The sequence below is a fragment of the Triticum aestivum genome, chromosome 4B (genome assembly GCF_018294505.1).
Source record: "Triticum aestivum cultivar Chinese Spring chromosome 4B, IWGSC CS RefSeq v2.1, whole genome shotgun sequence".
Lineage (NCBI taxonomy): Eukaryota > Viridiplantae > Streptophyta > Magnoliopsida > Poales > Poaceae > Triticum > Triticum aestivum.
Genome location: NC_057804.1, coordinates 670,295,951 through 670,368,039, shown reverse-complemented (window position 1 = coordinate 670,368,039; position 72,089 = coordinate 670,295,951). Strand labels below are relative to the sequence as shown.

Genomic DNA, 72,089 nt, shown 5'->3' with positions numbered 1-72,089 from the left:
GTTCGTCTTTAGATTTTGGGATCACCTACAACAGGCACTGGGAACCCAACTAGCACTCAGTACCGCATACCACCCCCAGACTGATGGGCAAACTGAACGCGTAAACCAAATTCTAGAAGACATGCTGAGAGCCTGTGTCCTCACCTACGGAACCAGTTGGGAAGAAAGCTTGCCATATGCAGAGTTCGCATACAACAACAGTTATCAAGCCAGCTTACAAATGGCACCCTTTGAAGCTCTGTATGGGAGAAGATGTCGTACCCCGCTAAACTGGTCAGAAACCGGGGACAGCCACATCTTCGGCCCAGATATGCTCAAAGAGGCTGAGGAGAAAGTTAAGACGATTAGAGATCGACTCAAGACAGCTCAAAGTCGGCAAAAGAGTTATTACGATCGAAAGCATCGGGAAATCAGTTTTGAACCCGGAGAGTTTGTATACCTAAGAGTTTCTCCTATGAGGGGTCTGCAACGATTCAGGGTTAAGGGAAAGCTAGCACCAAGATTCATCGGACCATTCTGTATAGTGGCCCGAAGAGGCACGGTAGCCTACCAGCTAGACCTACCCGGAGATTTATCCGATATCCACAACGTGTTCCACATCTCGCAGTTGAGAAAGTACGTGAGCAACCCAGAGAAGCAAGTATCACATGAAAATATTGACGTGCAACCAGACCTCACCTACCGGGAGCGCCCAATAAAAATATTAGAGGAGTCTGAGAGGAGGACCCGACAGAAAACCATCAAGTTTTTCAGAGTTCAGTGGAGCAATCACACCGAGAATGAAGCAACTTGGGAGAGAGAGGATTTTCTTCGGACAGAGCACCCACACCTGTTTAAGGATCAGCTGAAATCTCGGGGACGAGATTTTTCCTAAGGGGGTAGGTGCTGTGACACTCCAAATTTTTTGTTGTTTTGTTTTCAGCAAGAGCCTTGCTTCGTTTAAAGAAGGTCATTTAAACCCTTCTTAAAAACCTCTCTTCTGAGTTTTCCTTCTCAAAATCTTTTCTTGGATTTAGTTACTTCTAAAAAGAAAACCTTTTTGGTTTTGGGCTATTCTTTGGTTTTGATCTATTCTTGTTTTTACCATGCCTCTTGTGGTAAAATTCTCCCAAAACCCCTCCTTCCACTTTGGGACAACCCAAACATTCTGTCCCAACTAGTTAAATCCATTTTTGGATTTTATCTCATTTATTTCTTTTCCCAAAACAATTCTATCGTTTATTTTGAGCCTAGGTAATTTGCAAAGCAAGTACCTTAATGCCTTTGAACTTTGATATCAAATCAACCCCTCTGGATAGTCCTTAGCACCCACAACCTAGAACAATCAAGATCCACTCTTCTTCTTTTCAAAATTTTCAAAATTCACCCTCTGCAAGTTTGGACCAGATTTGTCAAATTTGGTGAAATTCATATCTCCCCTTCTCCAAAAATTCCACCAAAATTCAGGCAACCCCCAGTTGCAATGAGAGGCCACTCCACTGAAAACCAACTCAAGGAAAAATCCCCACATGCTAAAATCATTCTGTCGAACACCTGGCCTGCACTATTACTATGCATCTTCAGAAAATTCAGAGTTTTAGTGTCGTTTCTTCGTCAGGGTTTAGTCACATGTCAACTGTGCGCCTGGCGCATTGCGCACGGCCCCTCCTCCCTATCCGGAGCACTGCACGCGCACTTGGCTCGTTCCTGGCGTCGGTGGCACCCTGGCCCGCCTGCGCCGGTGTCTTCCGCGGCGACAGAACCTCCCGTGGCGGCCGACAGGGGGCACCCTGCGGCATAACGCCGTTCGGCACAGCCCAAGCCACCTGGGAGCTCCGCGTGGCCATCTCCCTTGCTAGCGCACGCATGCAGCACCGTCGCCGTGGCCTGGCACGCTTAGGGCGCGCTCTCTGCCGCCGCCGTGCTGTACGGCCGTTCCGTCGGGGACAGGCCGTAACCGCCCCTGCCATGCTGAGTTAGACACTGGAATGGAATCAGTGCTCCGTCTAGACGATGCTCAAGCCCCTGAACCAACCGTCCAGCCACATCGCCGCCGTATTCGCTCGCCGGACTTATCCCGTTCACGGCAACCACCTCGGGCCGGCTATAAATAGCGCCTCCGAGCTCGCTCTCGACCCGACACATCTCCACCACCTCACCAGACCCCGCCCAGCCACTGGAAGAGCCTCGAGGGGCCCTTCTTCCTCAACTCCGGCCACCTCCGTCCGCCTCGGGCTCCGGCAGCGTTCTCTCCGGTGAGAACTCCTCCATCGCCCTAGACTTGCCCGTAGCCTCATGACACCTCTAGGAGACTAACCCCCCACTCCAATTTGACCCCAGCAGCTCTCTCCGACGAGGTCCGCGACTAACCGAACCACCGTCCGCCGGAGCCAGGGCCGCCGTCGACACAGTGCTCGCCGGTGACCACCACCACCACCCACCGACACGGAAGGACGTACTGAACACGGAGGTACCACCTGATCCTCCTGCCTCGCCGTGGATCGCCGTTGGCGACCACCGCAGCTCTCGGGCGCCGACGAGCCCCGTCTCCCTCATTTGAATTTTCAAACCTGACGGGTGGGACCCGCCTGTCAGTCTCTCATTCTTATTAAACAAACCATTTTCCGAAAGCGTATTCTGGCAAAATGCGCTTTCCAGTTTGAATCGTTTTCTGGACTTTTCTGCAGAACCCCCTGAGAGTTTTCTGTTTCATTACAGAAAGGTCCCTGAATCAAAACCCTTATATCTTTTAAACAGAAAAGGATTTTTGTTTGATTCTTTTTCTGTTCTCTTTAAAATTTTGTCTAGTTTTTTATTAGATTTAATTGAGAACTTTTTTGGAATACTTTTGTGCACCCGCGGTATTTACGTTATGTGCATATTTTTCTTATACCGTAGATACCGGAGGAGGTGACGGAGCCGCGAACTTCACCCAGTTAGACTCCGACTATTCCGAACCAGGCAAGAATGTTTGAACTCTTGATATGATGAGTGTTTGATGCGTGTTTGCATTTAGGAGTTTCATGGCATGTTTATGAACATTTCTTTGAATGTTATATTTCATGCAAAGAAGTGGAAAGTGAATTTCGGAAACCCATATGTTGTTTGATACATATTTGCATGGCCATGTGATGGCATGAGGATGGGTAAGATGGCAGTGTTGTGGCATGCCAGTCTTATGCCAATCTATTTGACTTCAGTGTCATCGTGAATCAAATCACATTCCCATTCATTTCCTTTCCTGTACTGCCACATGTTTTCTGCAAGGAATATGGCTTAGTAAGGTTCAAACCGTTTTCCTCGTACACACCAAATAGTGAGGCTGGGATGAGGGTTCCATGGCCCTGGATTAAAGCCCATCATCCGGTCAGGGGGCATGGGTGTTTCCGGTTGGGACCGAGAGGGGGGCACCCCTTAGAGCGCGCGTATAGAAATTTGATCCCATGCTATTCGAGGTTGTGACCTCCCCGTCTCAAAGTTTTTCTTGGATGTTGTCTAGGGTGATTCCTGGCATCATGAGGTGGAATGGGTGTGTACTGGTTAAATGTGTTTCTACCGAAATACCGTAAACGGAACTAGTCCTTCGTGACTACGGAAATCCGTTGGCTGTGGACAGTTAGTACAAACTCTGCAGAGTCACAAATCCTTTAAATCATATTGTGCATATCCAAGTACTATGTTCATCTTATCTTGTCAGATATCAGCCTCAGTGACAAAACCCCGGTGGACTACATGAGTGTTAAATCCGGTTAAAAGATTATTCTTGTGGATGTACTAACCCGTTATTTACTTCTGATATAAGCCCTTTCTGTGATGTCGCTCAGACATCCGACTGTGGCATACTTGTTATTTACATTTGATATAAGCCCTCTCTGTGATGTTGCTCAGACGTCCGACTGTGGCACACTTGTTATTTATTATCAAGATAAGCCCTTTCTGCGATGTCGCTCAGACGTCCGAATGTGGCATTTCTTTTATAAGCCCTTTATGTGGTGTCGCTGAGACGCCTGACTGTGGCATTTCTTTTTTAAGCCCTTTATGTGGTGTCGCTGAGACGCCCGACTGTGGCATTTCTTTTATAAGCCCTTTATGTGGTGTTGCTGAGACGCCCAATTGAGGCATTTCTTTTATAAGCCCTTTATGTGGTGTCGCTGAGACGCCCGACTGTGGCATTTCTTTTATAAGCCCTTTATGTGGTGTCGCTGAGACGCCCGACTGTGGCATTTCTTTTATAAGCCCTTTATGTGGTGTCGCTTAGACGCCCGACTGCGGCATGAGCTTTATTTGTTTACCTTTCGAGGCATCGCTCCAGACACCCGATCGGTTTTCAGTTATTTGTTTTACTTATCAAGTCGTGCAAATTTTATTATTGGAATGAGCATCATTATTTTTGCTCATGACACATTCATGCATGCATTTGTATATCTTTTGTCCGAACTGTCTTGCGAGTACTTTCAAAGTACTCACCTAGCTTGTTGATTTGGCCAGATGTTGATGAAGGCGATCTCATGGATGAAGAGTTCGATAGCGAGTCCGACGCCTAGAGGAGTCCCAGTCAGTCCCGTGCAATCCTGCATTTGGTCACTGTATTATATCCGCTTCCGCCACCCCAGAAATAAATTCATCGAGCCTCACCTCGACGCTCGATGAGCTGCGAGTTTGGAGTCAAGTTATCCACCACCACTTTTATCTCGAGCTAGTAGCATGTCACCACATCCCTGTGTCATAACCGCCCTTATGTATGATATTGGCGTGTTTGTAATAAATTGTTGAGCAACCTCCGTTCAACCCTGTAATATATTTAATGCTACTGGTCCTCTGTTTATCAAGTATTTGTCTACCAGTTAGGACAACTTTTCCTATACTGGGATCAAAAGATCGATTTTCTCTATAAGTATTTTATTGAAAAACCGGTCGTGACAAATACACTTATGAAAAAAATACTATGAACGTGTACACATATATATATACACATACAAAAACATATACACAAAAAAATGCAAGAAAATGCTATGGAAATTGCAGGGGCGGCGGGGCGGCGCGCGGCGGCCGCGCAGGGCAGTGGCGGCGGCGCGGCGGCCGCGCAGGACAGGGGCGGCGCGCACCGGCCGCGCAGGACAGGGGCGGCGCGCGGTGGCTGCGCAGGACAGGAGCGGCGCGCGGTGGCCGCGCAGGGGTGCGGGACGGGAGGGGCGCGGGAGCAGGCTGTGCTCACAGGGGGCGGCGGCGACGGCTCAGGCGAGCAGCCTGACGGCGTCGGTGGCGGCGGCGACGGCGACGAGGAGGAGCAGGGGGCGTCGGGGGAGAAGTGGGCGATTTGGCTGGAAACTGCTAAGTGTTGCTTATATAGCAAACCCTTTAGTCCCGGTTGGTGGCTCCAACCGGGACTAATGCACCCTTTAGTCCCGGTTGGTGCCACCAACCGGGACCAAAGGCCTCTTTTTCGGCAGCCCAAAGGGCGGGAATCGGCGGCCTTTGGTACCGGTTGGTGGCACCAACCGGGACTAATGCCTCCCCCTTTAGTCCCGGTTGGTGCCACCAACCAGGACCAAAGGCCCCTGTGCTGCCCGCCTCGAGGCCAAAGTTTAGTCCCACCTCGCTAGTTATGAGGGGCACGCAGTGGTTTATAAGCCCACTGCCGCACCCCTCTTGAGCTCCTCTCCACCGCAGGCTTTCGGGCCTACTTGCTATTGCTTTGCCTGATGGGCCTTCTGGGCCTACTACGGGCCTGAATCCTGGCCCATAGTAGGGTTTCATGTCGTATTCAGGCCGTGGGGGCCCAGTAGGAGGCATTTTTTTTCTTTACTTATTGTTGCTATATTTATTTTTTTCCAGTTTTTTGTTTTGTTTTCTGCATTATTTATTTTCTTTTGTTTTTTGCTTTATTTTTTAATTGTTTTTGCTTTTAGTTTTAGGAAAATTATAAACTTTCTGTTAGTGCCATTAGTTTTCAAATTTGAAAACACTTTTTTTGTTTTTTTGTTTTCTTTCTTGCTTTATTTATTTTATTTTGTTTCTACTTACAACAAAATACTTATTGTTGATTTTTTGTTTTGTTTTCTGCATTATTTATTTTCTTTTGTTTTTTGCTTTATTTTTTAATTGTGTTTTGCTTTTAGTTTTAGGAAAATTATAAACTTGCTGTTAGTGCCATTAGTTTTCAATTTTGAAAACACTTTTTTTGCTTTTTTGTTTTCTTTATTGCTTTATTTATTTTATTTTGTTTCTACTTACAACAAAATACTTATTGTTGCTATTTTTAATTATTACGAGGGCCGAACCATAAGATATTAAAGCATTTCAAATGAACTCTGAAAAGGTTGAAAGTTGGCATGGTATCATAAATTGACCCACATAGCATGTGCATGTACAAAACGGACAATGGTATCATACTCGTCAGTTACAAAGTTGGCATGGTATCATCATAATAGTTGCGGGAGAAAGTCTTCACTTTTTCTTCGCTTGTGTCATTTGCTTATTGCGCCGTAACCATGGATAATCTTCATCGTTTATCAGGATGCTGGGGTCAGCCTTGACTTTGAAGGGAGGAATTTCATGAAACTTTTCATAATCTTCAGACATGTCTGTCTTGTCCTCCACTCCCACAATGTCCCTTTTTCCTGAAAGAACTATGTGGCGCTTTGGCTCATCGTATGATGTATTCGCTTCCTTATCTTTTCTCTTTCTCGGTCTGGTGGACATGTCCTTCACATAGATAACCTGTGCCACATCATTGGCTAGGACGAACGGTTCATCAGTGTACCCAAGATTTTTCAGATCCACTGTTGTCATTCCGTACTGTGGGTCTACCTGTACCCCGCCTCCTGACAGATTGACCCATTTGCACTTGAACAAAGGGACCTTAAAATCATGTCTGTAGTCAAGTTTCCATATGTCCACTATGTAACCATAATATGTGTCCTTTCCTCTCTCGGTTGTTGCATCAAAGCGGACACCGCTGTTTTGGTTGGTGCTCTTTTGATCTTGGTCAATCGTGTAAAATGTATTCCCGTTTATCTCGTATCCTTTCCAAATCAATACAGTCAAAGATGGTCCCCTGGACAACAAGTACAACTCATCACAAACAGTGTTGTCACCTCTGATACGTGCTTCCAACCAACTGCTGAAAGTCCTGATGTGTTCACATGTAATCCAGTCGTCGCACTGCTCCGGGTGTTTGGAGCGCAGACTGTTCTTGTGTTCATCGACATACGGGTTCACCAAGGTAGAGTTCTGTAGAACTGTGTAGTGTGCTTGAGACCAAGAATATCCGTCCCTGCATATTATTGAGTCCCTTCCAAGCGTGCCTTTTCCAGTCAGTCTCCCCTCATACCGCGATTTAGGGAGACCTATCTTCTTAAGGCCAGGAATGAAGTCAACACAAAACCCGATGACATCCTCTGTTTGATGGCCCATGGAGATGCTTCCTTCTGGCCTAGCGCGGTTACGGACATATTTATTTAGGACTCCCATGAACCTCTCAAAGGGGTACATATTGTGTAGAAATACGGGGCCCAGAATGACAATCTCGTCAACTAGATGAACTAGGACGTGCGTCATGATATTGAAGAAGGATGGTGGGAACACCAGCTCGAAACTGACAAGACATTGCACCACATCACTCCTTAGCCTCGGTATGATTTCTGGATCGATCACCTTCTGAGAGATTGCATTGAGGAATGCACATAGCTTCACAATGGCTAATCGGACGTTTTTTGGTAGAAGCCCCCTCAATGCAACCGGAAGCAGTTGCGTCATAATCACGTGGCAGTCATGAGACTTTAGGTTCTGAAACTTTTTCTCTGCCATATTTATTATTCCTTTTGTATTAGACGAGAAGCCAGTCGGGACCTTCATACTAAGCAGGCATTCAAAGAAGATTTCCTTCTCTTCTTTGGTAAGAGCATAGCTGGCAGGACCTTCATACTGCTTTGGAGGCATGCCGTCTTTTTCATGCAAACGTTGTAGGTCCTCCCGTGCCTCAGCTGTATCTTTTGTCTTCCCATACACGCCCAAGAAGCCTAGCAGGTTCACGCAAAGGTTCTTCGTCATGTGCATCACGTCGATCGAAGAGCGGACCTCTAGGTCTTTCCAGTAGGGTAGGTCCCAAAATATAGATTTCTTCTTCCACATGGGTGCGTGTCCCCCAGCGTCACTCGGAACAGCTAGTGCGCGGGGACCATTTCCAAAGATTACGTGTAAATCACTGACCATAGCAAGTACGTGCTCACCGGTACGCATGGCGGGCTTCTTCCGGTGATCTGCCTCGCCTTTGAAATGCTTGCCTTTCTTTCGACATTGATGGTTGGTCGGAAGAAATCGACGATGGCCCAGGTACACATTCTTCCTGCAACTTGCCAGGTATATACTATCAGTGTCAAGTAGACAGTGCGTGCATGCGTGGTATCCCTTGTTTGTCTGTCCTGAAAGGTTACTGAGAGCGGGCCAATCATTGATGGTCACGAATAGCAACGCCTTTAGGTTAAATTCCTCCTGTTTGTGCTCATCCACGTACGTACACCATTTCCATTCCACAGCTGTAAAAGTTCTTCAACTAATGGCCTTAGGTACACATCAATGTCGTTGCCGGGTTGCTTAGGGCCTTGGATGAGAACTGGCATCATAATGAACTTCCGCTTCATGCACATCCAAGGAGGAAGGTTATACATACATAGAGCCACGGGCCAGGTGCTGTGATTGCTACTCTGCTCCCCGAAAGGATTAATGCCATCCGCGCTTAAAGGAAACCATACGTTCCTTGGCTCACTTGCAAACTCATCCCAGTACTTTCTCTCGATTTTTCTCCACTGCGACCCGTCAGCGGGTGCTCTCAACTTCTCGTCTTTCTTACGGTCCTCACTGTGCCATCGCATCAACTTGGCATGCTCTCTGTTTCTGAACAGACGTTTCAACCATGGTATTATAGGAGCATACCACATCACCTTCACAGGAACCCTCTTCCTAGGGGGCTCACCGTCGACATCACCAGGGTCATCTCGTCTGATCTTATACCGTAATGCACCGCATACCGGGCATGCGTTCAGATCCTTGTACGCACCGCGGAAGAGGATGCAGTCATTAGGGCATGCATGTATCTTCTGCACCTCCAATCCTAGAGGGCATACGACCTTCTTTGCTGCGTATGTACTGTCGGGCAATTCGTTATCCTTTGGAAGCTTCTTCTTCAATATTTTCAGTAGCTTCTCAAATCCTTTGTCAGGCACAACATTCTCTGCCTTCCACTGCAGCAATTCCAGTACGGTACCGAGCTTTGTGTTACCATCTTCGCAATTGGGGTACAACCCTTTTTTGTGGTCCTCTAACATGCGCTCGAACTTCAGCTTCTCCTTTTGACTTTCGCATTGCGTCCTTGCATCGACAATGACCCGGCGGAGATCATCATCATCGGGCACATCGTCTGGTTCCTCTTGATCTTCAGCAGCTTCGCCCGTTGCAGCATCATCGCGCACATCGTCTGGTTCCTCTTGATGTTCAGTAGCATCACCCTATTCAGGGGGCACATAGTTGTCATCGTACTCTTCTACTTCGCCGTCTTCCATCATAACCCCTATTTCTCCGTGCCTCGTCCAAACATTATAGTGTGGCATGAAACCCTTATAAAGCAGGTGGGTGTGGAGGATTTTCCGGTCAGAGTAAGACTTCGTATTCCCACATATAGGGCATGGACAACACATAAAACCATTCTGCTTGTTTGCCTCAGCCACTTCGAGAAAATCATGCACGCCCTTAATGTACTCGGAGGTGTGTCTTGAACCGTACATCCATTGTCGGTTCATCTGCATGCATTATACATAATTAACTGTGTCAAAAATCATTACAGAACATCATGAATAGATAATTAAGTGACCAAATTAATAGAAGTTCATTATCACATTAAAACCAAAGTACATACATAGTTCTCATCTAACAACATAAAGCTCTGCAGAGCATCTAAATTAATTAAACCATACATTGAAACTATGTAAAACATTTCAATGCGAAAACAAATGCGATCATAATTGCAACCAATGTAACAACTGATCCTACGACATAATGATACCAAGCCTCGGTATGAATGGCATATTTTCTAATCTTTCTAATCTTCAAGCGCATTGCATCCATCTTGATCTTGTGATCATCGACGACATCCGCAACATGCAACTTCAATATCATCTTCTCCTCCTCAATTTTTCTAATTTTTTCCTTCAACAAATTCTTTTCTTCTTCAACTAAATTTAACCTCTCGACAATAGGGTCAGTTGGAATTTCCGGTTCAACAACCTCCTAGATAAATAAAATCTATGTCGCGTTGGTCGGCATAATTGTCATAAACAATAAATGAACCAATAGTTATGAAAAGATAATATATACCACATCTGAATCATAGACAGGACGAGGGCCGACGGGAGCAGATACCAAAACCTTCGCACTATATAAGATGCAATAATAAAAGTAAGAAAATTATACAAGTATCTATATAAATATACAAGTAAGATTTTTTTTCCTTTTAGAAAGAAGATAAGAACAAGAGGCTCACCACGGTGGTGCTGGCGACGAGATCGGCGCGGGCGATCGACGGCGGTGAAGACGGGGACGGGACGTAACGGACCACTAAACCTAGACAAATATTGAGGAAAATGGAGCTTGGAGGTCGAGCTTGGAGAGGGGAAAGCTTAAGTAGTGTGGCTCGGGCATTCCATCGAACACCTCGTGTGCATAGGAGGTGAGCTAGAGCACCACAAAGCTCTCCCCTCGCCGGCCACGAAAAACAGAGCACTGGGAGTGCTCTGCTCGCGGGCGAGGGGTAGATATAGGCAACTAATTGGCGCATTGGTCCCGGTTCGTCCCACTAACCGGAACCAATAGGTCCAGCCGAACCGGGACCAATGGCCCACGTGGCCCGGCCAGCCCCCGGGGCTCACGAACCGGGTCCAATGCCCCCATTGGTCCCGGTTCTGGATTGAACCGGGACTAATGGGCTGACCCGGCCTGGACCATTGCCCCCTTTTCTACTAGTGACAGAGCTCCTATTGTACAAATAACATATACTTTACAAGCTCTACACATAATAAGCTCTAACATATACAAGCTCTACAAGCTCTACACGTGATACGGTGCCCTGGTGTTAACCCTGTAGCTCTACAAGTGTCTTCAATCTTCTTCAACATGGAGCTCCTTCGGTAGCGAGCACAAACTGGGCACCTGCATCATCACAGGAAGGCAATTTTAGATCATAAAAACGAATGTTCCAAGCACAGTTTAGAGAAAAGAACCAAGTAAATTTGCCATCAATCATACAAACAAAGTTTAGAGAAAACGAAACATGAACAAGCACTTATTATGCAGTTTTTAAAGTTTTTAATACATTTATTTTCTATTAGCAAAACTGAATATGCTACTTCCTGATTCATGGCTGCATAATCCAGCTAGCTACACCAGTTTGCTCTCATCCAGAAATTAGAAAGAAAAAAAGAACAACAAATAAATCAACACTGATTTCTCTAACACATACAGTAACTTGCTGATATAACTTGTATAACTTGTATATTTGTCGACGGAAAACGGGATGGAAAATCATGTTTCAGTCCAAATCAATCTATCATGAGAAAACATGTGTAACTCCCACTAGAATTTTTGAATGCAGTTGCGAATTATCCTGAAAACTTGTGCACTTAATGATGGTTAGATCCATCTTACAGAATAGTCAGCGTCCAATATAAGTTAGGTACAGAACAGAATGTATAAGCATGAAGTAAGATAGGCCATGCATCAAACACAGAAATAATTTTACTAGGTAGCGGCATAGTAAGTTGGTTTTTACTAGGTAGCGGCATAGTAAGTTGTGACATTTAAAAAAACCAGTAAGAAAACCAGCGGCGGCTGCTCCAGCCTGCTGCTCTCCTCCTGGACACCGCCGCTGTAAATTTAGCTAGCAATCATCAGCAGCAAGTACAGAGTAAACTGGGACTTTGTTGTAGCTACAGAAACTGAAACAACACACACATCATGGAATTTCATATCATAGCCAACAAATATTTTACCAGAAAACATGGTGTTCTTCTCTGTATTTTAGAAACATGCAAACAAAGGTTTAAGTAAAAGCAAACAAGTGGAGTAGACAAATTATCAGCAAGAAATCAATGGCCAGATGAGCACCACCACAACAAATCAGCACTAACACTTGGTCATCGACGCGATGCCCAAGCAAGGAACTAGCTCGCACATGCAAGATGATGATTGCATACATACAAATCATGTACTGGCAGAAACAAATCCAAGCATGAGCTCATCTTCTCTCTCTGTTTGGTAACTAACAACCTAAATAAAATAAAATAAAAAACATGACTTGTTCATACAGATCCTTCTAAAATTCCTTGGGACAAGTGCATCACATATTCGTCAACTTAGCAGCAGAAGTAGTGAGCACAGGAAGAGGGGGACGGAGATGGAGGAGCTACCTGCCGCGATCGCAATGGAAGCAGAGGAGCAGATCCCTCCTACCCCTCCCCCACAAGCAGGATAGGGCTGCCGGTTGGGCCCGCCCCTACTCCTCCGCCTCCTCGAGCAGGAGACCCCCTTCCCCTACTGCTTCTTGGCGCGCCGCATCACTAGTCACCTCCTCATGCAAGAAGTACACAATAAATAGACAGACGGTCAGTGAGGTACAATTTCACAGCAACACAAGCTTAGAATTAACAGAAATACACACTCAAATGAAGTCACTAAGATACTTAAGTCCACCACATGGTGTAGAATTATGTGGTATATAATTGCAACACATGAACCAAAAGAGGAATAACATCATCACCAAGAGTTTCTGATGATAAGCATAGCTCCCTACAAAAAAAGAACTAAGGGCATAGTGACTAAAGCATGCAGACCACAATATTCAAAGCAGAAGCAAGCGGGCAGCATGAGCTACCTACTGGCAAAGTATAAAACCTGAATCATATAGTACAAATGAATCAAGAAAACAAGAACTGACAATGAGAACTACATACTAATGCACCAGATGATCAACATCCACTAGTAGAAAAAGGGTCAAATATGAAGCACAATAGTGCCGATTTGAATTTCAGCCGGCACTAATGTGTACATTAGTGCCGGTTCGTGGCGGCGATCAATAGCACCGGTTTGTGGCGAACCTTTAGTACCGGTTCATGCCATGAACTGGTACTAAAGAGGCTGTGTCAGCCTGCGGTCAGGCTATGGCCCCACCATCACCATTTAGTGCCGGTTCGTACCACGAACCGGTACTAATGAGGTTATGGTAAGCTGTTTTTAGTCCCACCTCGCTCCCCTAACAAGCCTTTTACCACCTTAAATATGTTATTTCTCAAACTATCACAAGCACTTGGTCTTCATTGAACTCTATGTGTAGAATTTGTGGCTGCAATATGAGTCTTCATCGGTTTATAAATCGTTGATGACTCATATTGACAATTCAGATTGTACACACAAAGATCATTGATGATCAAAGTATTTTTGATGTTATAAGATCATATTGACAATTTAGACTGTAAAGAAATATAAGATCATGATCTAAATGCTCTTATATTTTTTGCGTTCAGTATGCACCAACTGCTAGGCGGGAGGAGCTGTTTAGTACCGGTTCGTGGCGAACCTTTAGCACCGGTTCGTGCCACGAACTGGTACTAATGAGGTTGTGTCAGGTAAGGCTGGGCCCCACGAGCACCTTTAGTACCGGTTCATGGATGAACCAGTACTACAGTTTCTTAGTAAGCTGTTTTTTAGTCCCACCTCGCGAAGTGAGAGGGACTAGGAGCGGTTTATAAGCCCTGAGTGCAGAGACGATGAAGAAGAGGCTCAATGCTCACGTTGCTTAGCTTCAAGCCTTCAAGAATACGGTAGACTGCACGGAGCTATGCGCAGTGCAGTTTACACTATTCCGAAAGGCTTGAAGCAAATTAACGAGCATTGCACCTCTTTTTTATTTTTAATAACTTATTACAACTCCGGACTTCTTCTGTTATGGCAAAAACTAATTGCACGTCGACATTTCTTTTTTTTAAGTTATAACTCCAGACTTTGACCATCAAGTTTTGCAGAAAAGAAAAAATAGCAGAAAAGAAGAAAAACTATAGCTGAAAAGAAAAAAACTATATTAAAAAACTACACAAAAATAAATAGAAGAAAATAAATATAGCAGAAAAGAAAAAACTACTCAGAAATAAATAGAAGAAAAAATAAGCAGAAAAGAAAAAAATATATTTGCTATGTTTCAATCGTTTACAAAATGACCGTGAAATTGAAAATCACTACAAAATGAACTCTGAAAATGTTGAATTTTGGCAAACTAGATGAAAAACTACTGACAAATAAATAGAAGAAAATAAATATAACAAAAAAGAAAAAACTATACAAAAAACTACACAAAAATAAATAGAAGAAAATAAAGGAGAAAAGAAAAAAACTATAAAAAAATTGGGGCGCTGCCCTGTGGGCCTGATAGGCCACAGGTGTGTAATTACAGGCCTTAAAGGCCCAGCAGACTCATAGGGCAGCGCGCAGAGTTTAGGCCCACCAGCCTGCTATATAGAGGAGTTCAAAGTGGTAGCCGCGGCTGGGTTTATAAACCAGTGCGGCTGCCCTTCGCCCGACGAGGTGGGACTAAACTTTGGGGTGGCAGCGCGAGGCCTTTAGTACCGGGTCGTGGAACAAACCGGCACTAAAGGGGGGCCTTTAGTACCGGTTTGTGCCACCACCCGGTACTAAAGGGGGTCGCCTCCCGCCACTTGGCCTAGCCAAAACAGGCCTTTAGTACCGGTTGGTGGCTCCAACCGGTACTAAAGGGGGGGTCTATATATACAACACGTCCGAAAATTTCGTTTTCCCTCTCTGTTTGTTCCTCTGTTTCCGTCTCCGTTGCCGTCGCCGCCGCCCTCGATCGTCTCCGTCGCCACCCCCGTCCCCGTCGCCGCCCCCGTTCCCGTCGCCGCCCCGGGCCCGCCCCCGTCCCCGTCGCCGCCCCCGTCCCCGTCGCCGCCCTCGTCTCCATCGCCGCCCCCGTCCCCGTCGCCGCCGTCGTCGCCGTCGCCTCGCCGTCGCCGTCGCCCCGCTGTGAGCTCTCCCCCTCTAACCCCTCTCCCTCGCCCCTGGCGGCCACCATGGGCGCCGCCCCTCCCCGAGCACACACACACACACAAGAGCATGATTAACACACACACACACACATATGTATGAATTAGTTTAGATTATTTAGATTATTATTGTTTTAGTTATCAAATTTTTTTATATGGAAATTAGTCTTTAATTAGTGTTTAATTACTATGGAATTTTTTTATGTTTAATTAGTATATAATTTAGATTATTATTATTAGTATATAATTAGTGTTTAATGTTTAGTAAATATAATGCTTAGTTGAACTAGTTGAATTAATATATAGAACTAGTTTATTTTTAGTAAATGCTTAGTTGAACTTGTTGAATTAATATATAAAACTAGTTTATTTTTAGTAAATGCTTAGTTGAACTAGTTGAATTAATATATAGAACTAGTTTATTTTTAGTAAATGCTTAGTTGAACTTGTTGAATTAATATATAGAACTAGTATATTTTTAGTAAATGCTTAGTTGAACTTGTTGAATTAATATATAGAACTAGTTTACTTTTAGTAAATGCTTAGTTGAACTAGTTGAATTAATATATAGAACTAGTTTATTTTTAGTAAATTCTTAGTTGAACTTGCTGAATTAATATATAGAACTAGTTTATTTTTAGTAAATGCTTAGTTGAACTTGTTGAATTAATATATAGAACTAGTTTATTTTTAGTCAATGCTTAGTTGAACTAGTTGAATTAATATATAGAACTAGTTTATTTTTAGTAAATGCTTAGTTGAACTTGTTGAATTAATATATAGAACTAGTTTATTTTTAGTAAATGCTTAGTTGAACTAGTTGAATTAATATATAGAACTAGTTTATTTTTAGTAAATGCTTAGTTGAACTTGTTGAATTAATATATAGAACTAGTTTATTTTTAGTAAATGCTTAGTTGAACTAGTTGAATTAATATATAGAACTAGTATATTTTTAGTAAATGCTTAGTGGAACTAATTGAATTAATATAACTAGTTTATTTTTAGTAAATGCTTTTTGTTGAACTAATTGAATTAATATAACTAGTTTATTTTTAGTAAATGCTTAGTTGAATTAATAGAAGTAGTTGAATTAATTGAATTAGTAAGTGTTTAATGTTTCGCCTAATATGAACATAGGAAATGTCGTCTGACGACGGAAAAAATTTCGGTATGTGCACATACTGTGAAGACGAGCGCGGCCAGTGCGACAGAAATTTCCTTGTTGATGGTAGGCGATTCAGCATCAAGCTGGATGAGACTTTCGAATTCGATACATTAAGTCACAATGACAAGTCTGTTTTCGTAATTAAGCATGACTTATATATGCTTCATTTTCCTGACTTATAATTTTTAATTTTCACTATTCTACTAGCGCATCCCATGCCATGCAAGAATTTTTGTCTTGGATAAGATATGTTTCAAAGATATGGAAACTATGGAGGTAAAAAGAGCTTACCTGAAAACTGAGTATGATGGTTATACTTTCAACATCAAAGTATACAATGCACACACGTACACCTATTTTGAATGCAAAACTTGGCAAGCACTATGCAAGGCTTATGCATTTGAGCCTGGTATGGTTATCACCTTTGATATTCGCCGGAAGATGATATTGAAGGTAATAGAGACATATGGGTCGATGTGCAGACGCCTCCAGTTCTACCATTATGTGAGTTCTTCTCAAATATATTTTTGTCTTTGATATTGCTTATTTCAAAAATAACTGACAACTAATTTCTATTGACAGCTTATCTCCATTCAACCAAACATGTCCGGCGCTTGGTAGACAGGACCTTCTACTGTCCCGGAGCTGAACTAAACTGCGAGGAGATAAGTCATTATGTTTCATGGCTTGAGGATCTTCATACTGTCAAGACAAAAAATTTCCTGCACTTGGAAATGTTAGTACTCAAAACGTGCGACCAATAGTGATGGTATTGAACTACGGTCACATCTATTTAGGAATGATGGTAAGATATTTACTATTTTTCCTCAGTGCATATTTTGCATACATATTTTTTTGCTAAACTTTCATTGCTAAGTATATTAATTAAGTACTATACGATGTTCTTCAACAGGGACTCCCGATGACAGTTGTGCCTCAGGGGATCGAGACTAAAGGTCAGATGTCAATTGTTAGCTTAAGGCCAAGATATCCTGCATTGCACATGAATGCATTCAGGATTTCTAGAAGCGATGAATGCTTAATAGTGAAAGATTGGAGGAAAATTGTTAATGATCGCAGAGAAGTACTAGGGGGCAGCAATGAGAAGCGCAGCCCACGATTAGGAGACAGGTTCATCGGCATGCTCCAGTATGATCAATCAGGAGAGCTATACATGTTCTATGCTATTTTACCAGAGAGAGAGTAGCTAGCAGGAGTGATTTAGCTAGTTCTTCATGCTGCTCTTAATTAGTACTTGTCCTTTCATGTCCGTGTTCTTCGTTCTGAACTTAAGTGATTTGCTTTTGTGGTGTTATATATGAACGCTTATAATATCATGACAATCATGTTGAACTCGATGATTGGTTCTACTAGAAATTATATATATATATATATATATATATATATATATATATATATATATATATGCATAACGTTTACAATGTGTAGTATCGTAAAATACCAGCAAACGAAAAAGAATTAAAATGGAAACACAAAATTAAATGAAAAACAAATCATAAAACTAAAAACCCCCAAACCTTATAGTACCGGTTGGTCTTACCAACCGGTACTAAAGGGCTCCAGGCCCCCGGAGCTGGCTCGTGCCACGTGGTTGCCCTTTAGCACCGGTTCATGCTGAACCGGTACTAAAGGGGGGGGGCCTTTAGTGACCACACTTTAGTGCCGGTTATGGAACCGGCACTAAAGGGCCTTACGAACCGGTGCTATTGCCCAGTTCTGCACTAGTGATCAAGCACAAGCATGCAAACATGCATCTCATCCCAACCTAAAACTAGAAACAGAACACCCTAACCACCACCAATTCTCTTCATAGTTGATGAGACGACATTTACCGTACATAAATATGATGTAAAAAAGAAAGTAATATGATACTACTAATTTAGAGTGTGCAAACAGAAGGATTTTCTCCCCTCATGCTCTACCTGCCCGCATGAGAGACTCACATTCTGAACGGTCACTGTCATCATACTAGTTTTCAGATTCTCGCACTTGCAACTAGCACAAGAGTGAATTTCATACATCATCAATACAACAGAGCAGAACTAACCAACACAAAGCATTACATCATATATGAGACGGACTACAAGAGGAACAGATCTGAAACCAGTAGTCATAACCCATCAATTTAGATTGAATGGGCACATCCTAATCTACACCATGGCTTGCTGACAACCCCACAAACAGGCTGCACAATAGCAGAATACACACGAACCGGATCGGAGTGTTACCTTTGTTGTGGCCATGGATGGCATGGAGAAGAGGAGGACGACCACCGGATGCCTGGAGCAGGAAGAACAAACGAACACCTGTACTGCAGAATGAATTGTGAGGAAATTTGTCAAGGGGGAGGGCCGGAGTGGGGAGAGAGATTCATGGACGAGATCCGGGAGTACCTCAGCAGCCAAGTAGGAGCAGAGGACGACAGCAGTCCGACGTCTCTTGTACAGCAGCGGAACATGAGCGAGAGGAGGTGAGGTGGGGTGGGGTACCGCGGCGGTGAAGAAGGTCTTGTCGCCGACCTCGGAGAGCACGGTCATGGCCAGCGACTTGGTGAGCCCCTGCAGCAGGAAGGAACCAAGCGAACAAACAAGGTCAATTTAGCAACCTCCACCCGCACCGTGCAACGAGAAAGTGAGGAGAGAGGGGGAGGGAGGGGAGCTGGCCCCGAGCAGAGACAGCGACATGGCGGCCGGCGGCGGAGGGAGGCGCCGATTCCGATCTAGGGGGTGAGGAGAGGATTTGCGGGGACCTTGACGAAGAACTCGGAGACGGCGAGGACCTTGACGACGAACCCCGCAGCGGGATCCCAGACCTGGTGGGCGGGGATGGCCTTGGCGCCGGCGCCGGGGCGGGAGCGGCGGGTGGAGGAGGTCGCGGGTGCGCCCCCACGGAGCGAGACCCTCCTGGCCCCGGTGGCGCGCGGCCCTCGGCGCCGCGGAGGCGGACGCCAAGAAGGGCAACCCCGCCGAGGAGGCAATGGCGAGGGCGGGTGAGGCGGAGGCCTTGAGCGCGAACATCGACGGCGGAGGAAGGGGACGGTGGACGAGGGGGGCTTGGATTGGATCTGGAGAGAATGGGTGCGGCGGCTGGCGGGGAGGAAGGGGAGGGGATCGAGAGGAGCTCCGTCGGATCTAGAAGGGGAGAGGAGGAGTAGAGAGCGAGGGAAAGAAAGGAAGCGGGGGTGGATGGAAAATGACCACATGATAGAGCTAGGGTTTCGGGGACACATCCATGTTTGGTGCGGGCAGTTGGATCCAGGGGATCCAACGGTGATTTACCCATGATCCGCGTGAGAGGCCCCTGGACCAATCAGAACGCAGTATACAGGTATGATATTTTGACCATTTAAATTGGTCATAATCGACTAAAATTATGTGCTATATCATGTTAGCTATTTTATTATGACCTAAAAATTTGAATTTTTTTATTGTGTCAGCAAATTTGACTATTGTTTTCAGGAATAATCATAACTTGAATTAAGATAAATATTTTTTAAAGAGTTATGAGAAATGAGTTCTTTTAAATCATTTTTTCATTTTTTAAGTGTTCGAAATGAGCTTTTTTGTGAAGTACCTACCAAATATTTGTTGCAAAACTGTACCAAATCAATTTTCTAAAATACTAGGACATATTTAATGCACAATTGACCAAATGGTTGGGTGTGAGAGGCTTTGATCCACCTCTCGTGAGAAAGACAAATTTCCGTCGATTCAGCAAGAAGCGGGTCAAATTTGAACTGTAGATGCCTTCTAGTTTGCTCTTTATTTTTTCCAAAAATCATTTCTAGGTACATAAGTATCTATTTAATCAAAGAACACCAATAAAATTCCAAGATTCAACCACTAGCTAGGAACGGTCATTCCCGCCGTTTTGATCGCACTTTGAAACGGGCATAAAAAATTAAAAAAAATCAAAAAATTGTGAAACATTCGCATTGTGTCATCATATGTGGCCAAGTTCCCAGGAAAAATAACAAACTTGTAATACAACAATTATTATAAAAAAAGTTTTCTCAGAAACGAGCTATCACGTGTGGAGATCAATGGCTTCCAAGCCAAATGATCAATCTTATGGCCACATTCATAGCATAGTTTGTTCAAATGATCTCATATTGTGCACAAGGGTGCATATTGGAATGGCAAACAATGTTTCCTAAGGAAGTTTTCATTTTCTTTGGACAAAAAAACCATTTTCCATTTTTTGAGTGCCTAAAATGAGGTTTTATTGTGAAGGAACTACCAAATAATTGTTGCAAAATTGGACCAAATCAATTTTCTAAAATACTCGGCCATATTTAATGCACAATTGACCAAATGGTTGGGTGTAAAAAGTTTTGATCCACCTCTCGTGAAAAAGACAAATTTCCGCCGATTCAGCTGGAAGCGAGTCAAATTTGAACTGCAGGTGCCTCATAGTTTGCTCTTTATTTTTTTTTCCAAAAATCATTTCCAGGTACATAAGTATCTATTTAATCAGATAAACACCAATAAAATTCCAAGATTCAACCACTAGCTAGGAACGGTCATTCCCGCTGTTTTGACCGCATTTTGAAACGGGCATAAAAAATTGAAAAAAAAACAAAAAATTGGGAAACCTTCGCATTGTGTCATCATATGTGGAAAAGTTCCCAGGAAAAATAACAAACTTGTAATGCGGCAATTATTATAAAAAGTGTTCTCAGAAACGAGCTATCACGTGTGGAGAGCAATGGCTTTCAAGCGAAATGATCAATCTTATGGCCACATTCATGGCATAGATTGTTCAAATGATCTCATATTGTGCACAAGGGTGCATATTGGAATGGCAAACAATGTTGCCTAAGGAAGCTTTCATTTTCTTTGGACAAAAAAACCATTTTACATTTTTTGAGTGCCCGAAATGAGGTTTTATTGTGAAGGAACTACCAAATAATTGTTGCAAAATTGGACCAAATTAATTTTCTAAAATACTAGGCCATATTTAATGCACAATTGACCAAATGGTTGGGTGTAAAAGTTTTGATCCACCTCTCGTGAAAAAGACAAATTTCCGCCGATTCAGTTGGAAGCGGGTCAAATTTGAACTGTAGCTGCCTCATAGTTTGCTCTTTCTTTTTTCCAAAAATCATTTGTAGGTAAATAAGTATCTATTTAATCAGAGAAACACCAATAAAATTCCAAGATTCAACCACTAGCTAGGAACGGTCATTCTCGCCGTTTTGACCGCATTTTGAAACGGGCATAAAAAATTGAAAAAAAAACAAAAAAATTGGTAGACCTTCGCATTGTGTCATCATATGTGGCGAAGTTCCCAGGAAAAATAACAAACTTGTAATACGGCAATTATTATAAAAAAAGTGTTCTCAGAAACGAGCTATCACATGTGGAGATCAATGGCTTTCAAGCCAAATGATCAATCTTATGGCCACATTCATGGCATAGTTTGTTCAAATGATCTCATATTGTGCACAAGGGTGCATATTGGAATGGTAAACAATGTTGCCTAAGGAAGCTTTCATTTTCTTTGGACAAAAAAACCATTTTCCATTTTTTGAGTGCCCGAAATGTGGTTTTATTGTGAAGGAACTACCAAATAATTGTTGCAAAATTGGACCAAATCAATTTTATAAAATACTAGGCCATATTTAATGCACAATTGACAAAATGGTTGGGTGTAAAAAGTTTTGATCCACCTCTCGTGAAAAAGACAAATTTCTGTCGATTCAGTTGGAAGCGGGTCAAATTTGAACTGTAGCTGCCTCATAGTTTTCTCTTTATTTTTTCCAAAAATCATTTCTAGGTAAATAAGTATCTATTTAATCAGAGAAACACCAATAAAATTCCAAGATTCAACCACTAGCTAGGAACGGTCATTCCCTGCGTTTTGACCGCATTTTGAAACGGGCATAAGAAATTCAAAAAAAAAACAAAAAATTGGGAAACCTTCGCATTGTGTCATCATATGTGGCAAAGTTCCCAGGAAAAATAACAAACTTGTAATGCGGCAATTATTATAAAAAGTGTTCTCAGAAACGAGCTATCACGTGTGGAGAGCAATGGCTTTCAAGCGAAATGATCAATCTTATGGCCACATTCATGGCATAGTTTGTTCAAATGATCTCATATTGTGCACAAGGGTGCATATTGGAATGGCAAACAATGTTGCCTAAGGAAGCTTTCATTTTCTTTGGACAAAAAAACCATTTTACATTCTTTGAGTGTCCGAAATGAGGTTTTATTGTGAAGGAACTACCAAATAATTGTTGCAAAATTGGACCAAATTAATTTTCTAAAATACTAGGCCATATTTAATGCACAATTGACCAAATGGTTGGGTGTAAAAGTTTTGATCCACCTCTCGTGAAAAAGACAAATTTCCGCCGATTCAGTTGGAAGCGGGTCAAATTTGAACTGTAGCTGCCTCATAGTTTGCTCTTTCTTTTTTCCAAAAATCATTTGTAGGTAAATAAGTATCTATTTAATCAGAGAAACACCAATAAAATTCCAAGATTCAACCACTAGCTAGGAACGGTCATTCCCGCCGTTTTGACCGAATTTTGAAACGGGCATAAAAAATTGAAAAAAAAACAAAAAAATTGGTAGACCTTCGCATTGTGTCATCATATGTGGCGAAGTTCCCAGGAAAAATAACAAACTTGTAATACGACAATTATTATAAAAAAAGTGTTCTCAGAAACGAGCTATCACGTGTGGAGATCAATGGCTTTCAAGCCAAATGATCAATCTTATGGCCACATTCATGGCATAGTTTGTTCAAATGATCTCATATTGTGCACAAGGGTGCATATTGGAATGGTAAACAATGTTGCCTAAGGAAGCTTTCATTTTCTTTGGACAAAAAAACCATTTTCCATTTTTTGAGTGCCCGAAATGTGGTTTTATTGTGAAGGAACTACCAAATAATTGTTGCAAAATTGGACCAAATCAATTTTATAAAATACTAGGCCATATTTAATGCACAATTGACAAAATGGTTGGGTGTAAAAAGTTTTGATCCACCTCTCGTGAAAAAGACAAATTTCTGTCGATTCAGTTGGAAGCGGGTCAAATTTGAACTGTAGCTGCCTCATAGTTTTCTCTTTATTTTTTCCAAAAATCATTTCTAGGTAAATAAGTATTTATTTAATCAGAGAAACACCAATAAAATTCCAAGATTCAACCACTAGCTAGGAACGGTCATTCCCAGCGTTTTGACCGCATTTTGAAACGGGCATAAGAAATTCAAAAAAAAAACAAAAAATTGGGAAACCTTCGCATTGTGTCATCATATGTGGCAAAGTTCCCAGGAAAAATAACAAACTTGTAATGCGGCAATTATTATAAAAAGTGTTCTCAGAAACGAGCTATCACGTGTGGAGAGCAATGGCTTTCAAGCGAAATGATCAATCTTATGGCCACATTCATGGCATAGTTTGTTCAAATGATCTCATATTGTGCACAAGGGTGCATATTGGAATGGCAAACAATGTTGCCTAAGGAAGCTTTCATTTTCTTTGGACAAAAAAACCATTTTACATTCTTTGAGTGTCCGAAATGAGGTTTTATTGTGAAGGAACTACCAAATAATTGTTGCAAAATTGGACCAAATTAATTTTCTAAAATACTAGGCCATATTTAATGCACAATTGACCAAATGGTTGGGTGTAAAAGTTTTGATCCACCTCTCGTGAAAAAGACAAATTTCCGCCGATTCAGTTGGAAGCGGGTCAAATTTGAACTGTAGCTGCCTCATAGTTTGCTCTTTCTTTTTTCCAAAAATCATTTGTAGGTAAATAAGTATCTATTTAATCAGAGAAACACCAATAAAATTCCAAGATTCAACCACTAGCTAGGAACGGTCATTCCCGCCGTTTTGACCGCATTTTGAAACGGGCATAAAAAATTGAAAAAAAAACAAAAAAATTGGTAGACCTTCGCATTGTGTCATCATATGTGGCGAAGTTCCCAGGAAAAATAACAAACTTGTAATACGGCAATTATTATAAAAAAGTGTTCTCAGAAACGAGCTATCACGTGTGGAGATCAATGGCTTTCAAGCCAAATGATCAATCTTATGGCCACATTCATGGCATAGTTTGTTCAAATGATCTCATATTGTGCACAAGGGTGCATATTGGAATGGTAAACAATGTTGCCTAAGGAAGCTTTCATTTTCTTTGGACAAAAAAAACCATTTTCCATTTTTTGAGTGCCCGAAATGTGGTTTTATTGTGAAGGAACTACCAAATAATTGTTGCAAAATTGGACCAAATCAATTTTATAAAATACTAGGCCATATTTAATGCACAATTGACAAAATGGTTGGGTGTAAAAAGTTTTGATCCACCTCTCGTGAAAAAGACAAATTTCTGTCGATTCAGTTGGAAGCGGGTCAAATTTGAACTGTAGCTGCCTCATAGTTTTCTCTTTATTTTTTCCAAAAATCATTTCTAGGTAAATAAGTATCTATTTAATCAGAGAAACACCAATAAAATTCCAAGATTCAACCACTAGCTAGGAACGGTCATTCCCTGCGTTTTGACCGCATTTTGAAACGGGCATAAGAAATTCAAAAAAAAAACAAAAAATTGGAAAACCTTCGCATTGTGTCATCATATGTGGCAAAGTTCCCAGGAAAAATAACAAACTTGTAATGCGGCAATTATTATAAAAAGTGTTCTCAGAAACGAGCTATCACGTGTGGAGAGCAATGGCTTTCAAGCGAAATGATCAATCTTATGGCCACATTCATGGCATAGTTTGTTCAAATGATCTCATATTGTGCACAAGGGTGCATATTGGAATGGCAAACAATGTTGCCTAAGGAAGTTTTCATTTTCTTTGGACAAAAAAACCATTTTCCATTTTTCGAGTGCCCGAAATGAGGGTTTATTGTGAAGGAACTACCAAATAATTGTTGCAAAATTGGACCAAATCATTTTTATAAAATACTAGGCCATATTTAATGCACAATTGACAAAATGGTTTGGTGTAAAAAGTTTTGATCCACCTCTCGTGAAAAAGACAAATTTCCGTCGATTCAGCTAGAAGCGGGTCAAATTTGAACTGTAGCTGCCTCTTAGTTTGCTCTTTATTTTTTCCTAAAATCATTTCTAGGTACATAAGTATCTATTTAATCAGAGAAACACCAATAAAACTCCAAGATTCAACCACTAGCTAGGAACGGTCATTCCAGCCGTTTTGACCGCATTTTGAAACGGGCATAAAAAATTCAAAAAAAAAACAAAAAATTGGGAAACCTTCGCATTGTGTCATCACATGTGGCAAAGTTCCCAGGAAAAATAACAAACTTGTAATACGTTAATTATTATAAAAAGTGTTCTCAGAAACGAGCTATCACGTGTGGAGAGCAATGGCTTTCAAGCGAAATGATCAATCTTATGGCCACATTCATGGCATAGTTTGTTCAAATGATCTCATATTGTGCACAAGGGTGCATATTGGAATGGCAAACAATGTTGCCTAAGGAAGTTTTCATTTTCTTTGGACAAAAAAACCATTTTCCATTTTTCGAGTGCCCGAAATGAGGTTTTATTGTGAACGAACTACCAAATAATTGTTGCAAAATTGGACCAAATCAATTTTATAAAATACTAGGCCATATTTAATGCACAATTGACAAAATGGTTGGGTGTAAAAAGTTTTGATCCACCTCTCGTGAAAAAGACAAATTTCTGATGATTCAGTTGGAAGCGGGTCAAATTTGAACTGCAGCTGCCTCATAGTTTGCTATTTATTTTTTCCAAAAATCATTTCTAGTTACATAAGGACCTATTAAATCATAAATACATGGTTTGGTGGCGATACGTCGAGGTTTGGGTGGTGGCCGAGGGCCCCAACTCTAGAGCGCGTAAATTCGCATGCCTGCCGTGTGGTCACCTCATGACCGTGGCGCTGCCATGTGTTCTGGGCGGCCTAGGCATGTCTAGTGGGTTGGGCACTCCCCAGGTAGGTGCAAGGAAGAAAATTGCAACATAAGATTCTCACGAGGAGACCGGTTGATGCTCAAACATGAATTAGCAGCCAAGTGTTTGATTAGCAGTACCGGAAATGTACATGGCTAATGGGTGTGAGTTTTTGCTGAGGATGATCAGTTACTAAGAAGACCGTCTTCACAAATTTTCAGCTCAAAAGGAGGAGCCTAGGTGGTACTTGCTTTGCAAACTACCACACTGGACATAAATACGAATGTTGAAGCTTGGCTCAAAATAATGAATGGATTGAGCTGGCATATTGTGGAGGATGGTTATTTGGGCATAGGAAAGCACTGTAAAAAATGGATACTATTTGGACATGCCAAAGTGGTACTTCCTTCACAAACTGTTGTTCTGAACATAATAAGAAAATGAATATTTTTGAACTAGGCAAGGAAGGTTTTTACATATTTGACGAAGATATGACCCAAAGAATTTATGTGAATTTTTGGGAATTTTGGGAATGACAGAAATATAGGTTGCTTCACAACCTAGGGCAAAAACTGCCACATGGACATGACACATAGGCAAAACTAATGAGGTGGCGCCTAGTCATAGCAACCCACCACAATTTACAAGGCTATGACCATCTATATTGGTCGGTAACAACTAGAAATAAGGCAGTGGACTAGCGCTGTTTGCTTTATGACCATTTCATGTAAGGAAATTACGACCTTTCTGACCAAAATGGTCGCAATGGTTTAGGGTTTGGAGCCCCCCGAACAGCTTTTGACCAATTGGTCTGAAATGGTCATAGATCTATGACCATTTCTTCTAGGGTCACTGACAGAAGGTCACTAGTTGACATATTTCTTGTAGTGGGGATCACATCATTAGGAGAATGATGTGATGGACAAGACCCATTCAGTAGCTTAGCATAAAGATCATTTTAGTTTTATTGATGTTGCTATGTTCATAGCTTATGCATGTTCCTTTGACTATGAGATTATGCAACTCCCGATTACCAGAGGAACACTTAGCGTGCCATCAAACGTCACAACGTAACTGGGTGATTATAAAGATGCTCTACAGGTGTCTCCGAAGGTAGTTGTTGGGCTGGCATGAATCAAGAGTAGGATTTGTCACTCCGATTGTCGGAGAGGTATCTCTGGGCCCTCTCGGTAATGATCATCACTATAAGCCTTGCAAGCAGTATGACTAAAGAGTTAGTTACGAGATGATGCATTACGGAACGAGTAAAGAGACTTGCCGGTAACGAGATTGAACTAGGTATGGAGATACCGACGATCGAATCTCGGGCAAGTAACATACCGATGACAAAGGGAACAACGTATGTTATTATGCGGTTTGACCAATAAGGATCTTCATAGAATATGTAGGAGCCAATATGAGCATCCAGGTTCCGCTATTGGTTATTGACTGGAGATGTGTCTCGGTCATGTCTACATAGTTCTCGAACCCGTAGGGTCCGCACGCTTAACGTTCGGTGACGATCAGTATTATGAGTTTACGTGTTTTGATGTACCGAAGGTTGTTTGGAGTTCCGAATGGGATCACGGACATGCCGAGGAGTCTCGAAATGGTCGAGACATAAAGATCGATATATTGGACGACTATATTCGGACACCGGATGAGTTTCGGAGAAGTTTCGGATATTACCGGAGTGCCGGAGGGTTACCGGAACCCCCCGGGGGAACAATCGGCCTTGTTGGGCCTTAGTGGAGAGAGAGGAGGGCCGGCCTAGGGCAGGCCACGCGCCCCTCCCCTTGGGAGTCCGAATAGGACTAGGAGGGGGGCGCCCCCCTTGCCTTCCCTCTCTCCCACTCCTTCCTTCCCCCTCTCTTCCCCAAGTTGGAAACCTACTAGGAATCGGATTCCTAGTAGGAATCCTACATGGGGCGCGCCCTAGGAGGGCCGGCCGGCCTCCCCCTCCACTCCTTTATATACGGAGGAGGGGGGGACCCCTAGTAGACACAAGTTTGATCTCTAGATCATTGCCTAGCGATGTGCGGTGCCCCCCTCCACCAAATTCCACCTCGATCATATCGTAGCGGTGCTTAGGCGAAGCCCTGTGTTGGTAGCAACATCATCACCGTCACCACGCCGTCGTGCTGGCGAAACTCTCCCTCGGCCTAAACTGGATCAAGAGTACGAGGGACGTCCCCGAGCTGAACGTGTGCAGATCACGGAGGTGCCGTACTTTCGGTACTAAGGTCGGTTGATCACGAAGAAAATACGACTACATCAACCGCGTCACTTGACGCTTCCGCTTACGGTCTACGAGGGTACGTAGACAACACTCTCCTCTCTCGTTGCTGTGCATCACCATGATCTTGCATGTGCGTAGAATTTTTTTTGAAATTACGGTGTTCCCCAACAGCTACAAGGTGGCCAAACCAAAGTGGGAGAAGTCTGAGCAAGATATGATTGATGCAGGTGTCGAACCAGTTACATTGACCTGGCCCCCAGGTGCAGGACTTTGTTCTATGAGCATGGGGGGACGTTGGACCCAAAGATAGGGGAGGTTTTGGAGAAGGTTGATCTTAAAGGAGCCAACGTCAAATTAGTTGAGGCAATAGATCTCGCTCGAAAGGGGGTGTTCACGCCCAATCGAGAGAATGACGAGCTTACACGCGCCCTGGGAAATCCTGAACACCCCGGAAGAACAAGAGGCAAAGGCGTTGTTCCGTGGTATGAAGGGTTTGCGGACTGGACCGCCGACTACAGAAGTCGTGCGAGAAAGAAGATGGCGGAGGAGAAGAAGAGGAAGCTGGAGGAGGAGGAGAGGATGCGGGAAGTAGAACGCATCAAAGGCTTAGAATCAGCGCAAGCGGAGATGGCACTCCAATTACAGCGGCAACAGCAACAGATCGACTCACTTAGCCAGGGAAGGGGGTCTCAGCAGGTAGCGGATCCAACATTGGATAGCACCGACCCATCGATGCCGATAAGCAGCGTGGGTTCCGCCGGCCCACGCAATGAGTCACTACTGCTGGATAACACTACAAGAAATATGTCAACTTGTGACCACCACTATTGGTCACTGAAAGGTCATAGTTTTTCATTTGCGACCTTTTTGTGACCAAAAACAGAAGGTCAAAAGCTGGCGGTCGTAAACTGACTATAGCGACCTTCTTTGCGATGTGTAAAGTGTCGTTGGTTCCACGACCAAATTTTTGGTCACAAGCAACATCCCCAGACCACGTAGGCATCCAGCATGGCAAGCTGATGTGGCACAAGAATCAGCCCGGTCCGATTCAGTGTTTTACATGGGCCAAGCCCAACAATTCAGCCCATTTATATTTTTTTCGCTGCTAATTTTGGTGAACTACACAAGCCAAGCCCTACAATTCGGCATTATTATTTTTTGGGCCATGGCCTTTTTGTACTAGCAGTTTTAGTTTTCTTTTTTTATAAAATGGGTCCATTAGTCAAACAGGTCCCACTTGTCAGGTTCTGATAAATGGGTCCCAGCTCTTAGGCTTAGCTCAGATTCTTCATATTTCAATTTGACATCATATTTGAATTTCATAGTATGAAAATAACCAGTATTTAAATAGGCAAGCAGAAAACATACATAATTATTCAAATAACAATAGCCACATTCACTACAAGCTCTATAACTGACACGTAATACAAGCTCTAACATATACAATGCTTTAGAAGCTCTACAAATGCAAAGATCTACAGTACTTTACAAGCTCTGCAAGTAATCTTACAAGCTCTACAAGTGTTCTCTTCTTCAGCATGGAGCTCCTTCAACAGCGATCAAATGTCGGACTCACGGACAGACATAGCCAGGACTGGGCTGACAGAAATATAACATGCCTTCCACAGTCGCCCTGTTACATGAATCGGCTGAGAAGAATCAGAAAAACTGGATCCAATATAATATGAACATTCCATTCAGAAAAAAGTAGTAAAGGGGTAAAGGACAATTCTTTATATAATGATAAACAGATTTCAGCTAGTACCAAGCTTTTTTAGCTGAGCTAGTTAAAATGAGATATTCATACAAGACAATAGAGACTATATGAATATGCTTGGCACAAGTGCAGGTCCTGGTTACTGGCTACACATGTAACACCAATAAATGGATAAAACAATAACGAGAACAACTCCAGATTACACACAAAGCTATATCCATAGTGCCAGCTATGGATAAAATCATGCACACTCCCAACAAAACTCAGTCACACGGTATAATTCTAACTATAATATAACCAAGAACTAAAGATTGTCACACAGTATAATTCTGACTATAATATAACCAGAGAACTAAAGATTCTACGTACTTAGAACTCAACTAATAAGTGAGAATGATCTGATTGTATGCAAACAATCTTTTTTTATTTGTTTATATTACAAAAACAGACATATCTTCCTTTATGTGAAGAAGTCTGCTTCCTTCTTTAGTTAGTAGTAATCGTTCCATGCAAATCAACCGTGTGTGTGTGCTTGATCATGGTCTGGAGATTACACGCATAGAGGAACAGAATCCTAAACAAAATAGTATCAAACAGCGGTGGGTGCTCAACCTATTTACCATACACAAGCAACACTTAAATCATAGCATGTGCATATACTTGTGTCACATCAGGGGGTTCAGAATGTACTCAACATAATCTAATAAAAAGGATTGGGAGCAGAGGGAGAGGGAGGTGGAGATGAACGTGCTACCTGTTGCTGCGGTGGTGCCTCTTGGTGGTCGTGCTTGAGCTCCTCCTGAAGCTGCTCACTAACCTACAAGACAAACAAGACCATGGGTGAGCTGCAGCACAGGCACATACATTAAGTGAAGATAAGGAGAAGAACCTGGAAGAAGAGAGGTGCTCTGTCCTCCGTCCGTGCCCCTCCTCCTCCTCTGTGCCGATGTCAAACAACCTCCGCTCGTCGCTTGCGAGCACCATGCGCCTTGGTTGGCCATGACGCCCTTGTCCTCTGTTGCACGGATGAAAACCAAAGAATCAGTACAGCTACACTGGCACATAATACAGACATGGTTCAGTTGAGATCTACTAAACTACATCATCACAGGAACGACAAGCAGTTTTAGATCTTAAAAACTAATGTTCCATGCATAGTCTTAGTGCTCGATCAAAGAATCAACTTAATTTGCTCTCAAGCATACAAACAAAGTTTAGGGAAAACCAAACATGAACAAGCACTTATTGTGTAGGACACATAGCTATTTCATAAGCACTTAGTGTGGACATGTGTGCTAAATGTATTGTGCACAAAAAGGTGAGGCTCCCAACAACCCAATATTATGACTACTACAGTTCAGATTTTGATAATAAAACTGACATGTGTGGATGATGCGGAGCACCCGTGGAGTCTGACGGATCAACAAGCGTGTAACAACATAAACAACAATAGTTTAAGTTGGGCTTGCCCCCCTCTTCTCCTGCTCGTTGTTTTTCTCCTGGGCTTGCTCCTTCTTCTCCTGGGCGTGCTCCTTCTTCTCCTACAACAGCAGCAACATCAGGTTAATGACAATAGTAGTTTGACAACAGCAGTATATGGGTTCAAATCAAAACAGACTACATCATCTAAATCCAATACCAGAATAGAGAGGCTAACCACGCAATCTACAGCGGACACGGTAATTAAGGAACCACCAAGCCAAAATCTACTTCTAAACTAACATCCTAAACAGCCTAGGCATGCCAATCGCAAACCCGTGGGCAGAGGTAAGAGAGAAACCGCCCCCGTACCGAGGGGAATCGCAAACCCACGGGCGGAGGTAACATCCTAACCATTTGTTGGACACCTTGCTCTGGCCGGCGCCATCGTACGCCCTCACCGATGCCTCCAGCCTCGCCCCGTTCAGCTCTCTCACTGCACAAAAAATGATACATTTCAGAACTTGCAATTTCAGAGAATATACTGAATAAATACGCCGCCCACCCGATTGAGCGAGCCACATGAATTGTTGCTTGAGTTGACTTGAGAAAGCGATAGTACGCTGAAGGAATAAGCTATAGTCCTGGTCAATCAGCGATGACCAATGAGGCCAATACAGTAGAGCATAGGCACAAATCGTATGCTTGTTGCTCACGGGCATACTGCTAGTACAAACATGCACACAACACAAGACAACTACCAAGCATCCAACATCAGTGGCTTATCTCCTATAAAAGTGCAACCTTATTTTGCATCTACACTAGCCCCTAATCATGCAACAATTTACAGTAATTTGAGGAGTATTTGCTAGGATCATGATGACAATTTTAGATTGAATTGCAGTGTTTTTCATCCACAGTTGCATGGTTCTATCTAGGATTACATAAAAATAGAGAAAACAGGGAGCTACCCAGCATCCACGACTAGAGCTAGTAGTAGGAACACATGGTACAGTAGTACAACCGTAGCACAACTACTATCAGACGGCAAGGCATGCGTTGTGCTACCTACTCATGGTTCAGAGAGCCATCTCGCTGAACCTGAACCTAAATGGTCTTGGCAATCGCTGACAGAACCTGAACTATTAGATGTGCATGATTGGGAGTAGTAGTATGTACATGAGGATGTTGAGCGGTAGGCCCCTAACAGCGAAGTCGGCTGCGAAGTTGCGGACGGAGGTGACGAAGGAGGGAAAGGGATGGCTCTGTGGACAGATCCCTCTCAACATCCCGCTCCATCACAGCGAGGAATAAGAATTTGCAGACGGATGCTCCATCACGTCCACGCTCGCGCCAGGGGTCTCGGCCAGGACGGCCTGGTGCATGGTCTCGGTGGCGGTGAGGTTCCAGGCGGCTATGAAGACGTGGGTTCCGTGCCCCATGTGCCGCCAGCACCCGTGCCATCTCCATGCAGATCCTGCTCGATGGACCTCCCAGCAGTAGCGAATCCAGTGAGTCAAAGCCAAATGGGGGAGAGAGAGCAGAGAGGAGAGGACCAAGAAAGGGAGAAGGGTGAGGAAAAGTACCTGTGACTATGGAGGTGAGGCCGGCTGCGGAGACCGAGCGCATTGCCGGGAGCGGGAGGGAGGAGGACGTCAACGTGGGACACCGGCCAGCCCAAGCCCCGTCGGTGGAGAGCGCCTGCTCGATCCAGATCGAGGTCCTGATTTGTGTGGGGTTGCCTGTGAATCCCCGTTGTGCACATCGCGAGTCTGGGCATGGGCTCGATCTTGGGTCGGCCTCGACCTCGTCTACGGTGATGGTCGTCGATGGTGGCGGTGTGATTGGGCTGGGGGCGGCGGTAGATCGAGATTTGAGGGAAGAGGGAAGGAGAAGGGGGTGGGGTTGGGGTCGTGGGCGCGGGGCCTGGGTGGGAGGGAGAAGGGGGCAGTGGTGGCTGGAGTGGGAGGGGAGGTAGGGTTTGGGTGGTTGGGCTGCGGATGGGACGAGGGGTGAGAGGTGAGGGGGGTGTGGGCCGTTGGATCTGGGAGTATCCGACGGTCTGTGATGCTTGATCCGCGTGACATGTCCATCCACCAATCAGAAGGAAGTATAGGCTTTGATGATGTTATGACCATGTAAATTGGTCTTAATCGATTAACAATAAGCAAAAAACTACGAGTCAGCCAGATGACTTTGTCTATAAATCATCTGCCTAGCTAGCCGCCAGATCTGCGCATTGGCTATCGTTCGATCACATCAATATGTCACGACAGCACCGAGCATGAAAAAGTTTCAACGCAGCACCGATAACATCCCCATGAAGCTCCATTACAGCTCTCAACGGCGTGCTAAGAGCTCCAACGCAGCACCACGGTGCCCGATGAAGCTCCATTGCAGCGTCGGGGAGATCCAACGCAGCACCACGACACCCGGCGGTACGTTCCCTTCTCTTTTATGACAGTGTTTACATACGGTTCCCTCAAATAACTAGAGGTAGTTTCATACTAGGTGGGATTTTCGTCAATTCACTACGAAGCGGGTCAAATTTTAACTACAGCTGCCTCATAGTTTGTTCAAATGATTCCATATTTCGCACAAGTTTGCATCTTGGAATTACAAACAATGTTGCCAAAGGGATTTTTCATTTTATTTTCACGAAAAATCAATTTTCCATTTTTCGAGTGCCCAAAATGAGTTTTTTTTTGTGAAGGACCTGCCATATATTTGTTGAAAAATTGGACCAACTCAATTTTATAAAATACTAGGCCATATTTAATTCACAATTGACTAAATGGTCGGGTGTCAAAAGCCTTGATCCACCTCTGGTGAAAAAGACAAATTCCCGCCGATTTAGTAGGAAGCGGGATAAATTTGAATTGCAGCTGCCTCATAGTTTGCTTTTTATTTTTTCCAAAAATCATTTCTAGGTACATAAGTATCTCTTTAATCATAGAAACATCAAAAGTTTTCCAAGATTCAACCACTAGCTAGGAACGGTCAAGCCCGCCGTTTTGACCGCATTCTGAAACGGGCATAAAAATTTCAAAAAAAATCAAAAAATTGGAAAACCTTTGCATTGTGTCATATATGTGACCAAGTTTCCAGGAAAAATAATAAACTTGTAATACGGCAACTATTTTAAAAAAGTGTTCTCGGAAATTAGCTATCATGCGTGAAGATTCATGGCTTTCAAGCAAAATGATCAATCTTATGGCCACATTCATGGCATAGTTTGTTCAAATGATCTCATATTGTGCACAAGGGTGCATCATGGAATTAGAAACAATGCTGCCTAAGGGAGTTTTCATTTTCTTTTCATGGAAAATTCATTTTTTTTGAGTGCCCGAAATGAGATTTTTTTGTGAAGGGCTTACCATATATTTGTTGTAAAATTGGACCAAATCAATCTAAAAAAATATTAGGCCATATTTAATGCACAATTGACTAAATGGTTGGGTGTCAAAAGTTTTGATCCACCTCTGGTGAAAAAGATAAATTCTCGCCGATTCAGCTGGAAACGGGTCAAATTTGAACTGCAACTGCCTCATAGTTTGCTCTTTATTTTTTCCAAAAATCATTTCTAGGTACATAAGTATCTATCTAATCAGAGAAACACCAAAAAAATTCCAAGATTCAACCACTAGCTAGGAACGGTCATGCTCGCCGATTTGACCGCATTTTGAAACGGGCATAAGAAATTAAAAAAAATCAAAAAATTGGAAAACCTTCGCATTGTGTCATTATATGTGGCCAAGTTACCAGGAAAAATAATAAATTTGTACTACGATAAGTATTTTAAAAGGTGTTCTCAGAAACGAGCTATCATGCGTGAAGATTCATGGCTTTCAAGCCAAATGATCAATCTTATGGCCACATTCATGGCATAGTTTATTCAAATGATCTGTGCAAAAAGGTGCATCTTGGAATTCCAAACAATGTTACATAAGGGAGTTTTCAATTTCTTTGCACGGAAAATTCATTTTCCATTTTCCGAGTGCCTGAAATGAGTTTTTTTTGTGAAGGACCTACCATATATTTGTTGCAAAATTGGACCTAACCAATTTTATAAAATACTAGGCCATATTTAATGCACAAATGACCAAATGGTTGGGTGTCAAAAGTTTTGATCCACCTGTGGTGAAAAAGACAAATTTCCGCCGATTTAGCAGGAAGCAGGTCAAATTTGAACTGCAGCTGCCTCATAGTTTGCTTTTTATTTTTTCCAAAAATCATTTCTAGGTACATAAGTATCTATTTAATAAGAGAAACATCAAAAGCTTTCCAAGATTCAACCACTAGCTAGGAACGGTCAAGCCCGCCGTTTTGACCGCATTTTGAAACGGGCATAAAAAATTCAAAAAAATCAAAAAATTGGAAAACCTTCGCATTGTGTCATTATATGTGACCAAGTTTCCAGAAAAAATAATAAACTTGTAATACGACAATTCTTTTAAAAAAGTGTTCTCAGAAACGAGCTATCATGCGTGAAGATTCATGGCTTTCAAGCCAAATGATCAATCTTATGGACACATTCATGGCATAGTTTGTTCAAGTGATCTCATATTGTGCACAAGGGTACATCTTGGAATTCCAAACAATGTTGCCTAAGGGAGTTTTCATTTTGTTTTCACGGAGAATACATTTTCCTTTTTTCCGAGTGCCCGAAATGAGTTTTTTTTGTGAAGGACCTACCGTATATTTGTTGCAAAATTGGACCTAATCAATTTTATAAAATACCAGTCCATATTTAATGCACAATTCACAAAATGATTGGGTGTCAAAAGTTTTGATCCACCTCTGGTGAAAAAGACAAATTCCCGTCGATTCAGTTGGAAGCGGGTCAAATTTGAACTGCAGGTGCCTCATAGTTTGCTCTTTGTTTTTTCCAAAAATCATTTCTAGGTAAATAAGTATCTATTTAATCAGAAATACATGGTTTGATGGCGAGACATCGAGGTTTGGACAGTGTCTGAGGGCTCCAACTCTAGAGCGCATAAGCTCGCATGCCCGCCGCGTGGTCACCGCGTGACCGTGGCGTTGCCATGTGTTCTGGGCGGCCTAGGCATGTCTAGTGGGTTGGACACTCCGCCGGTAGGTGCTAGGAAGAAAATTATAACATAAGATTCTCATGAGGAGACCGAACTATGCTCAAACATGAATTAGTAGCCAAGTGTTTGATTAGCGGTACGGGAAACGCACATGGCCAATGGGCGTGAGTTTTGGCTGAGGATGATCATATACTAAGAAGAATGTCTTCACAATTTTTTAGGGAAATCAAGAATATATAAATAACACTTCCTTCACAAAGTGCTGCTCTGAACAGAATAGGAAAATGAATATTGTTGAGTTATTTTTGAACTAGGCAAGGAAGGTTTTTGACATATTTGATGAAGATATGATCCAAACAATTTATGAGAATTTTTTGGGAATTTTTGGAATAATAGAAATATAGGTTGCTTCACAACCTAGGGAAAAAATTGACACATGGACATGACACATAGGCAAAACTGATGAGGTGGCGCCTAGTCATAGCAATAAGTACTAATGCATCCACGTTCACAACCTCATGACCATTTATATTGGTCGTAATCAGGTAGAAATAAGGTCATGGACCACTCTTGTCTGCTTTTATGACCATTTGGTCTAAGGCAATTCAGGGTTTGAGCCCTTCTAAGCGAAATGTCCGTGGATTTACGACCAATTCAGCTAGGGTCACTAAGAGAAGGTCACTACTTGACATATTTCTTGTAGTGTAAATACCCTGTGGATGAAATCATGGAGAACACTAATTGTGAGCTACACTTAAAAGTGAAGAACATATCCATGAAGGTGGCAGATGCAATTGCTTATACAAACCCAACCGGCGCAACCTACCATTGCAACAAGATTCTAGATGAATATGCTCGTGTCATGGTTGATGAAGTGGTGCCACTATATTCGGATCTACTACTTGACATTCATGGAGGTGACGGCGAGTGCAGACTGCGAGAGGCCGTACATCGTATCATTCTATGGAGAAAAGATTGCATCATCTTTCCAACAAGGCCACCGACACCACTTCAGCCCAGTGCTCCTCCAAGTCCGCCACAGTGTCAACAGTCTCCCGCTCCTCCAAGTCCTCCACAGCGTCAACAGTCTGCCGCTCCTCCAAGTCTGCCCCAGCGTCAGTAATCTCCCGCTCCTCCGCCAACGCGTCAGGCCAGTCCTCCTCTGTCAAGTCCTGCACCGCGTCAGGCCAGTCCTCTTCTGCCAAGTCCTGCACCGCGTCAGGCCAGTCCTCCTCTGCCAAGTCCGGCACCGCGTCAGCCCAGTGCTCCTGCACAGCGTGAGCTGTCTTCGCCGCCTAGGGAACACTTGAAGAGAGCCACCACAGCTATGGCGTCTAGCGGTACAAGAGGAAGCAAGAGACGAGAATACGGATTTGGTCCAAACCTCGCGCCTCTTCCGAAGAGACCTTACGACTTGACTCTAGAGGAAATCGATGCCAAAGTCAAGGAGGACTTGAAAGCCCATTTTACGCGGAAACCCCGATGAAGTCGTTGATCACTTTATTCGTATGGCTAGAAAACCAGCTCCCAAGCCTGTTGCCTCAGACTATGAGCGCACACTCAAGAAGCTAGATCAAGCAAAGAGAAATAAGGCGAGCTCGAGCTGGAGCAAAGAAGCAGTTGGCCAAAAAAGCGGGAAAACTATTCCCCAGCTGGGAAAACAGATGGTGCAATCGACCCCCCCACTCATTGTACCAACACATGTGGGCACGAACAGGGATGGGGTGGTGATAACCGACTATCGAAGACAGATGGCTGCCGAGGCTGGTTGCGATAATGTTTATCAATTTCTATGGCTCGAGCCCATGAAAGATAAGCTCATGGAGGAGGATGTCGCACGGAAATATGTCCGCGGCGAACCTATGCTCGAGCCTGAGGAGGTCGAGAAGCTCCCAACGAGAATCTATGAATTGCATCAATGGTACATGCATATTACCAAGACTACCAATCGAGAGTCCCTCATGGTGAAAGTCGAGGAAGAGCATTACTATCATGAGAAAGATCTGTGGGTTGAGTTTTCAGAATTATTTCAGTTATTCAAAGCAGACGCAATCGACAAATCTCTCGTCAGTTGCTATTTTCTGTCAGTGCTTTCTTTCTGTAATTTAAGTCTCAAGCTAGCTGTAGTGCTCTCGTTGATATCATTACCTGTAATTATCGATCATCACTCACTACTAGGAAAAGGCCTACTAATGGCGAACCGGTTTTGCCTACTAATGGCGCACTACTGGTGCGCCATTAGTATCATGCCACTAGTATTTTTTACAAATGGCGCACCACTGGTGCACCATTAGTATCTGGTATACTAATGGTGCACCACGCAGTGCGCCATTAGTTTTGCCCACAGTGCGCCACTAGTGTCTGCTATACTAAGGGCGCACCACATGGTAGTGCGCCATTAGTAACAATTTTTTTAATTTTTTTTGTTTTTTCTTAATCTCAGGTCACTATTTCACATATGAGATATCCAACACATATATATACAACAAGCATCCATATAACAATCATAGCCAACACACAAGTTCCATCATATATACATACATAGCCAACACATAGTTCCATCGTTACATATTACAAAAGTTTCACATTGTTCATCCAACAACGTTACCCATCAATTCAGAAAAGTTTCACATTGATACAAAATAAAAACACAAATTGAAAAGAAGCACTCCATCCATGCAAGCTTCCGTGAATTAAATCAAATCTGCAAAATGATAAACAAGAAGTTAGAAGAAGAAGAAGAAGAAGAAGAAGAAGAAGACTAGAAGAATACTAGAAGAAGAAGAACACTAGAAGAAGAATAAGAAGAATTTTGGAAAAGAAGACGAATAAGAAGAAGACTATAAGCTTATTATGTAAACTTGATCATTTTGTGCTAACATAAGTTATTTTGGAGCTAACCTATAGGAAACTAAGCATATAAGCTCTAAGTTAGCATATTAGAGCCAACTTAGGTAAAATGAAGCTAACCTATGTCATTTTGGAAAAGAAGAAGAATAAGAAGAAGACTATAAGCTTATTATGTAAACTTGATCATTTTGTGCTAACATAAGTTATTTTGGAGCTAACCTATAGGAAACTAAGCATATAAGCTCTAATTTAGTATATTAGAGCCAACTTAGGTAAAATGAAGCTAACCTATGTCATTTTGGAAAAGAAGAAGAATAAGAAAAAGACTATAAGCTTATTATGTAAACTTGATCATTTTGTGCTAACATAAGTTATTTTGGAGCTAACCTATAGGAAACTAAGCATATAAGCTCTAAGTTAGCATATTAGAGCCAACATAGGTAAAATGAAGCTAACCTATAGGAAACTAAGCATATTAGAGATAACATAGGTAACTAAGTATATATATATATATATATATATATATATATATATATATATCATTTTGGAGATCTGACATACCTGACAAAGTTCAGTTCTCATGCATTGTTCTTCTCCTTCTCCTTCCTCAGCCTGATGCGCCAAGAGCGGCGAGGCGGTGGAGGCAGTGGAGGCAGTGGGATGTAGTCTTCTACCACAATTGGCGTGGTCATGTCGCCCAGCTGTGGGATCGCCGGCGCCACCACCGGTGCGTGGTCATTGTCACGCACCACCACCATCGCGAGGCCACCTTCAGGCAAGACGGGCACGACCATTGCTAGGTCATCCTCAGCCACCCCCATCTCTTGCCCATGGTCAGCCACCACCATCTCTTGCCCATGGTCAGCCACCACCATCTCTTGCCCTTGGTCAGCCACCACCAGCGCTAGGTCACCCTCAGCCTGATGCCCATCGTCATCCTGCAGCTCCTGATCATCCCCACTCTGGTCCTTCTTGTTGTCTATGCTGCTGCCAGAATCGCTGCTGCTTTCGCTAAAGCCAGAATCGGTGTTGCTTTTGCTACAGCCATAGTCACTGCTGCTTTCGCTATAGCCAGTGTCGTTGCTGCTGCTCCCATTACCTGTCCAAATGCAACAATGACTGTTAACAATCGATGTGAGACAAAGCCAAATGTTGAGGAATAAGAAGAGGCAGAACGTACCGGCATCATCATCGTCAGCGTAGCGCATGCAACACATAGTTGCGTTGAACACCTTCACAATGCGCATGGTGGCAGCGGCGTCGTACCTGAAGAGAAGGAAGTACCCCAGTCTCAAGTTGTAGGCACGGTAGAACTTCTCCCACCCACGAGACAAGTACATGTGGCCCTCCTTGATCACCAACTCCACATCCCACTGCCTGCGAATCCTGCTGCCGGCCTGTCGCAGCTTCACATTATTTGGCAGATCTTCACCCAGCATGTTCATAAAACTATCAGGCAACCTCTGCAGTTTGGGACAATGAGTGATGTAGCAAACAACAGATATCATAATGAGAGGAGTGAAGGGGAGATCTCTCGTTTTATATACCTGCGTCATGGATGATACTGAAGTCCCAAGTATGATACTGAAGAACTCGGAAGCATCCAACTCTTACTGCGGTGCCGTAGAGCAGCGGTGGCTACTTCCCCCCATCTCTGATAAGCAGCAGAAGAGACCAATTAGTACCCTTACAACAGATCATAAAACATGCATTAGTCGCAAGTTCCCCATATGTCCTATTTTTAGCAAATTCATGCTAAAATTCACGGAAAATTTCAGCATGACCTTTTGCTGAAAATAGGACATATGAAGTGCCCAAATTTGCGGGAACGGAAGTTAATCGACATTCCGACAAACTCGAGGGCCTCTCGGGGTACCTGCAAATTCATCACGACACAATGGTCGGAGACAAAACCCAGCAAACTAGCATGTCTTTCTCAATGTGATCACAAGTAATTCAGAGGCATCACAATAAAGCAACACCTTGCACTAGCCTAAAAACAAGTGAAGTTTCACCCATATAAGAACAACTTTATAAAATCAGAGAAGTTGCTAAATTTTTTGTAACCTTCATACACACTGGAGTACAATGCTTCATAATGTTCCATCATCATTACAGAAATCCAAGACCATGTGTTCCATCATCATCATCATTACAGAAATGCATCATTATAAGGGGCCTGGCCTTCAAACTAACCAATTTCTGAGGCCTGGCCTTCTTCATAGGAGAATCTGAATTAGTTCAAATTCAAAATTTATCACTTTGCTACAATAGACAAGGGCTTGGTAACCTACATCTTATTAGGAGACATTGACAGAATGTTCCTCCATTTTCTAGTAGTACCTAAGAGTGGTTCCTGAATTTTCAGGGTGCTCGCTATTGTGAGGAATCCGAGTCAATGGTTTGCTCTGCCTTAGGCTCTTAGCTTAGCCTATTTTCCTGAATTTTAGTAAGCAAAGTGTTGCTCATTATGCTGCAGTCTCCAATGCCATCACAACAAAGAAAGGAGGAACTGTTAAGATGTAGTTAAGACATGAACCCAGCTGATTTTTTTCTATTAACTGCATTGTGACCGTTTGATAGTTGTTTGAACTTATTCCTAGTGGGAAGATGTCTGGTGCAAGGGAGAATTTGGTGCACCGATCTCTGTATTTTGTTTTAGAAGCATTGAAAAACATAAATAGATTCTTGTTACTAGAGCAGCACAATTGTTTTTCAGAATTTCCCAACATTCATAAATAGGATTTTTTTTAAATGTAAAAATCGGGTGGTTGGGTGCACTGGATACTTTATATGTCCTGATTGCTTCTTCCCTGATGGGGTAATCTTTAGCAAAAGCAAAAGCCAAAGCAAAAAGCAAAACGATCACCAACACGCAAGGCACAACACCATCCTCAAAAGCCCACCATTCATTTGAGAACCTCCTCCTCCCCTTGATTACACAATGACTTGCTACTCATATCTTTGTTCCTAGACTAGACAAACAGGGCACAAACCAGAATTTGACCTTCTCTTGCTATTCATAATTTGGCAGAAAAAATCATGGTAAGCAGCAAGCACAAACCAGAAGCAATCCAGCAGACCGTATTTCAACCTCAATCTTAGATTCAGAAAGCCTAATATTCAGACTAAGTAAAAATTCGCATGATGAAGATGTATTCTGAAAATTGAGTATAAGAAGATGACCTACACTGCAATCTAAGAACTAGTTACCCTTACAATCTAAGATGCAAACGGTGTCGGCGTCGCCACGGTCGAGGGGAGGGAGGGAGGGAATGGGGAAGGTGTTGGGTAACGTAGTAATTTCAAAATTTTCCTACGCACACACAAGATCATGGTGATACATAGCAATGAGAGGAGGAGTGTATCTTCATACCCTTGAAGATCGCTAAGCGGAAGCGTTTATCAACGCGGTTGATGTAGTCGTACATCTTCACGATCTGACCGATCCAAGTACCGAACGCACGGCACCTCCGAGTTCTGCACAAGTTCAGCTCAATGACGTCCTCGCCTTCTCGATCCAGCATGACGGGCGAAGTAGTAGATGAGTTCCGGCAGCACGACGGCGTGGTGACGGTGTTGGTGAAGAACAATCTCCGCAGGGCTTCGCCTAAGCACTACGGAACCTATGACGGAGGATAAACTAGAGGGGACGGGGTTGCCGGCACACGGCTTGGTGTTTCTTGATCTATCTTTGGTGCTAGCCCTGCCCCTCTATTTATATGTTGAGCCTTGGGGTCGAAACTTGGAGTAAAAGCCTCCACAAAGTCGGTTTCACCCGAAAGGCAAGAGTCCTTCTCGGACTCCAGGGCCAGACGCCAGGGTTCCCGGCGTCTGGACCCAGACGCCAGGAATCCTGGCGTCTGGCCCCTGGACTCCGCAAAACTTCCTTTTGCGCTTTCCAAAAACCTTGTGGGCTTTCCCCTTTGGCCCAAATAACGTGTTCTCGAACCCAAACATTTCGGGAAACATCCAGAACCCCTTCCGGTGAATTCCGGAACTCTTCCGGAGATCAAACACTATTATCCCATATATCAAACTTTATCTCCGGACCATTCCGGAGTTCCTCGTCATGTCCATGATCTCATTCGCGACTCCGGACAACATTCGGTTACCAACATACATAACTCATATAATACTATATCGTCAATGAAACGTTAAGCGTGCGGACCCTACGGGTTCGAGAACTATGTAGACATGACCTAGAACTTGTTTCCGGTCAATAACCAATAGTGGGACCTGGATGTTCATATTGGTTCCTACATATTCTACGAAGATCTTTATCGGTCAAACCGCATAACAACATACGTTGTTCCCTTTGTCATCGGTATGTTACTTGCCCGATATTCGATCGTCGGTATCCAATACCTAGTTCAATCTCGTTACTGGCAAGTCTCTTTACTCGTTCCGTAATACATAATTTCGTAACTAACTCATTAGTTACAATGCTTGCAAGGCTTAAGTGATGAGTATTACCGAGAGGGCCCAGAGGTACCTCTCCGACAATCGGAGTGACAAAACCTAATCTCGAATTATGCCAACTCAACATGTACCTTTTGAGACACCTGTAGAGCACCTTTATAATCACCCAGTTACGTTGTGACGTTTGGTAGCACACAAAGTGATCCTCCGGTAAATGGGAGTTGCACAATCTCATAGTTGTATGAACTTTGTATAAGTCATGAAGAAAGCAATAGCAACATACTAAACGATCAAGTGCTAAGCTAACGGAATGGGTCAAGTCAATCACATCATTCTCCTAATGATGTGATCCCATTAATCAAATGACAACACATGTCTATGGTTAGGAAACATAACCATCTTTGATCAATGAGCTAGTTAAGTAGAGGCATACTAGTGACACTATGTTTGTCTATGTATTCACACATGTATCATGTTTCCGGTTAATACAATTCTAGCATGAATAATAAACATTTATCATGATATGAGGAAATAAATAATAACTTTATTATTGCCTCTAGGGCATATTTCCTTCAGTCTCCCACTTGCACTAGAGTCAATAATCTAGATTACATAGTAATGATTCTAACACCCATGGAGTCTTGGTGCTGATCATGTTTTGCTCATGAGAGAGGCTTAGTCAACGGGTCTGCAACATTCAGATCCGTATGTATCTTGCAAATCTCTATGTCTCCCACTTGGACTTGGTCCCGAATGGAATTGAAGCATTTCTTGATGTGCTTGGTCCTCTTGTGAAATCTGGATTCCTTTGCCAAGGCAATTGCACCAGTATTGTCATAGAAGATCTTCATTGGTCCCGATGCACTAGGTATAACACCTAGATCGGAAATGAACTCCTTCATCCATACTCCTTCATTTGCTGCTTTCGAAGCAGCTATGTACTCCGCTTCACATGTAGATCCCGCCACGACGCTTTGTTTAGAACTGCACCAACTTACAGCTCCACCGTTTAATAAAAATACGTATCCGGTTTGCGATTTAGAATCGTCCGGATCAGTGTCAAAGCTTGCATCGACGTAACCATTTACGAATAGCTCTTTGTCACCTCCATATACGAGAAACATATCCTTAGTCCTTTTCAGGTATTTCAAGATGTTCTTAACCGCTGTCTAGTGACCCACTCCTGGATTACTTTGGTACCTCCCTGCCAAACTAATAGCAAGGCACACATCAGGTCTGGTACACAGCATTGCATACATGATAGAGCCTATGGCTGAAGCATAGGGAACTCCTTTCATTTTCTCTCTATCTTCTGCAATGGTCGGGCATTGAGTCTGACTCAACTTTATACCTTGTAATACAGGCAAGAACCCTTTCTTCGCCTGATCCATATTGAACCTTTTCAACACTTTATCAAGGTACGTGCATTGTGAAAGTCCAATCAAGCGTCTTGATCTATCTCTATAGATCTTAATGCCCAATATGTAAGCAGCTTCACCGAGGTCTTTCATTGAAAAACTTTTATTAAAGTATACTTTTATGCTATTCAGAAATTCTATATCATTTCCAATCAATAATATGTCATCCACATATAATATTAGAAATGCTACAGAGCTCCCACTCACTTTCTTGTAAATACATGCTTCTCCAAAAGTCTGTATAAAACCATATGCTTTGATCACACTATCAAAGCGTTTATTCCAGCTCCGAGAGGCTTGCACCAGACCATAGATTGATCTCTGGAGCTTGCACACTTTGTTAGCTCCCTTAGGATCGACAAAACCTTCCGGTTGCATCATATACAACTCTTCTTCCAGAAATCCATTCAGAAATGCAGTTTTGACATCCATCTGCCAAATTTCATAATCATAAAATGCGGCAATCGCTAACATGATTCGGACGGACTTAAGCATCGCTATGGGTGAGAAAGTCTCATCGTAGTCAACCCCTTGAACTTGTCGAAAACCTTTCGCAACAAGTCAAGCTTTATAGACAGTTACATTACCATCAGCGTCAGTCTTCTTTTTAAAGATCCATTTATTCTCAATGGCTTGCCGATCATCGGGCAAGTCAACCAAAGTCCATACTTTGTTCTCATACATGGATCCCATCTCAGATTTCATGGCTTCTAGCCATTTTGCGGAATCTGGGCTCATCATCGCTTCCTCATAGTTCGTAGGTTCATCATGGTCAAGTAACATGACTTCCAGAATAGGATTACCGTACCACTCTGGTGCAGATTTTATTCTGGTAGACCTACGAGGTTCAGTAGAAACTTGATCTGAAGTTTCATGATCAATATCATTATCTTCCTCACTAATTGGTGTAGATGTCACAGGAACTGATTTCTGTGATAAACTATTTTCCAATAAGGGAGCAGACATAGTTATCTCATCAAGTTCTACTTTCCTCCCACTCACTTTTTTGAGAGAAACTCTTTTTCTAGAAAGGATCCATTCTTAGCAACGAATGTCTTTCCTTCGGATCTGTGATAGAAGGTGTACCCAATAGTCTCTTTTGGGTATCCTATGAAGACACATTTCTCCGATTTGGGTTCGAGCTTATCTGGTTGAAGTTTCTTCACATAAGCATCGCAGCCCCAAACTTTAAGAAATGACAACTTTGGTTTCTTGCCAAACCATAGTTCATAAGGCGTCGTCTCAACGGATTTTGATGGTGCCCTATTCAATTTGAATGCAGCCATCTCTAAATCATAACCCCAAAACGATAGCGGTAAATCAGTAAGAGACATCATAGATCGCACCATATCTAGTAAAGTACGATTACGACGTTCGGACACACCATTTTGTTGTGGTGTTCCGGGTGGCGTGAGTTGCGAAACTATTCCGCATTGTTTCAAATGTAAACCAAACTCGTAACTCAAATATTCTCCTCCATGATCAGATCGTAGAAACTTAATTTTCTTGTTACGATGATTCTCCACTTCACTCTGAAATTCTTTGAATTTTTCAAATGTTTCGGACTTGTGTTTCATTAAGTAGATATACCCATACCTTCTCAAATCATCTGTGAAGATGAGAAAATAACAATATCCGCCACGAGCTTCAATATTCATCGGTCCACATACATCTGTGTGTATGATTTCCAACAAATCTGTTGCTCTCCCCATAGTACCAGAGGACGGTGTTTTAGTAATCTTGCCCATGAGGCACGGTTCGCAAGTACCAAGTGATTCCAAAAGTCCATCAGTATGGAGTTTCTTCATGCGCTTTACAACGATATGACCCAAACGGCAGTGCCACAAATAAGTTGCACTATCATTATCAACTCTGCATCTTTTGGCTTCGACATTATGAATATGTGTATCACTACTATCGAGATTCAATAAAAATAGACCACTCTTCAAGGGTGCATGACCATAAAAGATATTACTCATATAAATAGAACAACCATTATTCTCTGATTTAAATGAATAACCGTCTCGCATCAAACAAGATCCAGATATAATGTTCATGCTCAACGCTGGCACCAAATAACAATTATTCAGGTCTAAAACTAATCCCGAAGGTAGATGTAGAGGTAGCGTGCCGACCGCGATCACATCGACTTTGGAACCGTTTCCCACGCGCATCGTCACCTCGTCCTTGGCCAGTGCTCGCTTATTCTGTAGTCGCTGTTTCGAGTTGCAAATATTAGCAACAGAACCAGTATCAAATACCCAGGTGCTACTATGAGCTCTAGTTAGGTACACATCAATAACATGTATATCACATATACCTTTGTTCACTTTACCATCCTTCTTATCCGCCAAATACTTGGGGCAGTTCCGCTTCCAGTTACCAGTTTGCTTGCAGTAGAAGCACTCAGTTTCAGGCTTAGGTCCAGACTTGGGTTTCTTCTCTTGAGCAGCAACTTGCTTGCTGTTCTTCTTGAAGTTCCCCTTCTTCTTCCCTTTGCCCTTTTTCTTGAAACTAGTGGTCTTGTTGACCATCAACACTTGATGCTCCTTCTTGATTTCTACCTCCGCATCCTTTAGCATTGCGAAGAGCTCGGGAATTGTCTTGTTCATCCCTTGCATATTATAGTTCATCACGAAGCTCTTGTAGCTTGGTGGCAGTGATTGGAGAATTCTGTCAATGACGCTATCATCCGGAAGATTAACTCCCAGTTGAATCAAGTGATTATTATACCCAGACATTTTGAGTATATGCTCACTGACAGAACTATTCTCCTCCATCATGCAGCTGTAGAACTTATTGGAGACTTCATATCTCTCAATCCGGGCATTTGCTTGAAATATTAACTTCAACTCCTGGAACATCTGATATGCTCCATGACGTTCAAAACGTCGTTGAAGACCCGGTTCTAAGCCGTAAAGCATGGCACACTGAACTATAAAGTAGTCATCAGCTTTGCTCTGCCAGACATTCACAACATCTGGCGTTGCTCCTACAGCAGGCCTGGCACCCAGCGGTGCTTCCAGGACGTAATTCTTCTGTGCAGCAATGAGGATAATCCTCAAGTTACGGACCCAGTCCGTGTAATTGCTACCATCATCTTTCAACTTTGCTTTCTCAAGGAACGCATTAAAATTCAACGGAACAACAGCACGAGCCATCTATCTACAACAAACATAGGCAAGCAAAATACTATCAGGTACTAGTTCATGATAAATTTAAGTTCATTTAATCATATTACTTAAGAACTCCCACTTAGATAGATATCTCTCTAGTCATCTAAGTGATTACGTGATCCAAATCAACTAAACCATAACCGATCATCACGTGAGATGGAGTAGTTTTCAATGGTGAACATCACTATGTTGATCATATCTACTATATGATTCACGCTCGATCTTTCGGTCTCTGTGTTCCGAGGCCATATCTGCATATGCTAGGCTCGTCAAGTATAACCTGAATATTCTGCGTGTGCAAAACTGGCTTGCACCCATTGTAGATGGACGTAGAGCTTATCACACCCGATCATCACGTGGTGTCTGGGCACGATGAACTTTGGCAACGGTGCATATTCAGGGAGAATACTTCTTGATAATTTTTAGTGAGAGATCATCTTAAAATGCTACCATCAATCAAAGCAAGATAAGATGCATAAAGGATAAACATCACATGCAATCATTATAAGTGATATGATATGGCCATCATCATCTTGTGCTTGTGATCTCCATCTTCGAAGCATCGTCGTGATCACCATCATCACCGGCGCGACACCTTGATCTCCATCGTAGCATCGTTGTCGTTATGCCATCTATTGCTTCTACGACTATCGCTACCGCTTAGTGATAAAGTAAAGCAATTACAGGGTGTTTGCATTTCATACAATAAAGCGACAACCATATGGCTCCTGCCAGTTGCCGATAACTTCGGTTAAAAAACATGATCATCTCATACAATAAAATATAGCATCACGTCTTGACCATATCACATCACAACATGCCCTGCAAAAACAAGTTAGACGTCCTCTAGTTTGTTGTTGCAAGTTTTACGTGGCTGCTACGGGTTTAGCAAGAACCGTTCTTACCTACGCATCAAAACCACAACGATAGTTCGTCAAGTTAGTGATGTTTTAACCTTCGCAAGGACCGGGCGTAGCCACACCCGCCAGCCACCTTTAAGCACGAGTGCTCGTAACGGTGAAACCAGTCTCGCGTAAGCATACGCGTAATGTCGGTCCGGGCCGCTTCATCTCACAATACCGCAGAACCAAAGTATGACATGCTGGTAAGCAGTATGACTTGTATCGCCCACAACTCACTTGTGTTCTACTCGTGCATATGACATCTACGCAGAAAACCTAGCTCGGATGCCACTGTTGTGTAACGTAGTAATTTCAAAATTTTCCTACGCACACACAAGATCATGGTGATACATAGCAACGAGAGGAGGAGTGTATCTTCATACCATTGAAGATCGCTAAGCAGAAGCATTTATCAACGCGGTTGATGTAGTCGTACGTCTTCACGATCCGACCGATCCAAGTACCAAACGCACAGCACCTTCGAGTTCTGCACACGTTCAGCTCGATGACGTCCTCGCCTTCTCGATCCAGCAAGACGGGGCGAAGTAGTAGATGAGTTTCGGCAGCACGACGGCGTGGTGACGGTGTTGGTGAAGAACAATCTCCGCAGGGCTTCACCAAAGCACTATGGAACCTATGACGGAGGATAAACTAGAGGGGACGGGGTTGCCGGCACACGGCTTGGTGTTTCTTGATCTATCTTTGGTGCTAGCCCTGCCCCTCTATTTATATGTTGAGCCTTGGGGTCGAAACTTGGAGTAAAAGTCTCCACAAAGTCGGTTTCACCCGAAAGGCAAGAGTCCTTCTCGGACTCCAGGGCCAGACGCCAGGGTTCCCGGCGTTTGGACCCAGACGCCAGGAATCCTGGCGTCTGGCCCCTGGACTCCGCAAAACTTCCTTTTGTGCTTTCCAAAAACCTTGTGGGCCTTCCCCTTTGGCCCAAATAACGTGTTCTCGAACCCAAACATTTCGGGAAACGTCCGGAACCCCTTCCGGTGAATTCCGGAACTCTTCCGGAGATCAAACACTATTATCCCATACATCAAACTTTATCTCCGGACCATTCCGGAGTTCCTCGTCATGTCCATGATCTCATTCGCGACTCCGAACAACATTCGGTTACCAACATACATAACTCATATAATACTATATCATCAACAAAACGTTAAGCGTGCGGACCCTACGGGTTCGAGAACTATGTAGACATGACCTAGAACTTGTTTCCGGCCAATAACCAATAGTGGGACCTGGATGTTCATATTGGTTCCTACATATTCTACGAAGATCTTTATCGGTCAAACCGCATAACAACATACGTTTTTCCCTTTGTCATCGGTATGTTACTTGCCCGAGATTCGATCGTCGGTATCCAATACCTAGTTCAATCTCGTTACCGGCAAGTCTCTTTACTCGTTCTGTAATACATCATTTCGTAACTAACTCATTAGTTACAATGCTTGCAAGGCTTAAGTGATGAATATTACCGAGAGGGCCCAGAGGTACCTCTCCGACAATTGGAGTGACAAAATCTAATCTCGAATTATGCCAACTCAACATGTACCTTTGGAGACACCTGTAGAGCACCTTTATAGTCACCCAGTTATGTTGTGACGTTTGGTAGCACATAAAGTGATCCTCTGGTAAACGGGAGTTGCACAATCTCATAGTTGTAGGAACTTTGTATAAGTCATGAAGAAAGCAATAGCAACATACTAAACGATCAAGTGCTAAGCTAACGGAATGGGTCAAGTCAATCACATCATTCTCCTAATGATGTGATCCCATTAATCAAATAACAACACATGTCTATGGTTAGGAAACATAACCATCTTTGATCAATGAGCTAGTTAAGTAGAGGCATACTAGTGACACTATGTTTGTCTATGTATTCACACATGTATCATGTTTCCGGTTAATACAATTCTAGCATGAATAATAAACATTTATCATGATATGAGGAAATAAATAATAACTTTATTATTGCCTCTAGGGCATATTTCCTTCCGAAGGGTGGAGAGGGAGGAAGGAGGAAGGAGGAGAGGTACCTGGTCACCGGAGGGGTCGTGGTCGGGGTCGGCGAAGGGGTCGGGGTCGGGGTCCGAGCTCGTCCGGGTCCTCGCTCGCCGCAGTCAAAGGAGAGCAGGGGCCGGTGGCGGAAGACGGCAGGGGCAGGCGGGGTGGGCGCGTCGGGGCCGCGCTCGCCGGCTGCTGCAGGGGCCGGAGGAGGCCCTCGCTCGTCGGAGGTAGGAGGAGAGGAGAGGTGCGGGCGGCGCGCGCTCGGCCGATCCCGTTCGGGGGGCGCGGGGGCGGCGGGGGTGGAGTCCCGCGGGGGTCGGGGCGGCGGCGTCGGGGCAGCGCAAGACCACAGCAGCGGCGGCGGCGGCGTCGACGGCGTGCAGGCGCGACGGACGGAGGGGGCAGCGAGCACGGGGGCGTGCAGGCGCGGCGGCGGTGTGCGGATCCAAAGTTAGGTCGAGCGAGGGAGGGGAATAGGTGGACTGGGGGGAGCTTACTAATGGCGCACCCGTAGAGGTGTGCCATTAGAATGTTTTTTTATTACAGTTCGAGCACTCATGTTATATTCCACCTAACCCAATCCACATCAGAACCCGCCCACTAGCCTGACTGGTCAGCATGCAGCACACACACCAGGATGTCCTGGGTTTGATTCCCAGGCTCCCCAACATTTTTTTATGCATTTTAAATACTGTTTGATATTTATTTGTGTATAAATATGTTCAAACTTGTTTAAATCATAACAGTAATATTTTTTTTATAAAAATAGTAATAATTTTTTTAAAAATATGTTCAAATTTGTTATTTGAAAATATTTATGAATATGAAAAAAATATTTATGAATATGAAAAAATATTCATATGTGGGGAGGGTGCGGGGGGTCGTCGGCGACGGTGGAGTGGGGGGAGGGTGCGGGCCGGGGGTCGGCGGCGGCGGCCGGTGGAGCGGGGGAGAGGGTGCGGGTGAGTCGTCGGCGACGGTCGAGTGGGGGAGGGTGCGGGCCAGGGGTCGGCGGCGCCGGCCGGTGGAGCGGGGGAGAGGGTGTGCGTGGGTCGTCGGCGACGGTCGAGTGAGGGAGGGTGCGGGCCGAGGGTCGGCGGCGGCGGCCGATGGAGCGGGGGAGGGTGAGGGCCGGGGGTCGGCGACGGTGGAGTGGGGGAGGGTGCGGGCCGGGGTTCGGCGGCGGCGGCCGGTGCAGCGGGGGAGGGTGCGGTGGGTCGTCGGCGACGGTGGACAGCAGGGGCAGGCGGGGTGGGCGCGTCGGGGCGAGGGGAGGTGGGGCAAGGGGGCGGCGAGGGGAGGGGGGCGACGGTGCGAGGGAAGGTGGGGCTCGGCATTACTAACAATTTTTTTTTCAAAACTACTAATGGCGCACGTTGAATTTGGTGCGTCATTACTATGTCAACTAGTAATGGCGCACTGTACAACGGCGCGCCATAAGTAATAATTTTTTTTTTCAAAACTACTAATGGCGCACCAGGCATTAGGTGCGCCATTAGTAATATATTACTAATGGCGCATCAGAAGAAGATGCGTCATTAGTATATTGTAATGACGCACCACATGCCTGGTGCGCCATTAGTGGCCATATCATCTATAGCTTTTTTCCTAGTAGTGACTATATTATTTTCTGTGGTATTATGCAGGATGAAGATCTCTGAAATAAAGAAAACGGGTATTTTTGGCATTGGGTTCATTGACCCAAATACCGTTAACGAACATACATGGGACATGAATGAAATCCAACAGAAAGGGATAGAGGATGACTTGCTAACGTTCTTGAAGCACCTAAACGTAAATGAAAATATATACTACTTCCTTATAACTTCAAGTGACTCACACTCTCTTATACTGCAAATTCTGTTTTTTGCTTACTATATATATATAGCTAGCTAGATGTTAATAAGTGTATATGGTTTAGGATATACGTAGTTGATGAGTGTTCATTATGCACATGCCCGCTTAATTTATACATTCAAACGTGTGCGAATTCAGATTCCACTGGGTCTTATTAAACATTCATCTGGATCAGAGCAGAGTTGAATTATTTGACTCTCTAGTTAAAGATGCTAAGGACTACACAAATTTAATGACAATAGTCAACAAGTAATTTCAATCATTATTGAACTATGTAAGCCTCTTTAGTTCGTCATTTCCTGATGTCAACTAATTAATAACTCATTTATTCATTTGCCGGCGGGCGAGGTTTGGGCCAGGTTAATCACGGAGGTTCCATGCCCAAGGAAGCCAAAGCTTTGTTGGCATCGAGTCAAGGTAATTAATTAATTAGTACTAGCTAGCTAGCTACCATCTCTTTAATTCTAGTTTCAATACCATTTATTATCATGCTTGATTAATTATTATCTAATTGAATTATATTCTCGTAAAGTGGATGAGACAGGCATCGGTGAACAACTTATGTGCGTTCTACGTTTGCGAAAACATTCGCATTACGATGATCGAAAGAAGACCAAGTGCTAGATAGCTATGGGTACGTTTGCCAGAACACTATTCACAATTTTTACATCATTATCGATATTTAATCACACAACTAATACATGCATATTGTTCTCCTTCTTAATAGTTCGATGCGCCTGCGGGATAAGCTCCTAGAACCGGAGCGTATAATAACACTTTAAGAAGAAATAACGGGATTTTTACTCGACCAAATCATAAATCCCGAAAGAGAATTCCATTACAAGCTCTAGAGCAGTAAAGCCTCCATGTCGGAGAAATTGTATATACGAAATTATGTATGTGTGAATATTAATGGTGATATATATATATATATATATATATATATATATATATATATATATATATATATATATATATATATGATATGTTCTACAAGAAATTATATTTATATACATGCATAACGTGTACAATATATAATATTGTAAAATACCAGCAAATGAAAAAGAATTAAATGAAAAACACATAAATAAAGGAAAAATAAATCATAAACCGAAAATCCCTAAAACCGGTTGGTTCTACCAACCGGTACTAAAGGTCTTCCACCCCACACGGCTGGCTCATGCCACGTGATCGCCCTTTAGCAGCGGTTCGTGCTGAACCGTTACTAAAAGAGGGGCCTTTAGTGTCCATCTTTTAGTGCCGGTTTCAGAACCGATACTAAAGGGCCTCACAAACCGGTGTTATAGGCTTATTCTGCACTAGTGTGCTACTCTGCTCAAAAGGACAACAAAAGTGTATCCCTTGTCGTCGCTGGAAATGTACTACTCAACTCCTCCACACTGTGCTACGACTACCCAAAATTCACCGCTCCATGCCGTGGTTGCTGCCGGACCCGGACCAGCGCCCGCTCACCGCCGCCGTCGCCTCGCCTTCCTCTGACGGCGCGACCCCGGAGCCATCCTTCCGGCTCCTCGTCTTGATCAGCCCGTACAGCTTCTTCAGCTCCCGCATCGGCGCCGCGTCCTTGCCCAGCATCCCGCCGCCGGCGCAGGCTGTCGTCCCCGCCTCCTCCGTCGCCTCCGCGTCCCACTGCCCGGCCCCGGACCAGCTCGTGATCCTTCTGTGCGGCATCCGCGGCGGCGCTGTTGGCGTGGGCGCGCGCTGGTGCTGGAGCCTCGTGATGACGGTGTGGAGCGCGCGGCTCGGGGATGCGCGGTTGGCGAGCATGATCTCGCCCAGCTCCGCGGGGCTCAAGCGGCGCTCGCCGGCGGCGTTGAACCCCTCCTCCACCTGTGGGAACAGCTTGTGGTCCGTGAGCCCCAGGTAGCTGCCGGCCAGCGCCTTGAAGGCCTCAAAGTCGCACAGCGTGAACCGGACGTGCACGTCCAGCCGCCCCGGACGGGTCACCGCCGCGGGAAAGGGCGCGCCGCCCCGCATGGTGAACACCATCACGCGCTCCTCGCCGCACCACGAGGACACGCCGTCCATGAAGCTCAGCACCCTCGCCTCCGCGCCGTGGCCTTGGAGCTGCAGGTGGCGGTCGAGGTCCTCGACGAGGATGAGCGAGCGCGGGGTGGTGTGCATGAGCAGCGCGCGGAGGTCGACGTCGCCGCGGGACAGATCCACGTCGTACACGTCGTAGCCGAGGAAGCGCGCCATGGCCGCCGCGAAGGTTGACTTGCCGGTTCCCGGCGGGCCGTGGAGCAGGTAGCTCCGGCGCCAGAGGCGGCCGAGCCGGTGGTAGTAGGCGCGGCCCTTGGCGAAGCCCTCCACGTCGGCGCGGACGCGGGCCTTGAGGTCCGGATCCATGGCGACCGTGCCGAGCGTGGCCGGGTGCGCGAACGGCGCCGACGCCCACCTCGGCGCCCTGTCCACGCCGCCACGCACGTTGACGGAGAGCCTCAACTCCCGCCTTCGTAGCTCCATCTCGTGGGCCACGGACTCGACGTGCTGCAAGTATGGCCGCAGCACCCGGGCCTGGTCGTGGCGGCGCACGCGCAGCACGAGCGCCTCCTCGTCGTGTAAAGTAGTTCGGGAAGCGTAGAACCCTTTGTCTCGGGCCGCGTGTATATATTGAGGCAATGCCTTGGTGCATAAGTTTACAGAGAGAACCGATCGAGGGGAGAGGGAGATCGGTTAGGAGGAGATCGACCAGGAGAAGGTCGTTACATCAGAGAAGAAGAGATAGAGTTGCATACAAGTTAAATACTTCTTCTATCCGTATACAATAATTCTAACACTCCCCCTCAATCTAAACCTCAAGCCTTGCTAAGGTTGAGATTGTACTTGAACTCGTCTAGTCTTCTCTCTGTCAAGGGTTTAGTGAACCAATCCGCAAGTTGATCCCCTGTAGGAATAAACCGGATCTCAAGTAGCTTTCGAGCTATTCTCTCTCTGACAAAGTGGAAATCCACTTCAATATGTTTTGTTCGTGCATGAAAAACAGGATTTGCTGAAAGGTAAGTTGCACCAATATTGTCACACCACAGCCGTGCAGCTTTTAGAGCTTTAATCCCAAGTTCATAAAGTAATGTTTGTATCCACATCACTTCAGCTGTAGCATTCGCCAAAGACTTGTATTCAGCCTCCGTACTGGATCTTGAAATAGTAGCTTGCTTTCTAGCACTCCATGACACAAGGTTAGATCCCAGAAACACAGCAAAACCACCAGTAGATCTCCTATCATCAGCACACCCTGCCCAGTCTGCATCAGAATATGCAGTAACAAGCAAGGAAGGGGACTTGACAATCTGAAGTCCAAGTCCTTGAGTATACTGAAGATACCTTAGAATTCTTTTAACTGCTGTCCAATGAGTGGTTGTAGGAGCATGTAAATATTGACATACCTTGTTTACTGAATAAGAGATATCAGGACGTGTAAGAGTCAAATATTTCAAGGCATCTACAACACTTCTATAATTTGTTGCATCCTCTGGACCAAGAGCTTCTCCACTGTCAATTGTAAGCTTCTCTGAGGTGGAGATTGGTGTACTGACTGGTTTGCAATTCTCCAATCCCACTCTCTTTAGAACATCATCTGTATATTTCTCTTGTGATAGAAGTATTCCATCTCTGATCTGCTTTACCTCTATGCCAAGAAAGTAGTGAAGATCACCTAGATCTTTGAGAGCAAACTCAAGCTTCAAATCCTTAAGCAAACACGTAGTGGCCTCTTGACTTGAGCTAGCAACAATTATATCATCAACATAAACAAGGACAAAAACAGTGATATTGCCTTTGCTATAAAAGAACAATGATGTCTCTGCCTTGGACGCTGTGAAGCCAAGATGATGTAGCTGCATACTCAACCTAGAATACCATGCTCTTGGAGCCTGCTTCAGGCCATATAAGGCTTTATCCAACTTACATACATAATGTGGTGTGCTGTGTTTTTCATAACCTGGTGGTTGCCGCATGAACACTTCTTCCTCAAGAACACCATGAAGAAACGCGTTCTGAACATCTAGCTGTCTTAAGCTCCAACCTCTGGAAACAGCAATGGACAAAACAAGACGAATAGTAGTTGCTTTAACCACAGGACTAAAAGTATCATCATAATCAATTCCAAACCTTTGCTTGAAGCCCTTTGCAACCAACCTTGCCTTGTATCTGTCTATACTGCCATCAGATTTTCTCTTAATCTTGTATACCCATTTACAGTCAATTATATTAGTGCCATGTTGCGGTGGTACTAGATGCCAAGTCTGATTTTTTATAAGTGCATTATATTCATTGTCCATGGCTTCCTTCCAATCTTTATTAGCAAGAGCATCATGCAGATTAACAGGTTCACCAGAAGTGGCAAGAAAGGCACGCTTGGTCGGATTATACCTTATTGTACCATCACTATATTGTTTTTCTTTAATAATACCTGACCGAGACCTGGTGTTTCGATGAAGAGGTGAAGGAGCCAGAGAAACAGTTTCTGTTGGCTGTGACGCAGGAGATCCTGCTGTTTCGGTGTTGTGCGCAGAAGATCCAGTCAGATCGGGCTCCTGATCCGAGAAAGATTGACGCTGCTGGCGCTGCTCCTCGTCTGGCGCGCAGCCAGGGCCGACCGGCGAATCAGAACCGCCTGGCAGGTCCCGTGATGTCGCAGCAGAACCGGCTGGACCGGTCGGTGGGTCCCAAGGCGACGTGGCAACGAGGGAATCGTTCCCCCTGCGCCTCGCTCGATCGATGGACGTCTCGGGGCGCGCTGGCGGAGGTTGGCGCGACGCGCCTGGACTGGTGCGGCCCACCTGGTCGACTGCGCCGCTGTCGGCCACCAGAGAGCGCAGGGGCGGATCTGCACTAGATCGCGCGCCCGCAGTCTGACGCAAATCCGGCTCGGATCGCGTGCTGGCAGCAGGATCAGCATTGGAGTCCGGTCCTAGTTTGTCCTGTGTGCACATAAAATGCTGAGTAGAATCTGCACAAGAGGTATTAGAAACACAATTTTCTTTGGATTTTTGCACAAGGTCATGATCAGTTAATTCACCCCCGTGATCAGGACGTGTAGAAGGGTCGGAGATAAGTGCGATTTCTGCACGAAGCAAAGCACCCGCATTGGGATGAAGCTTGGAGAAAGGAAATAGTGTCTCATCAAAAATAACATCTCGAGAGATATAGATGCGTCCGGTGGATGGTTCAAGACACTTGCAACCTTTATGAAGATTACTATACCCAAGAAAAACACATTGTATGGAACGAAACTCAAGTTTGTGACGATTGTATGGACGTAAATTGGGGTAACAAGCACACCCAAAATTTTTGAGATAATTGTAATCTGGCTTTTGGTTATACAATCGTTCTAAAGGAGTAGAGTTGCCAATGACAGTACTGGGAAGACGGTTAATAAGATACGTGGCTGTAATGAAAGCCTCATCCCAATACTTAAGGGGCATAGATGCATGAGCCAAAAGATAAAGACCAACTTCGACGATATGACGGTGTTTGCGTTCAGCAGAACCGTTTTGCTGATGAGCATGGGGGCAAGACACATAATGAGTGATCCCAATGCTACGGAAGAAGGAGTTGAGTTTTTCATACTCCCCTCCCCAGTCACTTTGGACTGAAATAATTTTCTTGTCGAAGTGGCGCTCAACTAGCTTCTGAAACTCTTGGAAGATGGAAAAAACTTCAGATTTATGTTTAAGCAAATAAATCCATGTGAACTTGCTGTAATCATCAATGAAGCTAACATAATATTTTTTTCGACCAAAAGAATCTCGAGCATGACCCCATACATCACTGAAGATTAGTTGTAATGGGGCATGAGACACACTAGTAGACTTGGGATAAGGAAGCTGATGGCTCTTGGCACATTGACATGCTTCACAAATAGACTCATTGCTTGAACTATGTGACAAAGGAAGTTTGTCTTTATTGACTACTTGCCTAACTATGACTGATGAGGGATGACCTAATCTTTGATGCCACCGTTCGAAAGAGGACTTGACGACGCAATAGACACGATGATGCTTGTTGCTAAAAACTCCGGAGCAGATGGGGTAGAGGCCGCCGATGCATCTACCGTGATAGAGAGGAGCCCTCGTTGCCCGATCCTTAATGAAAAAATAGCGAGGGTGAGTTTCAAAGAAAACATCATTATCGGTGGCTAAACGAGACATTGAGGCAAGATTTTTGTCAGCTTGAGGAACATGAAGGACATCCTTAAGAACAAGACCACGTTGTAGACTAGGGGGAATTAAGTGAAACTTGACCAATGTGACAAATTTCCATACCTTTACTGCTAGCTGTGTGGATCTGATCGTTGCCATGGTACGTCTCCCGGAGGGCAAGTTGCTCTAACTCATTTGTGACGTGATCGATAGCACCGGAGTCGACGTACCAGACACCTTCCCCGCCTTGCTCGCGCATAGCTGCTGCAACTAGCTTGGAGTCAGGAACAAAGTTTTCATCGTACCGATGCCAGCAATCGAGGACCTCATGGCCAGCCTTCTTGCAGAGCTGACACCGGGGGCGAGGCCGCGAGGGAGGGTTGCGGCGGCCAGTGTTGGAGTGGAAGCCGCCACCCCCGTGGTTTTGGCCGTAGCCGCCGTCGTAGTTGTTGCCGTAGCCGCCACCAGAGCGGGCACCGTCGCCCGCGGAAGCACTGCGGCCGCGTCCGCCACCATGGTTGGTGCCCTGGTGACCACGGCCACGACCACGTCCCCTGGAAGCGGAGTATGCAGAGGATTGCCGAAGATCGCCGCCGTGGAGGCGGGTGAGGCGGGCGTCGAAGCTGACCAGCTGGCTGTGCAGCTCTGGAACCGTGATGGGTTCCACTCGAGCCGCCAGCGCAGAGACGACTGGATTATACTCCATGTCGAGGCCGGCAAGGATCTTGGAGACGATCTCTGGGTCGGAGAGGGCCGAGGCGGTGCAGGCGACTTCATCGGTGAGGGTTTTGATCTTGCCGAGGTACTCTGCCATGGTTAAGTTACCTTTTTTTAGGTTGGTGAGCTCGATGCGGGTGTTGATCGCCTGCGCCTGGCTTTGGGCGATGAACATGGTGTTAATGGCGCGCCACACTTCGGCCGGCGTCTGGAGCGTGGCCACCTGGGACAGAATCTCGCGGGAAAAGGAACCCATCAAGAACCCTTGGAGTTGTTGTTGTTGCGCATACCAGAGGGCGCGGGCGAAGTTGGCGACTTGCTCTTCCTTGCCCTCCTTGGTGATGGTGAGGGTAGCTGGCGGTGGCGGGCTCATGGGGTCAAGGTGGTGCTCCATCTGAGCACCCTTGATCTGATGAAGCACGATGACTTTCCAGAGGAGGAAGTTTCCCCTCGTCAGCTTCTCCTGTGGTGGCGATCCGAGGAAGGTGTTGGTAGCTATGGACGATGAAGCAAAGGTGGAGGCGGAGGAGGTGGTGGTGATCGCGCCCATGGTGCTAGGTGACATGGAGACGGAGGTGGTGGACATGGCTCGGTCGCGAACGGTAGCTAGATGCGATCTCTCTTGATCTGATGAGGAAGAGGCTCTGTTACCATGTAAAGTAGTTTGGAAAGCGTAGAACCCTTTGTCTCGGGCCGCGTGTATATATTGAGGCAATGCCTTGGTGCATAAGTTTACACAGAGAACCGATCAAGGGGAGAGGGAGATCGGTTAGGAGGAGATCGACCAGGAGAAGGTCGTTACAACAGAGAAGAAGAGATAGAGTTGCATACAAGTTAAAGACCTCTTTTATCCCTATACAATAATTCTAACACGTCGCCGTCCCCGCGGAGGAGGCAGGTCCACTGGAGGCGCGCGCCGAGGAAGGCGTCCCGCGCGGTGTGGCCGGGGCCGAGGCGGAGCGAGAAGCCGCCGTGGGTCTTTTGGGCGGAGGAGGAGAGCAGGGAGACGGCGTCGGCGTCCTCGAGCGACGGCAGCGAGGAGACGTACGCCGCGGCCTTGCGGAAGAGCGGGTTGTCCTGGTGGAGGCCGTCAACGCGGAGCCTGCGGGGCACCTCGTGGAGCTGGTACGCCTGCGTTGGGTCGTCGGCCCAGCGCCACAGCCGGCGCAGCGAGTGGAGCGCCGACCTGTGCGACAGCGCCAGCCGTAGCGCCGCCACGGCGAGCGCGGCGTAGGCGATGAGGAGGAGGAGGCCCATTGCGCGGAGTAAGGGAGCGCCGCGCGTTGATGTAGGTACGTGCGGAGTCGGTTTTGGCTGGAGACGTGGGAGGTGGGCGGCCGAGGTTTTAAGAGGTGGTGGATGGGACGGGGATGGGGATGGGGAGGAGGAGCTGTGGCGCGGCCGCCGTGGATCACAATCACAATTCATGGTCACGGCACGGTCAAATGAGGTAGGGAGAGGTGTGGCGTGCGGGAAGAGGTGGCCATGGCGGCGGTAAGCTACGTAAATGAATCTTCTAGGCTAGGCGACGTACGTAGACGTAGGTGTGTTTGACATTTTCGCATCCATGATGAGTTTGGCAGAATGATCTGGTTTGCACTGAGTAACGATCGATTAGTAGGAAGAGCATCTAATCTAGAAGAGGGACAGACAGACAGTTGGAGGAGAAGCATCTTGTTAATTTCAGCTAGCTAGCTCTTGGTACGTAGCAACCGCTAGCTAGCTACTCGCTTCTTCTTGGACAGCCAGCGGTTAAATTGTTGATATAACGCTCACATGAACCGATCAATGAAGCTCTATCTTTGCTTCTTTTTTCCCCGATCACTCCATTGCTAGCTCGGAAAAGCTGACTACCCTATTTTTTTATTTGAACAAGTTTGTTCAATAAAAAAGATATCCATGGGTTTTAAAAAATACTGTGAATTTGAAAAACATACCCAGTGAAACTATGATTTTTTGAATTAAAATACTCACGAATCCGAAGAACATCCCATTTTTTTCACATAATGTAAAAATGTGGGTGAACTTTAGAAATATTCATGATTTTTTATGAATTTGAAAAATGATCATGGATTTTGAAAATAGTAATTGATTTTAATAAATATTCATGAACTAAAATTTTGAAAAAGTAAAATGAAGAAAAGGAAGAAAATAGAAAACAAAAATAAAATAAAATGACTATTAAAACAATATAAAACACACAGAAAAAGAGAAAACAAAAAAAATCAAGGAACACCTTCTCAAGAATGTGAAAACTGGGAAAAAATAATCTAAATCAGCAACACACAACCTTTGAAGCGACACACAAGACACAAGTGAAGATTCGCCTACGGATAATCAAACCTTGATCGAGGTTTCCTTTAAACAAAGGGAAAAAATACCTGGATGGACGTACGTACATACTCAGTCGGACAGCAATTGGTCGGAGAACCATGTTTAAGTTGGACAGCCAGCCAGCCAGCCAGTATACACACGTACATACGTGATGTGTGAATGAGTCAGACGGACGGCGCGGCGTCGGCAACACTCACTCAGTCAAGAGGCCATAATTTATACGTACATAAATGTATATGAACCCATCAACGTACTCCTATAAAGATGAGCCGTCGGATCGGATCGGACAGCAATAGCTACTCAACTTAACTTTCTTTTTTTTACCCTGCCGCTGCCCATGCATGCATCCATCGAGTTTGTGTGTCCAAACCAAACGCCCACCAAAAACTAATCAAACAATCAATCCATCCTGGCATTATTTAGTCCATGCTTACGAATTTTCCTTGTTTGGACCACTACTGTCGTCCATCGTGTATGCTCATGCTTTGACCTATGTAGCTAGCTAGCTGTACATCGAGATCAAGTGCATGCCTTAGATTGAATCAGATTTGGCATCCGGCCGGCATGCATGCATTGACCTGTCAGTCAGGATAGACAGAGGGGGAATTCATTTCCTACTCTGGCACCACACCCATACTACTTGTCAACAGAATATAATAAGGAAATCTGAACCAGTGGGGTGTCTCAAACGCGCCTCAAACCGTCGGGCTGACGGGCACCCCTCATTTCCAGCCAAAACATGGGACGTCCGGGCGAGCCCGCTACGTCGGACCCGGTCCATGCCGGCGCACCCGACCCCACATATATTCGTCCCCGGCCGCTCGCCGGACCAAACCCTAACCACTTCACTTCACTTCACTTCACTCTCCTCCGCCACCCAAGCTCACCTCTGGTGGTTTTCGACCGCCTTCGACATGGCAGGCACCAGACCTGACCCCGACCAATCCGGATCCGTCGACTGGGGTGTCATCCCATGCAGGTTGGAGGAGGCAATGTCGGTCCGCATTGAACTCCGCCACTCCCAGGAGGACAGCGCCCGGCCGTCAGACGGATCTGTCCGCCGCGACTCCATACTGTCGGCTCAACGGGCGATCGGGTCCTCTGGGGCTGGATCATCACGGTCCCGGCAACCGAAACCCCTCTCCTTCCCTGTCACTGGCCGGGCAGACTATGAGTCCCACCGGGAACGGGTGCCCCGATGTGGAAAGGAGAGGATAAGGGCTGCCCCGCCGTGAGAACCATGTCACCACTATTAGCGTGCTCCACATCCCTATGGCACTCGAGATAGCAAGCGCTCAGACGGCGGATCAGATCAGACAGAGGAGTTGGGGTTCGGCGGTCTTAGGGTACACTGGGGTCATCTGGAAGCCCTACACGAAAGCAACCATAAATGCGAGATACCCTGGTGGTATGTCTGTGCTATGCACTAGGGACCAAGATTACTGGATGACGAAATCGAAGATCATCTTCGATGTCTTCGTCGAGGAGATGGCACAACAGAGGGTTATGAGGCAATTTGGTCTTCTGCAGTTGGAGCTACCTCCCCCTACAGAGAACCCGGTGCCAGCACACATCCACAGGTATTAACCAGTTTTTCAATGTTGCATCATCTTTCATAGTACTCAATTCGAAGCATTAGGTAATTGTTGAACACACACCACAATTTTAGGACGACAAGGAAGGGCATGACCAGGACAACTGCTGACTGGCTAGTTAGACTAGAGTCGTATGTTATAGAATGGGAGACAACAAACACACATCTATGGCACGAGAATCACAATTTTGATCTCAATGAATTCAATCTCTATTTGCGGTGCTACATGACCGGAACACGGTTACGCATTGTTGAGCACTCTCACCCAGAGGAGATACCTGATCCTACTCCGTCGGATATGCACCCGAGCTATGATACTTCGGGCTCTAGGCAGTACGCGGTAAGATATATTTTCTTTAAGTAATGTTGTCATATACTTTGACGTGCATACTTAATAATCGTCATGAAAATTTGTAGGCTACCTTGACACACGAACTCTACAACGACGTGACCACCTTTGGACGTCTTCTTCACCACTGTCCTGTGCTACAACCCTTCCTAGAACGAATGCAGAACAAAATACGGGCTGTCTACGAGGCTATCACGTGCACCCGGAGAAGCGACGTTGTTCAGCACCAGCAGCAGCAGCCGCGTCCCTCCATGCACCGTCATCAACCACGTCCACGTCTAGCACATCAGTCGGCAACAAGGCCACCCCGTCCTGACCAACCTGGCAGTTCAATGTGGCAGCAACCGCATCACTATGGTCCCACGTCGAGCTTCGTGTTTTCTCCACAGCCACAGCAGCACGTTTCCTCGTCGAGCTTCGTGTTTGAGCAAGAGCAGCCATCACAGCCAGCAGGTATGTGTCTTCATATTTATTGTTTTCAATAATAATTGAGGCGACCTCATTCTTCATGAATAAGCATTCCATCGTGCAGGAGCCTACAGATATCAGGCGTCTATGTCGGCATCACATGATACGTGGGGGAGTGATCAACATCCCGAGGAGAACATATATGCTCAGATGTCACAGCACACCCAGTGGATGAACATGTTTTCGACTCCTCCACCAGGCCCCACACAGGATACACAGCATGCCAGGGAGAGTCCGAGATTCCTCCTCGTCACATTAGGGCACCCGACAGGTGGGGATGGACGCCGCCTATAGATCCGCCTCCCCACCGGGCCAGATGTCGCCACTGACGCTTCTATCTATCAGTAGAGACATTACCATCTATTTCTGTATGAGACTTATGTCTATTCTATGTAAGAGACAAATGACTATGTACTTACATATGAGGCATATGCCTACTCTATTTTAGTACTATGTTATCCGAACTACAACATCATATTTAGATAGAACATAATGCTCGTACAAAAAGACAGTACAAACAACTAGATAGAACTACATCTAAATTAAACAGTACGTATGACTAAACTTAGAACATACAACATAAAAACTACATGAAGTCATCATCGTCATCCTCCATCAATGCAGAACTCTTGCCTTCGACGATGAAGAACTCTTGCCCTTCAACAATGCAGAAACCTTGCCCTTCGACGATGAAGAAATCTTGCCCTTCGACGATGCAGAACCCGAAAGCGGCGGCATGAATATATCATCTTCATCCTCCCTCTCCCCAGTCCATAAAAACGGATTATTTGCTGCAGTCCTTCTGAAAGTTTCACTCTTCGGCTCCACTACCTTCTTCCACCTTTCATGCAACCTAAGAAGTTCTTTATGTACCTCCTCATAGGTCCTTTCAGGCCACCAGACCTACGTAATTCGTGAGCCAACTCATTCATTATGGTGTCACTACCGGTGAGTTCGTCCCATGGAACTATCCTATTGTCAATCCTAAAATCGGTAGCTAGCCTCAGAAGAGTCCTGCTCATCCCAGGGTGAAAACTACGATCAAAAGGATAATGGGACATCTCAACTACACTACACTAGAATGCTTATCCACCTCTGTTTGAAGGGGGTTTTATAGGTAGAGAGGAGAAAATGGCGGGAAAGAACGACTGCGGTATGGTGGGAAAGGGTTGGCGGGAAAATATGGCGGGAAATAGTTGGCGGGAAAATATTGAGGGGAAAGGGTTGCGTGAAAATACGGGGCAAAAATGGTTGCATGCATCAGTCGGCCCACAGCAGGCCAATTAGTCCGTATCGGCCGACAGATGGCTGACTGGACCCAGTCAGCCCACAGCTGGCCGACTGGACCTGAATGAAGGGAATATGCCCTAGAGGCAATAATAAAGTTATTAATTATTTCCTTATTTTATGATAAATGTTTATTATTCATGCTAGAATTGTATTAACCGGAAACATAATACATGTGTGAATACATAGACAAACATAGTGTCACTAGTATGCCTCTACTTGACTAGCTCGTTGATCAAAGATGGTTATGTTTCCTAGCCATAGACATGAGTTGTCATTTGATTAATGGGATCACATCATTAGGAGAATGATGTGATTGACTTGACCAATTCCGTTAGCTTAGCACTTGATCGTTTAGTATGTTGCTATTGCTTTCTTCATGATTTATACATGTTCCTATGACTATGAGATTATGCAACTCCCGTTTATCGGAGGAACACTTTATGTGCTACAAAACGTCACAACGTAACTGGGTGATTATAAAGGTGCTCTATAGGTGTATCCGAAGGTACTTGTTGGTTTGGCGTATTTTGAGATTTTGTCACTCCGATTGTCGGAGAGGTATCTCTGGGCCCTCTCGGTAATGCACATCACTATAAGCCTTTCAAGCATTGTAACTAATGAGTTAGTTGCGAGATGATGTATTACGGAACGAGTAAAGAGACTTGCCGGTAACGAGATTGAACTAGGTGTTGAGATACCGACGATCGAATCTCGGGCAAGTAACATACCGATAACAAAGGGAACAACGTATGTTGTTATGCGGTTTGACCGAAAAAGATCTTCGTAGAATATGTGGGAGCCAATATGAGTATCCATGTTCCGCTATTGGTTATTGACCGGAGATGTGTCTCGGTCATGTCTCCATAGTTCTCGAACCCGTATGGTCCGCACGCTTAAAGTTAGATGACGATCAGTATTATGAGTTTTTTGTTTTGATATACCGAAGGTAGTTCGGAGTCCCGGATGTGACCACGGACATGACAAGGAGTCTCTAAATGGTCAATACATAAAGATTGATATATTGGACGACTATGTTCGGACACCGGAATGGTTTCGGGGAGTTTTGGACATATACCGGAGTACCGGGGGGTTATCGGAACCCCCCGGGGAGTTTAATGGGCCAAGATGGGCCTTAGTGGAGAATATGTTGGAAATATGCCCTAGAGGAAATAATAAATTGGTTATTATTATATTTCCTTGTTCATGATAATCGTTTATTATCCATGCTAGAATTGTATTGATAGGAAACTCAGATACATGTGTGGATACATAGACAACACCATGTCCCTAGTAATCCTCTAGTTGACTAGCTCGTTGATCAATAGGTGGTTACGGTTTCCTGACCATGGACATTGGATGTCGTTGATAACGGGATCACATCATTAGGAGAATGATGTGATGGACAAGACCCAATCCTAAGCCTAGCACAAGATCGTGTAGTTCGTATGCTAAAGCTTTTCTAATGTCAAGTATTTTTTTCCTTAGACCATGAGATTGTGCAACTCCCGGATACCGTAGGAATGCTTTGGGTGTACCAAATGTCACAACATAACTGGGTGGCTATAAAGGTGCACTACGGGTATCTTCGAAAGTGTCTGTTGGGTTGGCACGAATCGAGACTGGGATTTGTCACTCCATGTGACCGAGAGGTATCTCTGGGCCCACTCGGTAGGACATCATCATAAATGTGCACAATGTGACCAAGGCGTTGATCACGGGATGATGTGTTACGGAACGAGTAAAGAGACTTGTCGGTAACGAGATTGAACAAGGTATCGGGATACCGACGATCGAATCTCGGGCAAGTACTATACCGGTAGACAAAGGGAATTGCTTACGGGATTGATTGAATCCCCGACATCGTGGTTCATCCAATGAGATCATCGTGGAACATGCGGGAGCCAACATGGGTATCCAGATCCCGCTGTTGGTTATTGACTGGAGAGATGTCTCGGTCATGTCTGCATGATTCCCGAGCCCGTAGGGTCTACACACTTAAGGTTCGATGACGCTAGGGTTATAGGGAAAGTATGTACACGGTTACCGAATGTTGTTCGGAGTCCCGAATGCGATCCCGGACGTCACGAGGAGTTCCGGAATGGTCTGGAGGTAAAGATTGATATATAGGAAGTGAGGATTTGGCCACCGGAAGTGTTCCAGGCATCACCGGTAATGTACCGGGACCACCGGAAGGGTCAGGGGGTCCACCGGGAGGGGCCACCAGCCCCAGAGGATTGCGTGGGCCAATAGTGGGAAGGGACCAGCCCCTAGGTGGGCTGGGGAGCCCCCCACGAAGGCCCAAGGCGCCTCAAGAGAAGAGGGGGGGCAAACCCTAGGGCAGATGGGCCCTAAGGCCCACCCCAGGTGCACCTCCTTCTCTCCCCCCTTTGCGCGCCACCCTAGATGGGATCTGGGGCTGCCGCACCCCTTGGGGTGGGAACCCTAGAGGGGGCGCAGCCCCCCCCGCCCCATATATAGTTGAGGTCTAGGGGCTGCCCAACACATGAGTTATTCTCTCCTAGGCGCAGCCATACCTCTCTCCCTCCTCGTCTCTCGTAGAGCTTGGCGAAGCCCTGCTGGAGTTCCGCTCTCCTCCACCACCACCACGCCGTCGTGCTGCTGCTAGACGGATTCTTCCCCAACCTCTCCCTCTCTCCTTGCTTGATCAAGGCATGGGAGATGTCACCGGGCTGCACGTGTGTTGAACGTGGAGGCTCCGTTGTTCGGTGCTTAGATCAGAATCAACCGCAATCTGAATTGCTATGAGTACGCCTCCTTCATCCGCGTTCTTGCAATGCTTCCGCTTAGCAATCTACAAGGGTATGTAGATGGATCCAACTCTCCTCTCGTTGCTAGTTACTCCATAGATTGATCTTGGTGATGCGTAGAAATTTTTTAATTTCTGCAACGATCCCCAACAGAAGAGGAGGGGCGGCCAGGGCAGGCCGCGCGCCCCCTCCCCTCTAGTCCGAATTGAACAAGGAGGGGGGCGCCCCCTTTCCTTCCCCTCTCTCTCCTTCTTCCCCCTTCTCCTTCTCCGACTAGGAAAGGAGGAGTCCTACTCCCGGTGGGAGTAGGACTCCCCTCTTGGCGCGCCCTCCCTGGCCGGCCACCTCTCTCCCCTTGCTCGTTTATATACGGGGGCAGGGGGCACCCCTAGACACAACAATTTATCATTGATCTCTTAGCCGTGTGCGGTGCCCCCTCCACCATATTCCACCCCGGTAATATCGTAGCGGTGCTTAGGCGAAGTCCTGCGTCGGTAGCATCATCAACACCATCATCACGCCCTCGTGCTGACGGAACTCTCCCCCAAAGCTCTGCTGGATCAGAGTTCGTGGGACGTCATCGAGCTGAACGTGTACTGAACTCGGAGGTGCCGTACGTTCGGTACTTGGATCGGTCGGATCGTGAAGACGTACGACTACATCAACCGCGTTGTTATAAAGCTTCCGCTTTCGGTCTACGAGGGTATGTGGGCACACTCTCCCCTCTCGTTGCTATGCATCACCATGATCCTGTGTGTGCGTAGGAAAATTTTGAAATTACTACGTTCCCCAACACTGAACTGGTGGCCGACAGGCCAATCGGCCAGTAGCAAGCCCATAGGCTCTCAGTCGGCCTGCTGTGGGCCGACTAGGTCCAGCCGGCCGGCAGGGGGCCGACGGTGTATTGTTTTTGAAAATTGCTTATCGGGCATAATATTTGTGCAAATTAATAAAAAAATGTATTATTTAAGAAAATTTAGCCGTATCGCGAGCATATGGAGGCGGTAGAGGCGGCTGATGCGGAGGCACGGGCGGCGCAGAGGAGGAAGCCATCTGCGCCCGCATTGTGACGAAACATCTGTGAAGGAACACACGTGCCCTCGCCCGAGAGAAGAATCGGGCGGTCCGTGCCATGGCCGGACTGCCGCCGAAGGACGAGAAGGGCAGCTTCGACGACAAGCAGATCCGGCTCGATCCCGACCGCGTCTTCGACCCGTACTTCCGCGAGAAGGACAGTGATACGTCGCCAAAGTATCTATAATTTTTGATCGTTCCATGCTACTATATTATCAACTTTGGATGTTTTATATGCATGAATATGCTATTTTATATTATTTTTGGGACTAACCTATTGACCTAGAGCCCAGTGCCATTTTCTGATTTTTTTCCTTGTTTTTGACCTTTTCAGATAGGAATATTCAATCGGAGTCCAAATGGAATAAAACTTTCGAGATGATTTTTTTGGACCAAAAGAGACCCCCGAAGCTTTGGGAGAAGGCCATAAGAGCCACGAGGGAGTCACAAGCCCTCTAGGCGCGCCCTACCCCCCGGGTGCGCCTAGCAGGCTTGTGACCTCCTCGTGGGCCCAACTGACGCAATTCCACCACCATAAATTCCTATAAATACAGAAATCTCCAGAAATAAACCTAGATCGGGAGTTCCGCCGCCGCAAGCCTCTGTAGCGACCAAAAACCAATCAGGAGCCCTTTCCGGCACCCTGCCGGAGGGGGAACCCATCTCGGGTGGCCATCTTCATCATCCCGGCAATCTCCATGACGAGGAGGGAGTAGTCCACCCTCGGGGTTGAGGGTATGTACCAGTAGCTATGTGTTTGATCGCTCTCTCTCGTCTTCTTGAGATGTCTTGATATCGATGTACCATTGGCTTTGCTACTATAGTTGGATCCTATGATGTTCTCCCCCTCTCCCTTCTTGTAATGAATTGAGTTTCCCCTTTGGGGTTATCTTATCGGATTGAATCATTAAGAACACTTGATGTATGTCTTGCACGTGTCTATCTATGGTGACAATGGGATATTCATGTGAGTACTTGATGTATCTTTTGGTGATCAACTTGTGGGCTTTGTGACATTGGTAACCTATGCATATGTGTTGGCACACGTTTTGACTCTCCGGTAGAAACTTCAGGGCACTCTTTGAAGCTCTATGTGTTGGTTGAATAGATGATTCTGAGATTGTGTGATGCATATCGTATAATCATGCCCATGGATACTTGAGGTGACAATGGAGTATCTAGGTGACATTAGGGTCTTGATTGATATGTGTCTTAAGGTGTTATTCTAGTACGAACTCTATGATAGATTGAACGGAAAGAATAGCTTCGTGTTATTTTACTACGGACTCTTGAATAGATCGATCAGAAAGAATAACTTTGTGGTGGTTTCATACCCGAGAATAATCTCTTCGTTTTTTCTCCACTATTAGTGACTTTGGAGTGACTCTTTGTTACACGTTGAGGGCTAGCTATATGATCCAATTATGTTATCATTGTTGAGAGAACTTCCACTAGTGAAAGTATGAACCCTAGGCCTTGTTTCCACACATTGCAATACCATTCGTGCTCACTTTTATTGTTATTTACGTTGCTGTTTTTATTATTTAAGATTACAAAAACATTTATCTACTATCCATATTGCACTTGTATCACCATCTCTTCGCCGAACTAGTGCACCTATACAACTAACCATTGTATTGGGTGTGTTGGGGACACAAGAGACTCTTTGTTATTTTGTTGCAGGGTTGCTTGAGAGAGACCATCTTCATCCTATTCCTCTCACGGATTGATAAACCTTAGGTCACCCACTTGAGGGAAAATTGCTACGGTCCTACAAACCTCTGCACTTGGAAGCCCAACAACGTCTACAAGGAGAAGGTTGCGTAGTAGACATCAAGCTCTTTTCTGGCACCGTTGCCGGGGAGGTTAGCGCTTGAAGGTATATCTTTAGATCTTGCAAACGAATCTTTTAGTTTCTTGTTTTATCACTAGTTTTGTTTATTAAAAGAAAACAAAAAAATGGAATTGAGTTGGCCACATATGTTTCACCTGTTTAATGTCTTTCGTGAACATGATGGAAAGGAAAATTGTGCTCAAGTGCTAAAAGAAGAATTACATAGAATGCTTGGCATAAAATATGTGAATGATGAG

At 44.8% G+C, this 72,089-nt stretch overlaps 2 protein-coding genes across 2 annotated transcripts; both read right to left on the bottom strand.

Moving 5' to 3' along the window:
* Positions 1 to 30,879: 30,879 nt before the first annotated feature.
* Positions 30,880 to 32,921, bottom strand: LOC123090450 (uncharacterized). The gene is made up of 5 exons (XM_044511744.1): positions 32,728 to 32,921; positions 31,963 to 32,044; positions 31,599 to 31,670; positions 31,111 to 31,184; positions 30,880 to 30,946 (listed from the first exon to the last, which is right to left on the bottom strand). The coding sequence occupies exons 1-5, from the start codon at positions 32,835 to 32,837 to the stop codon at positions 30,880 to 30,882; spliced, it is 405 nt and encodes a 134-aa protein (XP_044367679.1). The 5' UTR covers positions 32,838 to 32,921.
* Positions 32,922 to 54,618: 21,697 nt separating this feature from the next.
* Positions 54,619 to 61,663, bottom strand: LOC123089848 (AAA-ATPase At2g46620-like). The gene is made up of 2 exons (XM_044511408.1): positions 60,995 to 61,663; positions 54,619 to 55,814 (listed from the first exon to the last, which is right to left on the bottom strand). The coding sequence occupies exons 1-2, from the start codon at positions 61,547 to 61,549 to the stop codon at positions 54,663 to 54,665; spliced, it is 1,707 nt and encodes a 568-aa protein (XP_044367343.1). The 5' UTR covers positions 61,550 to 61,663; the 3' UTR covers positions 54,619 to 54,662.
* Positions 61,664 to 72,089: the final 10,426 nt, after the last annotated feature.

Coding starts and splice junctions, on each gene's coding strand:
- LOC123090450 (XM_044511744.1), bottom strand. CDS start 32,837: ATGTTGAGAGGGATCTGTCCACAGAGCCATCCCTTTCCCTCCTTCGTC. Junction 31,185..31,598: donor ACGAGCAGGAGAAGAGGGGG/GCAAGCCCAACT, acceptor ATTATGTGCCAG/TGTAGCTGTACTGATTCTTT. Junction 30,947..31,110: donor ATGGCCAACCAAGGCGCATG/GTGCTCGCAAGC, acceptor TTTGTCTTGTAG/GTTAGTGAGCAGCTTCAGGA.
- LOC123089848 (XM_044511408.1), bottom strand. CDS start 61,549: ATGAATTGTGATTGTGATCCACGGCGGCCGCGCCACAGCTCCTCCTCC. Junction 55,815..60,994: donor TCCTCCGCGGGGACGGCGAC/GTGTTAGAATTA, acceptor TTACACGACGAG/GAGGCGCTCGTGCTGCGCGT.